We start from the raw sequence: 72,089 nt of genomic DNA on the forward strand, positions 1-72,089 counted from the left end.
GTTAGATCAGGAAGATGAGTCATACTTCGTTCCAAAACAATTCTTAGAGTCATACTCCAAGATTGTAACTTGAGTGACATATCTTAAAGAAAGGTTTAAAACACTTGTCAAATGTAAGAGTAAAATTGTCCTACTCTTGTACATTTGAAATTGGTAAGTTGTGATGTTTTGGATAAAACAAAGACCAACTAAGGCCAATTGTGTGAAGTGTTTGTCTTGATAAAGAATCCGCACTATCTCTTGAATATTTGGCAAGATAGTCTTATATGTCAAGAGGATAGTGGGAGTCTTAAAGATCCTAAAAAGAATTTCAAGAACTAATCAAGAATAAAACCTGAGGTTCTTCACTAGCACACGACTTGAGGTTTATAACCTATCGTGTTGACATATTCTGTGCCCATTCCAGTTAAAGTTGGCTTTGCATAGGAGTTCTGAAAGTTCTCAATTGGTTGCATAACAACTTGGAAGCAATGGCAGGCCCTGTACTGCCAGGTGGCAAGAAGTTAAGATTGCATAAGTTCAGTCCATATGAGTTTGGATTTGTCATTATCCTTGTCTTGTGACTATGGTTTTGACGATTCACATGGATAAGAACACATACACCATAAAATCTAAAGGGTCATAAGGTTTCTCTCCGATTCATGAAAATGATGGTGAGGAAACACTTCCACCAAGTAGATTTGAAGCAGATGGCAAAAGGTCTAAACAATTGAGACTATGATTACGACATCCCTTTTCATAGTTCTGAAATTGTTTAGACACACATGCATGCTATCTAAGGAAAGGTGTATGATTTTGATAAAGTTTTATCAAAGCATCTCGTATCAGAAATCTGAACTTTGGTAAGAAAGTCAATAAAGTATTGATTTCTAGAAGTCCAGCTGATTTCTGAGTACATGTCAAAGCTAGTGGGAGCATAAGTGTTATGCTAATAATCATCATGTTAGTGGGAGCATGATAATTATTGTTAGTGTTGCAAGTTAGCAATGTTAATTATAGAAAACAAAAGTTTCAATTCGTGAGGCTGTAGGGATTGAAAAAGTTGTTTTGCTATAATTAAGGGAGAGGATATACTTCATTTTAGTTCTAAAGGCTTAGATTGAGACCTTAATCATCTTTAGTCAAGAATATATATATGAATTTCATGTTGGATTGGTTCAACTTAAGGAAATTCTATATATTGCGTTCTCAAAATTCGATTATGATTACGGCATCCCTCTTCATAGTCAAATTTTGAAAACATGGCAAATAAAAATATTGTAGCAAAAGACTGGTCTAGAATCATGTCTTTATGTGAGACATCATGAATCGTGTACCATTTGCTTTGGGTACAGGATCGATTGCATGTGCTATAATATTTGTCATTTCTAAATTTTTCCAAATGCCTAGAGGCATTAAGAAGGGAAAAGGTCTAGAATTGGATATGACTAAAATGATTAATCAATTGTCGAGGACAATCTGAGGTTTACCAAAGATTGGTTGCTCAGGGACAGTTGGAAGTATAGTGCTAATTTTGGAAGGACCATATTGACATATTCTGAAAAGAGGCATCTCTTATTCAGAAGTGATAGTCAAAATGAGAATATGGAGTTGTCTCCATAGGTGGAAGTTATCTGTGTAAGATTAGAAAACTTAATGCAAGAAGCATGTCCAAAGCAATGTACTTTGAATATGAGACTTAGTTTCCATGGAGTTGATCTCCATTAGAATACCTTATAATGACTGTTGACAAGTCTTTGTGACTTTGTACATATTCATTACAGGAGGGTCAGTGCATATAAGTTTTAAATCTAAACAGATTTCGATAAATGATAGGAATTTGAAATTCTCACATTTTTCGATAAGGATTTGGGAGTGTGAAATTAGAATCATTGAAATTATGTTTAATTGGTTTATTTCACAAAGTAAGGATCATAGACAAACATAGAGTGCATACTTGGTGTATGGAAAAGCTATTGTTTAAGAAAAACATAGTGTACATGCTTGGAGCATGGGACAACTAGTGTTTTTAATTCAAGTATAAAGTTGATAAAACCGAAACAATGAATAATGAGTAATCAGTATGGTGATAAATAAAAGTGTTTATTTATATTCATAGGGTTTGATACCATATTTGATTCATTCATTCTTGTGTTTCACTTTGCATGTTTTGACTTCCAGAATAACTAAGTCGCTCTTCTTGAATGATTAAGTTATTCAAACCATCCACAGTCGGTCATATGTTGGAAGTAGATATGAATCAAGACTGTCATGGGTTGGTTTGTAGAGGTCCAAGTTGGTGGACAAAGTGGTGCTACAACACTCATGAGTGCTCATAAGTTCTGAGTATTGGATTCAACTCGCGCTCATTTGAATCACTTCATGGATTTTATCACGAGTGATCATGAGACGATAATATCTTATATTCTTCAAACCTAGAGATATGAGTTGTTACTATGAGTTGGTTATACATTGATTGCACGAAAACGCATTTAGTAACTCGATGTTATAAAACGTGCCTTTGTGTATGATTCAACAAGTAGTAGAACAAGCCATATGAGTCGAAGTTTATCCATTCCTTTTACCTTCGGGATAAAAGCGATATCTGTGGGCCCCTCGATGATTTAGCGATGACACATGTGAGTGCTTGGCCAAGCCAGGACTGATTTGATTTGTTCAATCAGTCAGTCATCATAAAAATCGGGAAACAACAAATGGACAGAGAGAATGATTATAATCCATGTCTCAGTCCATATGATATCTAGAATGGAGGAATATATGATCCCTTATCTTAATGGACAAGTCATTGACAAGGTCAGAGTTCGACAGCGGCTTTAAGAGCTACGATTGCCAGTTAGGTTTTGAAGTCATACTCAATAATAGTTTTAGACTTATCCAAGTGGGAGACTGTTGGATTAATGTCTAAGTCCATAACTATATTTGGTATGTACTTGACCTGACCCGGCATGGTCCATTTGGGTTGCACTTCACCGGCACAATTTATATGGATAGTCTTTTGAGAATAGTATATTTATGATTTATATTACTATATTATAAGTTCTAATATATTAATATGGAATCATATTATTTAATTAGTATTGATCAAGAATTAATTAAGTGATCAAAAGGAACTAATTAAATATGGACTCTTATATATATGGAATGGGCCAAGTTCATTTAGGTTGGGCTAAGCTTTCATGGATGGTCCATGGAGCTTTTAACCCATGGATCCTATGTAAATGAAAGGTCATGGGTATTAGGGTTTACATGGATGTAACCCTAATCCTCCATAATATATAAAGGGGTCCTTGGCTCACAAAATTGGCACAAGTGTGTGAAAATAAGAGTGGGCCGATTTTAGTGTGCATACATATTCTCTCAAGTTCTTCCAAGGTGTTTTGGTGATTTGTGATTCCATTTGAGGCTTCCACACTATTGGGGCTAAGCTCTTAAAGCTTGAAGACATCAAGCTACATCAAAAGGTATGTCATCTAACTAGAACTTTGTAGTATAGGTGCTTCATAATATGCTAGTTAGGATGAAACCTTGGAATAGTTAATATATGCATGTATAATAGAGAAAACATAGATCCAAGGTTTATAGGGTTGCATGTACACCATAGGAGTGTTAGAATGCTCAAAACCCAACAATGTTATTATATGATATGATTATGAGAACTACATGCTAGATTAGGGCTAAGGATCTAGGAAGATTCCTTATATGCCTGCTGTATGTGCTTGATGAGCTGCATGATAGTACTGATCAGTCAGTGATAGGATAGCCTGTTTAGGTTATGCTTGATTGCATGAGCCTTAGAATCTCATGCCAGTATAGATTCCTGATAAGAGGATAGAATGATTTGATTGTAATATGTTGGTTAGATTTTCCACTGTCTGAATGTTGCTTGCGTTGTGCTTTGTGGGACTCTTAGTAACGTGAGCTATCTATTAAGTGAATATGCTAAGTCACATGTGGCACAGGCTGGATAATCTCAGAGTGATAGATTTGACCCTATTACACAGCTCTTGTCTGAGTCAAACCGTTATAGGGTTGAGTCCTTTACTCGAAGGATTATCTGACCTCTGTTGCGTGTGGCTATATTCATAAGGTAGCTAGTTGACATTACTGGGAATCTTTCAGCGGCTGAGGATTGGGTGGGTACGGGAACCTAGGAAATCCTAGGATATTTTTCAGTGGGTTAGTAGTGAGGTTTAGTGAGACTTCGGTACACCAGTTTGAGGAAGTGACTTGGAGGATTCGGGAGGATTGCTGAGGAAAGTATGGATATGTGTGGAAGGTAGTATTGGGCCCGTACTACTGAAAGCACAAGATCCATACTCGAATCGGTGAGAGTCCTGGAGAATCTGAGAAGCTTCGGGGAGGAGTTTATGACCCGGTTTGGGGACAGAGGATATTCCAGTTGTTGTAGCTCAGCCATTGGCCAGTGAGCGTGACAGGGTGTCAGACCCTGGAGGATATGACTTCTAAGTCCGAGGATGCGAGATCAAGTTGGAGCACTTTGACAAGAGAGGGTCGTGCCAAGTGCATATAATAGAGGGTCCCGGGGAGAGACCAAGACTTCTGATCATCGGGTGAAAGGCTAGCAGGGCCGGAGACAATGAAGCACGTGCAGGAAAGTACACAAGGGAGTTTGACATTCCAAGGGTTTAGGCTGCTACAAGTGTAGCGGGGTTGGTCATGTCAGCAAAAGGTGATTAGGATTCCTCCAGATGTTGCGAGTATGTCATCTTCTACTGCTACTAGATGGGTATTGGGAATACGTATCGCTTTGGAATTGCGAGTGAGTTTGGATAAGTCAGATCTCGGGAAGGTTGTCTATTAGTGTCTGGGTTATCAAGGATCATATATGCCATCCTGCATGCCGAAAAGTCCTTGATGAACTTGCAGAGGGACATATGTTGCGGAGTGGGTTCCGCGTGTACCGTTATCATTCTGGATCTTTATCAGGATCTGTGCAAGAGTATTATTTAGAGGATAGTAGGTCAGGGTTAGAGCGATAGTTCTCCAGTGAAGTCAGAGTTCCATGGTTCTATCGTTTGTTCGGGTATGGTTGACAATTGCCTAGGGAAGAACTTTGGAGTTCAAGGCACTACCGTTGCTAGGAAAGGATTGGTAGCATGAAGATAGTGGAGTCAGTTGCGGGTGTTAGATGCATAAGTGGTTGGTTGTTGGATGTTCAAGAGAATTGTATTTTCGCATGGGTTGTGTTCGGTTAGAGTTCAGTGGTGCTGCAAGATTGGAAGTGGGAACGAGGATCCATCAGCTAGGGTGAAGATTAAGGCCTCCAGTTGTCAGCATGGGAGGTGGATTGAGGTGTCAGACTGGACCAGATTTCAAGAGTACTCTTCAAGATTTCAGAGGATGAGCTATCTTAAGGATTGGCTGGTAATTGATCGCTAGCATTGGTAAGCACAGATTGTCATCAGTGGGTTATTAGAAAGCAAGAAGGATTAGGAATCTTTCGATTCTCACGTGCCATGAAGATTTAGTCGAATCTAAGTGGGGGAGAATTGATCAGGTATCCAAGAGCATAAATAAGTGTGAAACTAGGATGAGTTTCACATCCCCGTCAGAACGGAAAGCGGTCGAGTGGCCGTCTAGGTTGAGGATTGGGTGAGTTAGGAGTTTAGAAAACGTTCCAACATTTGGTTCATGATTTTCCTTGGCATCAGACAGTAGGTTTTGGGAACCAGGTTAGAGCTCCAGTTAGGACTCAAGTTCACTTGTGTGTTAGGTCGAGTGTGTGTTCGACCGGTATGGAAAGTGTTGTAAGACTGCGGGGGTAGCCGTAGCATTCACTAGCGATCAGGTAGTATGGAAAGTGTTGTAAGACTGCGGGGGTAGCCGTAACATTCACTAGCGATCAGGTAGTATGGAAAGTGTTGTAAGACTGCAGGGGTAGCCGTAGCATTCACTAGCGATCAGATAGTATGGAGAGTGTTGTAAGACTATGGGTGTAGCCGTAGCATTCACTAGCGGTCAGGTAGTGTTGGAAGTGTTGTAAGTCTACGGGAGTAGCCGTAGCATTCACAAGGGTTAGCAGATAGTGCTAGAGTGTTGTAAGACTGCGGGTGTAGCCGTAGCATTCACTACGTTAGTAGATAGCGTGAGTGTGTTGTTAGATCGCGTAAGAGCCACAGTGGTAAGATCACTAATGGTAACTATTGACAGAAGAGAATTTCGTTCGAAGGTCGTGTGGGAGCCTTTATAGCTCAGCGACCAGGTTGAAACCCGATATTTAAGATGATTGGCGAACAAATTGAGACCAGGCAGGTCTTAGTAGATTTTGGACAGCAGCCATGTGGCAACATACTGCTTCAGGCAGTCAGTGTTCGGGCAGTTTCAGCGTTTGGGCAGTGTTAGTATTTGTGTTTTGGGCTGCAAATATGAACGGAATAGCTGGTTGATTAGGAAGTGCCAAGTCACTCACAGTGGGATTAAATAATCTCAGAGTAGTCGATTTGATCCTGTTGCGCATCTCTCGTTTGAGTCTAACCGTTGCAGGGATGAATCTTCTACTCGAAGGATTATCTGAGCCCTCTGTCAAGAATAAGTGCTCTATGGTTGACTATGGTCAGTGATTTGTTTCATATTGGTAGCATCGAGGTAATCAAAGGCAGAAAGTGTGCAGTCGGTCAGCCATTCGAGGAATATTAAGCTTTGTAAAGCTCAACATGGGTGGTCTGTCTGGGATTCAGACTATCTCGAGACTGCGGATTTTCAGATTGAATAAATGGGATTGTTGTAAAGAATTCGTGCATCTTCGGGATTTAGAACCCTACGAGGGTTGGTAATGGTTACCCTGGGAAGGCTAGGGTGTGCCCAGGATTGTGGCCATGTTACTTGAGTGGTTTGGCGTATAAGGAATGGTAAGGAATGATTTCGAGAACAAAATCTAATTTAAGTGGGGAGAGTTGTAACACCCGTTTTATTAAATAAATAAATAAACAAATTAATGAATGAATAACTAGTAAGGTGTTGGTTTTGGGGAGCCAAATGTTATAAGTTGGATTATTCGGGGGTTAAAAGTGTAAGTTCCCTTCCAGTAGAAGTGGGTCTAAGGCCACAATGCTTTCCGCACATGAGATCTTTGGGATTATACTCTGATATTGTTTTATGATAACAGGCTTTGATTATTGACACTTTGTTTTGACATGGGATGTTTTTATATATGTTTTTATACTTATGGTTTTATAATAACTTATTTAAAAATGAAATTTTTGGCCTGGGAAATTGGGATGCTACAATTTTGGTGGTTTATGCTCCTTGAAGTGAAAGAAGAAGAAGTTGGTGGAATCATTCTTTGGAAGGAAGCTTAGAGATCCAGATTTAGCTTCATCTCTTGGTGACTTTTGAGGTATAAAGTCCCAACCTTGTTCCTTGTATGATTAGATATCTTCATGTCATGGTTTATGATTTTGGTCCCTTTTTGGGTTAGTTTGTTGAGTTAAGTCGTTTGTGGAGCTTATCCTTTTAGATCTGGGTATATTATGAGTTTCTTAAGCTTAAAGGTGCAAACTTTATGGTGTTTATGGTCTCATGCATGCATTAAGTCATCTATTAAGTCCTTTTGAGCTTTAAGAGCTTCATTAAGCCATGCATGCACGTAAAGTCAGCAACTTTACGTGATAAACCAACCCAAGGAAGTCAGATCTAAGCTTTGGAGTGATGTCTTAATTAGTTAAGAGCTGGAAATAAAAGTTGGCTGAATGAGGGAGTTTGATAGGCGTATAAGCAAATATGCTTGGCGTAAAAGCCCTAAAGTGAGTACGCCGCGCGTACGTGCTGAGTACCCCCCGCGTACTCATCTAGTTTGGCCTTCGGTGTTGTGGGTTGCTCGATGTTGGACTAAGTTGGGTTTGTGATGTATTGGGCCTTGTTGGGCCATCAGGATTCTCTTGTTGGGTTGTTGGAAATTTTTAGACTCCTTGGTTGTAGGCCCATGAAAGGGATTTAGGCCCAATTTGGAAAATTGGGCCATATTGGGCTTTGAGTGATTATTATAGAATTTGAGCCTTTGGTCAATTGGATTGAGTCAGGTTATGGAAAGGGTAAAAATGTATTTTACCCTAGTTTGGACTTTCAGTGTGGGTCGGGATCCGATTATTGATTGGATGATTATTTCGTGATTGATAGCGCAAGGATTTTAGCGGGCCAACAACCAGAGATTCTTTCTGTGAGATGCAGAAATGTTAGGTGAGTTTCCTCATTGGGTTTAGCGGGTCTAAGGCACCAATGCCGACCCATGGTTTATTATGTTAGGATGCTAGATGTATGCATGACTCTTACATGTGTATGTATTGGTATGTGTGTCGAGATGGGCTCGATGTCGGGCAAGACTCGATGACTGTATTGTATGCTATTATCTTTGTGATTATCGCATGTGCTAGTAGGATTATGTATTGTATGTTGGGCGAGGCCCGTTATGTTCACTGGGTGGGGCCCGCTACACTCACCGGGCGGGGCCTGTTGATTTTACAGATCTGTATGTCAGGCGGGGCCCAGTACGTGTTTGTTTATGTATGCTATGTGGTATTTCAGGGAACTCACTAAGCTTTATTTTTACGGTTTTCATTTTATGTTTCAGATACGTCTGGTTTCATCGAGAAGAACTTGGGATGATCGTAGGACACACACCAATCAATTCCACATTTTGTGATTTACTCTGATAATGATGATGTAATGATAGAATTTGATTACATTGGCTTTATAACAATGACATGGTTTACTGTTTTATCAATTTAAAAATGAAAATTTTCAGGTCTTATTTTTGGGATGTTTCAATTGTTTTCAAAATTCTCTAAGAATATATGATTCTTTAAGAATATATTTGCCTATTCACAAATCATAAAAAACTCTGTTATCAATATTCTTTTCTCATCGCTGAAAGTTCAGTTTTATTCCTACGCAACGTGCGAGGATTAACCTAGTTTGCTCCTATGCCCCGTTGTTTCTCTTGATCTTAAAATCAACACTAGAAGGGCTTCATTCATTATATGCATCATATGATAGTTAGGCGACCTTTGTGGTTATTTAAAAAATGAAGCAAGTATGTTTCATTAGTATTCCTCGTCTTTTTGGTCTAAAAAACCTCAAAACTTCATCCTCAAAATCATCGGAAGAAGGTTGGTACGACCCGCCCTTCATATCACAACATTGATCAACATCAACATCAACTTCATCATATGATGGTGATGCAACACTTGTTCATCGATTTGACAATAAAATAGGTTTAATAGTTCTTTCACTTAATCAGTAACAAAGTCAAGTAAAGAACAAGATAAATCAACCTTTTATTGGTGGATCTTTGATCTAAGTTGATTTACACTTGAGTGAACAAATTTGATGAATACCTTTGTAAAAATACCCTTATTTCTCTCAAATGTTCGTGTACTTGCCTACGTTTTATTTGTAATCGATTTTGAAACTAGATTCCTAACTATTTTCTAATTAAATTAATTAACCTAAAACAGTATTAAAATGGACCGTTGAAAATTATGAGAGTGTTAACAAGAACAAAATTAATATATGAATTTTTTAATTAATAGTATAATAGATTATTTTTTTTCTAATATCTGCCTTTCTATGTTAATGCAAAATGTTTTTGAAAGCTAGATATTCCAAAATAAAAAGAATTAATCAAAAATTGAAACTGGAAATAGCAAAGTTGATGGACCCAGGCAGGTAGACAGCCGAAGTCCACCACAGCCACCACTTGCGAGCATCCGTGGGTCCAACATATCCACGTGGCACATGTAATACGTGGCACAATCATACGATGGAAACAGATCGTATATCGTCCGCCTCTCTCGTCCACCAATTCCTAGATACGCTCTCTCTCATCCCCCCGTCTTTCTTTTGATCTTCCTGCCACGTGTCACCCCATCGCAGCCCCCTTATTTCCCCCACACCAAATTTTATTTATTTTTTATTTTCTTTCTCAAAGCTCTCTCTTTCTCTCTCCATCGAACCTACGAGATTTGTCTCTGTAGATCCACGAACTAGGGTTTGTTGATATCAAGTGTTGAGTTTCGCAGCCGAATTTAGCTGGTGTATTGATTTTGTCTTTTCCGGTGAGTTTTTCCGGTAGATCTTACCAGAAGTGGTGCTTTTTTGCTTTGTTTATATCTTATTGTTTGAAATATGTTTATGAGCTACGATTTGATGTCGTTTCAATACAGTTTGTGTCGTATACATGATGAAGAGATGGAATCGAAAGAATAAGTAGTTTTTCGTTGGGGGTTTTCATCGTTTGACTTGATAATTGCTAATTTGTTCAGTAACCTTTGTTTGATTTCACTCGATTGGATAATAATACTGTGAGACCTAAACAATTTCTAGTCTTCAACTATTAACAGTTTGCACCAGCACATCGTTATGCCTATATTCTTCTAACTGATGCATGTTTTGTGTGACCTAGAATGTTTGTAATAGACGTGTTATGGAATCGATTTGTTCTTTTTATTGAGCATATTTTAGTTCTACTTTATCTATTGAATATTCTGATTCTCAGGTGTAATACTCTTTTCAGGTTGTGATTGTTGATTTGTTGAACAGAGGTACAGGGCGTTCTGTCTCTCTTATAATTACTGTTACTTTGGTTAAGTATGAAGGCGGATCAGAACTTGGGGTGCATCATCAGTACTGGATAGAGGTTGAAGGAATGTCAGACTTGTCTATTTATGAGGTACTATAGCTGATAGTGTACTTGTTAGGGTTCCATTGTGTACTTTATCTGATGATTAGTACTATAGCTTATTTCCAATGCAAATTATAACAATCTTTTGTGATTTTATACTGGATATGATTAATCAATTGAAGTTCTAATTAGTGCTAAGCCATATGACTATGATTAGCTAAAATCTATAACTTGTGTAACAGCTTGAAGATATTATCTGGGATGATTTTGACCGAAGTGGTGATCATATAGTGCCCCACCCTAACAAAGATGATGGTGGTGAAGATAAAAGTGAGGACGCCATCTGTAAGAAGCCTAGGCGTGATGTAACAACACCTCTTCAAATAAAAGAAGAAAGCAACCCCGAAACATTAAATAAAGAAACACAAATGATGGAAAAAGATTCATGGGGTGTTTTTGCTGCTTCTGGTGATGCTGACTCAGCAAAAGACATGTCTACTATACAATCTGGTGATGCTAAAATAAGTAGCAACATTACATCTGGCAATGAGTTATGTACAGATGATGGAATCCTTAAAGATAACTCTGCTGTTGGTGATAATAACTCCTACAATTACCCTCCAAGTCATAATAAGTTAACATTACAGCCAGATCTTAACTTATTCTCAAATGATGGTGATGATAAAGAATCAAGTGATCTTTTATATTATGGTTGGCCTGATATCGGAAACTTTGATGACATGGACAGGATGTTAAGGTAAACCCTAATCCCAAACCATAAACAATTAAGTTCTTTTTTTTTATCCATTGTTATAACAAAATATAGATTTAAGAATAAAATTTTATATTTGCAGCAATTGTGATTCGTCATTTGGACTTGGTGTCACGGGGAATGACGATGAATTGGTGTGGTTTACATCTGAAGATCCAGCTGGAGGATATGAAGAGCCAATGAAAATGGAGCTTAAGTTTCCATGTACAGAAACAAATACACCACCACAGAATAACGGATCTCAAGAATCAGATAATAAAAGATCAAGAATCGTGCCTGAAAGCAAAGATGAGTTTAAACCAAAAGATAATAAAGGGTACATGCAGAACACCACTTATCTGCATCCATCTGGCCCAATGATGACTTGTACCAAATTTGAAAATAAGGGCCCCACGTGTTCTTCCCAAAAGGAAACTTCCAATGAATCAATGGTAAGTTATGGCGACCCTTTATTTCAAGGGACTGGTTCTGAAAATTATGGGGGATTTCAGCCTTCATTTGGTGGAAGTGGGAAACAAATGGACATGATGATGATTCAGGCTTCAGGAAGTGACCCAATTCCATCCCAAAAGAAGATTGAAAGCCAAAATGATATTCGGGGATTGAAGGAAGGATCTTCAGTGGGATTAGGTTCATTAGATGTTCCAGAAGGTTCTTCCATTAGTACTGAATTGGATGAAATCTCACTAGAAGCAACAAGTTTCAGACAGCTCCAACAAGTTATGGAACAGGTGGGATAACTTTTGTCTTTTTTAATACTTCCAATGTATACGATGAGGGTATTTTGGTCTTTTAATAAAAAACAAAAGAATGAAATCCCCTTTTTGTGTGGTTTTCAGTTGGATTTGAGGACTAAATTATGCATAAGGGATAGTCTGTACCGGTTAGCTAGAAGTGCAGAACAAAGACATAACCATGCAGGCATAAGTGGGCCCCTATTGACCGATGGAACTAACAAGTATGTTTTTCTTTCTATATTTTCAATACTGTGTACTGTGTATGTGACTCAGGTCCTCAATCCCCATTCTGTGAAAAGACGAGAATGCCCCTTCTATTTGAAAATAGTTAATGTTATGTTTTTTTTTTCATGTACAGTGGGTTTATGGACATGGAAACAGACACAAATCCTATTGATCGGACAATAGCGCATTTGTTGTTTCATAGGCCTTCAGAGTCATTCAACATGCCTACAACTTCACCTCTCAAACCAAATGCAAAGGTAAAATGCAACAACAAAATTAAATAAACTGAGCTAACTAAATTAAATGTCTTTGAAACTAGATAAATTACACCTTTAGTCCCAAGTTTTGAATTTTGTCCCAAAAACGTCCTCTGGTTTCATTTTGATGTGGATATGGTCTACAAACAGTGAAATCTTAACTACTAACCCAACAGTTAATATATATATATATATATTATTTAAAAAAATGACCATTTGGCCCTTGGACCAAATATGTAATGTATACTCATAATTCTATTATTAAACTATTTTTTATTCACAGTATTAAGATATTAAAATTAGATTAATTTTTTTGGTCAGGAAAGGAGAAATGAATCAGATGACAAGGTTTCAAGCAGTCGAAAAAACTAACATGTTGTTAGGTAGGCATGGTAGATTTGAAAGCAAGTTTTAATGATGTGCAAATATAATATAATATAATATATATAATATGTTATATAAAATCGTCCAATAGAGTCCGATATGGACTCATACACCTGTTCAATTGGTGTCCATCTTTTGTATCATCTTGTTCGTTTGACCATTGATTCTCATCATGGTGGCCCAATTTTGACCTAGAATTCATCTGTATATGTTCGTTGATATATATTGTTGTTTTGGATGCATATATTTTTGTTTTTTATTTTTTATTTTAATGTCATAAGACAAATTTGGTGATTGAAATCTAAATCTACATGCGTCCCAAATTTGATCAATAGATAAGCTCTTAGGGGGTGTGGACATGTGTGATTCGATTTTGAAACTCAGAGCCATATTTTGATGTAACTAAAACATGTGTCCCTAATTCGTAATATCAATGAGTTGAGTGGATCATTGTATTTCCATTGTATTTCCATTGTATTTAAATCTGTGTTGATATCTCTCAAATATTTGTTGCATATAACTAGGAGCTGCTATAAAGTTGAAATATTATGTTAAACTAGGTTCCTCTAAGGTTGTGTTTGGGTGATTGAAGGCTAAAAGTTAGCTGCCAAAAACTAGCTTTTGTTAGTTGATAAGTTTGATGATATATGTAAAATGATATAAAAAAAAACATTTGGCTATATAATTTACCTTGTATTTTTTTCACATTAAGCTACTTTAGTAACAAAGAGTTCTCCAATCATTTTTTGTTTAAAACACATTCTTCGCATTCCAATCATATTTGCATTATTATTACAAATTTTTGAATCTCATGGTTTGACTCTTTGAGTGTTAACATAAGTAAATCTTGAATCTCCTCCTAATTATTCGGAAAGCATATATTGATAATTTTGATTAACAATATTGAAAATCATATTTGTTGAGTCTTTCCTTTGAATATAGTTATGAAGAGTAATACCATCATTATCACACATATTTGCATCTTCTCGCCGTATCTCAACATTTTGTCCAAAATTTCCACATCTTTTTTAATACTCCATATAAATGTTCAATACAACTTTAAAGATATGAATGTATCTCAAACCCAAGTGAAAATCTCTTGAGCATTAGTTGGAAGAACATGCTCAAATTGTGATTCATGATATGTAATGCATGAATATGCTGTCAAATATCATTTTCGGTCGGGATAACCTTTGTCTAAAATATAATATTTTCCTATAAAAATAAACAAAATAAATTCACAAATAACGGTTAACACACAAATTATTAAGGAATGTCAAATTAGTTGTATGGCTTAGGAAAGTTTATAGGGGTCTGGATGGCATGAAGGAACACTCAAGACTCATTCATTTGATAATCCTTCTCACCTGCCACATATAAAGGCAAGGCACATGTTAATAGGCATGTGAACCGGTTTGGAACTGAAAAATAAAAAACGAATAAACCGTAAACTAAGAACCAAAAAATGGATCGAATACTACTAACCAGTTTGGTTCGGTTCTATTAAGAAATATGTTATCTACTAAGGTATTTGGAACTGAAACACACCCGAACTAGAATGGAACCGGAAAATTAGAAACCGAATAAGTCGTAAATTAAGAACCGGACCAAATACCACTAACCGGTTCAGTTCAATTCCGTTTCCGTTTTGTTTTTCAGTTAAAAAGATCATCTCTACATGTCAACGCCACATGACATTGAAGGTGGTTACTCCTTTTTCCCCTATATCTCATTTGGACGACCACTGAAATACAAACATATATATATATATATATATAAGTACCATCAATGGCCTCAATGCAATCATGCAAACATAATTGTTTTTAGTCATGAACCAGAAATGTGAGGTATTTAATTAATAAAAAACTAACCTTGAAGCAAGGCATGTATCTATTATCATTTTCCCATTAGTGGTGTGTTAGGGATTAAATACTTCTACAATTAGAAATATAGATTTAACCAATAAAAAAACCTTGAAGCAAGGCATGTATCTATTATCATTTTCCATACGTGGTTTGTTAGGGATTAAACATTTCTACAACTTGCTAAATGATTTTACAGAGTAATAATAAAAAAGCAAAAAATAAAAATCAATTTATGTTTTTCACATGATCAGAGTGGTTGACTACGTCCACGAGCGAACACAAAAAATAGATTTAATTGATATTGCCCAATAGCTTACATACATTAGGTTACACGAAGTCAAATGATATACATACTAGTAAGTTACCTCAAATCTACCTATAAAGGCCAAGCCTGAAAAACTCTGACAAGTCCATTACGCATTCTAATGTCTAATCTAATATAGAAAGTCACTCACAAAAAAAAGATGAATCGGTCTCCGCAACTTAGCATGGTGATATACATTGAAATGTTGAATCTTTTGTTATAATATGTTCAAGTACAAGATCCATGGATCGTCACGTTTGCATATAAATTCCAATAAATCATAAAAAGCTCCTTAACATTGAAACATTTTAGCAACATCTCTATTTGAAATAAACTAGGATTTTACTTGCCGCACGTTGCAGCGACAATAATGGATTTAAGCAGAAGAACTCTTTCCGTAGCAATATAAGTTTAGGAGGACTTAAGTTGTCAAACCAAAAAAAGTTAAGGACCACAGCCATACATAGAAACCTAGGAGGACTTAAGTTGCCAAAACACAAAAGTCAAGGACCACATCTATGTCAAGAAAAATGCTTAAAAATAAGCATGAAAACGTAAAAGTTTTATGTCGAAACGTAGATAAAGTCGGTGGGTATCAGATTACATATAGTACGGGGTAAATATGAAAGTTTAGAAATTTAAGGGGGTGTAAGGTTGCGTCGACAATATTGTATTTAAGAAGTTGAACTCTTTTAAAGTCGATGGGGTGAAAGTGATATTTTGTAAAGTTAAGGGGTGGTAACTAAAAAATAAGATTATATATAATACCTGGAAAGTTAAAAAAATTGAAGGAGTGGAAGTGACAATATAGAAAGTTTTTTAAAGTTGAAGGAGATAAAAGCATAATTTTGAAAAATAGAAGGTATAAAGTCTCATTTTACAAACTAAAAGGAAAAAAGTGACAAAAATAAAAAGTGAAAGGACTAAACGGTGGAAAACAAAGTCAGGCCATAATATACATAAGAATATGTGTATACTGTATAGTCACTGTTATTATTAGTATTTAATCGTTTTAGTGATTATGATTGATAAATATATATATCACATTAAGAAAAATATCACCGTTTCAAGTTTGTAAGATAATTTAAATCTTAAAAATACTACACTTCTTAAATATATTATTGTCATAATTTTAATGGGTAGGAATAATTTAGGCCTAACAATTGGATTGGGTTCGGGTTGACGGGTCACGGGTTGACAGGTTGACGGGTCAGAATATATTGACCCAACACAACTCATATAATATATGGGTTGGTGGGTTGGCGGGTCACATGTTGGCGGGTTGAAAACATCAACCAAACCCAACCCATATAACCCGTATAAGTATATGGGTTCATGGGTTTGTGAGTCAGTGGGTCGAACCCAACCCGTATAACTCATTTAATAAGCAATACATTTTAAAATGAAATTAAAAAAATATAAATAAAATAAAGTCATAAAAGTCTTAAATATTCAACATAAAGTCATAAACAGGAGTGACGACGACGAGTGGTGTACGACAGCCGGAGGACGAAAAGACGAGTGTTGTCTGTGCGAGCTGACAGTCAATGACTCGATGCCTCAATCGACGGAGACGGGAGACACGAAGTTATGAGTTTGGAGACTGAAGACTGAATTTCTTTTTGATTAGGGGCTAGGGCATGCTAAGTCGACTCGAAGATGTTTTGCAATTTTGGAATCGGAAAACAATTAAACGATAATCAAATATTCAAAACTGATAAATAATTAAATATTTTTTAAACATAATATATATATATATATATATATATATATATATATATATATATATAATATAATATAATATAATATAATATAATATATAATCGGGTTGACGGGTCGACCCGCGAATCCAAACAAGTGTCTCAACCCAACCCATGAAATAAACGGGTTGGCAAGTTGGTGGGTTGGCGGGTCAAAAATCTCAACCCAAACCCGTTTATTTTCGTATTGGGTCGGTGTCGGGTTATGGGTTAGGTCGATGATTGTCGCTCCTAAAATAATTATAGGCATAAAAGGTAGGAGTTAATTTAATTTCTCTTTTAAAATCTTATGTGAGAAGATCAATAAATTACAATAATAGTCGAGAAATAAAACTAAAAGGTGTTTTCTGCAGTTTAATAAAACCTGAGCGTTGTTTTTGAAATATTAAATTCATTCGACGTTATTGAAAATCGCATGCCCGTAGATTAGGAGTTGGCATCAATTATAACCAAAGAAAACTCAAAAATGGCGGAGTTTCGTCCAGCGAATTCAAAGCCAACGGAAAATAACGCCGAATCACGTACAAATTTGATCTCTAACATTTTCCGGCGCCGGCCGTTCTCCTTCACCTCCACCATTTGGAACGCATGTAGATGGAGGAGTGAAAATAGAGGGCGTGAGTTTCGAATTTGATACAAAATAATCTGAATTTCAAGAGAAAATTGTTGTCAGTTTGGAGTTTTAGGTTATTTGGATGATATGCCTTCTGTGGGCATTATGAACAGAGTTTTCAGCAAGGTTCGGAATCTGGATGCGTACCCTAAAGTCAATGAGGATTTCTACAGCCGTACGCTTTCTGGTGGTGTTATTACCCTCGCTTCCTCCTTTGCGATGCTCTTCCTGATTTTCTCGGAGTTCGGTAAAATTCCTTTGTATTATAGCGTATGATTTGCTGTTTGTTTGTAGGATAAATAAGGAATTGATTGTCCCTATAATTCCATGTATGATCTGATCATTCTCATTATGAATCTATAAGTAGCTCTTAGTGATTTAATGTCCGTGTTTTGATCTTCGATGGGGTTCCTTTTTTGTTCGGGATAATATCAGCATGCATTTCCCATTGGTTCTCATTAACATCAATTCATCATGCGTTTATAGCATTTAATATACAGTAAAGTAAAAGTTATTTGGCTCCTATTTAACCATTATATTTTGCTACTCATAGTGAACAATCCGCCAATTTTTCAAACATAAAGATTAAGAACACTATAATCTGAAAGAACAAACAACTGCGAAAAAAGTACTATGAATTGTACTCACATTTTGTCCAAAATCGATCTTCCTTGCTATCTATAGTATTCCTTTTCGTATTTTTACAAAATGATGTTGAATTCAACATCTAAATGTTGTTGGTTTCTTCTCTATTTCAGGACTATATCTTCAAACAGTTACTGATACAAAGCTCGTAGTTGATACTTCAAGAGGGGAACACCTCAAAATTAATGTAAAAATTATCGATAATTTCCAAGATTTATATCAAAACATGAACTCATAACTCACAATTCACATCTGTAAATGCAGTTTGATATCACATTCCCTGCGGTTTCATGCACACTACTCAGTCTTGATGCCATTGATATCAGTGGGGAGCAACATCTTGATATTGTATGTCATCTTTACATGTTCCCCTATCTATTGTTTTCATGGCATTTGACTACAATTTATCCTTGCAGAAACATTCTGTAATGAAGAACAGAATCGATTCTGATGGCCATATAATCCAAGTGAAATTTGACAAGATTGGTAAACCTAATATTGGGAAGCTAAAACAGAAACATGGTGGAGATGTTCAAGATAATGAAACATATTGTGGTTCATGTTTTGGTGCAGAACAGGTATGCCTTTGATATATAGTAGTTATAAACTCAGAAAAATCATTAAATAATTGATTCTTGTAATCTTGTTACTGTTTAACATTTCAGTCAGAAAGTGAATGTTGTAATACATGTGATGAGGTTCGTGAAGCATATAGAAGAAGAGGATGGGGATTAATGAATCCTGATTTGATTGATCAGGTTAGTGGTTTGATTCAAGATTAATATCCAAATCTTGAATAAAAATGTTGAAAAGTTTAACATTCTTGACATTTTAGTGCAAAAGAGAAGGTTTTGTTCAAAGGATTAAAGCTGAACAAGGTGAAGGGTGCAATGTGTATGGATCTATAATTATCAACAAAGTGGCTGGAAATTTTCACTTTGTTAAAAGCTTTCATCTTGCAAATATGCATTTACCCCATGTCCATGATGCCCATAGTTTTGAAGACGATAGTTATAATGTATGCTACAATCTTTTTGATCTTCCATAATTTCCATGTTTTTTTTTGTTTTACTTTTTAAGTGCTTATATATTTTGCAGATAAGTCACAGGATAAATAAACTAGCTTTTGGAGACTATTATCCTGGGAAAGTAAATCCACTTGATGGGTAAGATTCTTTTCTTGATTATCGAGGGTCAAAACTGTTTCTTTTTAAATTTTGAGGGTCAAAATGGTTTCTTTTTAACCTTTCAGGGTGCGTTGGTATCAAGGAACTCCAAATGGAATATATCAGTATTTTCTCAAGGTTAGTATTCTACAATGAATCTTTATGTGCATAAATTCATGAAACAAATATAAAAAATCTTATTTAAAATTTCAGGTGGTTCCAACTGTGTACACCCCTCTCAGTGGGCGAGTTATCAAGTCAAATCAGGTATTTGATGAAATTTAATTATTTAAATTGGAAATGTATTTATGTATTTATGATCATTTTTTGTATTTTAAAAATTTATGGAATTTGTATTCTACAGTTCTCTGTGACAGAACATTATAAGGCTCCACAACTTAAACATCGAGGGCTTCCTGGAGTCTTCTTCTTCTATGACCTCTCTCCAATTAAGGTTTGTTTCATTTACGTCCAATTTCTTTATTTTGGGTTACTAATTATTAAATTAATGATTTTATACTAAATATTTAATACAAAATTGCTTCTGCAGGTGACTTTCACAGAAAGACATGCTTCCTTCTTACACTTCTTGACCAATCTATGCGCGATAGTAGGAGGTACATGCTATATTCCATTGATAGATTCCATTCCTTTCAAAAACATTCAATTCCATTCCTTTGACAGATTCCATTCCATAGTCCATACAGTTGACACTTCTTTTCATTAACCTTTTATGAACATTTGATGTTGTGTTCAGGTATCTTCACGGTTGCAGGAATTGTAGATTCATTTATTTACCATGGTCATAAGGCTATGAAGAAGAAAAGGGAAATTGGAAAATTAGGCTAAGGGTAAAACGGTCTTTTCCACTTCAAACCCTCACCGCATAATTCCAGGTTTGACAATCCTATTCTCCTTCGGTATTGTCATTGTAATTATCTTTTTTTTTTTTTTTTTTTTTTTTAATTAGTCGTTTGTAATGGATCATCTTCATGTATAGTTCATTGACATTAGGACAGTTTTAACATTATTTTTTTATTCTTTTTATTAGTGTACACAATTTTTTTGTCTCAATATATTGAAAAAAAAGAAATATTGTCAAATTCTTCATAAATAGTCTTACCTTAAACTGGATCTTGAAACATTTTTCCTATATATTAAATCATTTAAATGAGAGTAAATGACTAGTTTACCCTCATATAAGATTTTTATTTTTTTTACAATATTCATCGATTATAATGTGAGAGGAGTTAGGATGAAACATAATAGTGGGAAATAGGTAAAAGGTTGGTGTCTAAATATACTAAGCCATGTTTTTTTGGTTTAATCTATCAAGTCATTCTGTTAAGATTAAGTAAAAAAGAAACAATCATAGTCATCCACATTAAGTGTTTTACCATATTAAGTTAATTAATTCGAAAAGAAACAACCTCTAAGATCTTTCGGAGGTCATCTACACTTCTCACTTCTCTTTGAGCTTGATGTTATAGTATTCCTTGCGTACATGCTAGGCCAGTTTTAGGATGACAATGTTATATATTCGAATGACAAATGCATAATTAAAAGAGGTGAAAAAAAATAAAAAAATGAGACAAGATTTACATGGTTCGTATGATTCTGGTAATTGTTCTATGTTCACATGTAGGGGTGACAAATTGTGTTCAACCGTTTCGTGTTTTTGCCTAACACGACACGACACAAATTATTTTTTCTTAACCTAAACACGACACGACATGATAACGTGTTTTTTCCGTTAACACGGACACGACTCAATAAAAAACACGATAGCATGACAAAAATAACAAAAAATAACCATTTGCATTATGTCATGTATAAGTTCTTGTAAAAACATTTATTTAAACACAACAAATACGAATAAAACGACAAAAAATAACATAAAACAAAATAGTATGCTACTAAATATACACGACTTTTGAACATGAACATGACACGAAACTAAAAAGAAATTTCATGCTATTATTGTGTCGAATTTCGAACATGAACATGAACACAACATGACATTGTGTTTCTTATACATGGCTCGAAAACGACACAAACACGAATTCAAAATTCTATTCCGTCACAATTTCGTTTTGTGTTTTGTATTTTTGTCGTTTCATGTCAACTTTTACCACCCCTGTTCACATTCAAAGGCGAATAACAAATATTTATTATTGATCTCGGGTGGAGGTTTACAATTACATTAATGTTTGAGATAGATAGAGACAAATGAAATTGTCTAAGTAATATGGGATATTGACACAGTATGGCTCATTGTTTTGTATTTATATTGTTCACAAACACCATTTCCGAAACACCCTTGATCTCCGCTAGAAGCAGTCTTCCTAAACTATGCAGTTAATAGCGCGCTATAGCGGTTAGGGGTCTTAACGATAATATAGTTGTATCAAATAGTGGTCTTGTATAGCAGTGACCCTAATAGCGCCACAATTCACTGCGATTCATGTGAACGCTATAACGACACTACTACCGTAATTGCTTTTACAAGTCATTGTTGGGCTACTTAACAAAAAGAATATCAATTTTTAGACCAAATTTGATTTTTTTTTTAAATAAGCCCAAACCAAAAACATGATTTTTTTTTTGGTGGGTTGACCTAACTAGAAAGCAACGATTTGTTCCCCTTTTTGTATATTGTGGAGTTTTGTTTGTGAACCGGGTAATGGTAACAACAGACTAACCAGGTAATGGTAACAACATAGTAGTTTAACTTTGATATTTTTGGATTGAGTTGAATTATGAACATAAATCTGTTGGTATGTTATGAATTATGAACTTAGTTATCTAAAATATATGTTATCAATTATCATGTTAGTATGCTATGAGTTATGACATTTAGCTCTCTGTTAAAATATATATTTTTAACATATACCGTGTGTATATATATATATATATATATATATATATATATATATATATATATATATATATATATATATATATATATATATATATATATATATATATATCAACTATGAATTATCATTTTAATCATGAATTTTATGATTTTAATTGTATATAGTATTAAAATATTAATACTCTAATATAAAAATTCTGTAAAATATGAAAAAACCAAGATAACCTTATAGTTCGTAAATCAACAATCTTCCACTTGAAAGCTAATCAAGAAATCAATTTTTATATATGATGGACCCTGTTATATTTAATTATGGATACTCCAATACACATAATAGCAACATACTTACAATTCTTCACTCATAATAACATCATACTCACGGTAATTTACCATAATAACAATACATAACAAATAAAATATAATGTCTATATTGGTAACAAATAGCAAATACATCACTATTATAAGTTAATATTTGTAGCAATTGCAAAGTATCTTGTTATTGTGTGCAAATTAACCCATTATTAACAACCACAGTTACTTTTCAACTTATTTAAATTGACATGTGAAAGTTGATAGAATTCACAAAACTACATAGCGAATTATTATCAACATCTATAACTACATACATTAACCAAATAAATAACTCTCCAAATTCAAACAACTGTGTACCATAGATCCATATGAATCCTTACAAGTCACAGTAAATTATTTGAGATGGAGATCGTGATCATCTTGATGGGGTTGCAGACATGGAATCATCTGTCAACGAACGATCACCATCACCAGACAAATCTTCTTCACTTTCCGAATCAGCATTAGGGATCTTAATGCTCTCGACTTCTCTTACTACCTCGCTCATCTCCGGCCGCTTTTCCGGCGATTTATCACAACAACGAACAGCTAATTGCAACAATTTCAACATTCCATGAGTCGCACTTCTTTGCCCCATGATTTCCAGATCAAAGATCTCAGCTGTCCATTCTTCACGAACAGCACGGTGAACCCAGTTGCAGAGATCCACGGCGTTCTCGTCTTGTGGAGCCGATTGGACACTAAGTCTCCCTGTTAGAAGCTCCATTACTAGGCTCCCGTAGCTCCATACGTCGGATTTCTTTGAGATCCGTTTGGAGGTTAGGAATTCCGGCGATTTGAAGGCAAACATCCGTTGATTGGCTATTGTATTTGAGATGATTGAGGTGAAACCGTAGTCGGAAACTAGAACCATGTTGTTCTCATCGATGAGAACATTGGATGATTTGAGATTACCATGAGGAACTAGGGTTTGGGATTGGGAATTAGGGTTCATGTGTAAGTATTCCAAGGCTCGAGCTACTCCTCGTGCGACGGCTAACCTTGCACTCCATCGGAATGGAATTCGATCACTCGTCCCTCTTCCTCCTATATTAAGAAAAATCAAACTCGATTAATTTTTTTCTTAATGTTTTCACATACATATTTAAAAGTGCAAAATACATAAATTTTTATATTTTATCGATTTAGCAATAACAATATGAAAAATGTTAGGAGTTAAAGATATTTAATTTTTAATTTTTATTTTAATATTCATAGCTTATTTGAAACCGATGAATTTTTGTACTTGCTTTTGTAGTAATTAATTTATTATACCTTTTTATATCCTAATTAAAAGTAATATAAATATACCAATTTTATCCTAAAAAAAATGGAGTAAAAAAGTTACCATGGATACGATTGAAAAGATTCCCGTTGGTTATGAATTTCTGCACCAACAACTTCTCGTTTTTGGAGAAATAATAAGCAAGAATTGGCGTCAAATTCGGGTGTTTCTGAGCTGCAATCCCTTTCATCATCTTCATGAATTCATCGTTGCTTAATGGCTTCAAATCCCTCAGCCTCTTCACAATCACATTCCGACCATCTTCCAATCGAGCTCGATATGTGTTCCCGAAGTTCCCTTTTCCCAAACTCTCCGCCGATGCTTTCATCAGATCCCCAAGCTCGAACTCCGCCACCCCATCAACGAATTCAAGCTTCCCTTCATCTTCCTTCCCCCCATTTTCATGGCGATCCATCATCTTACTTGATGTCTCCACTTCCACTTCCTCCACCGCCTTTTCCTCATCCTTCTCCTTCTTCTCCATGATCTTCCGATTAAGTTGTTTGTTCTTTTTGTAGAACAATAGCAACAGAAAAAGAAGAACCAACAACCCTAGAATATTCACGATAATCAGAATCACGACAATTCCAGACTTCTCCGGCTTACCGGAATTATTAGTCGCCGGTGATGTGAAGCTACAAGGTGTAGAAGAAGGTGGTCCACATAAAAATAAGTTATGATCGTATGAAGATGAGTTAAACGATTGTAGTTTTTTCGTATCTGGTATTGGCCCTGAGAGATTGTTGTTTGAGAGATTAAGTTCTTTCAAACTTGATTGATCAAACCATGGAATCGCACCAGACAACCTATTATCTTGAAGATTCAATGACTGTAGAAGAACCAGATCGACAAGTGAAGGTGAAATGAAGCCATTAAAATGGTTGTTAGACAAGTCAAGGTATGTGAGACCTATGTTTCTTGAAAAATCCATTAGTTCACCAGATAATGAATTGTTCTTGAAGCTTAAAACTGATAACGAAGTGAGGTTGAAGAAAGCATCAAGCTTGATTTCGCCATAGATGTCAAGATTCTCTAGGGTTACACCAACGACTCTATTGTTACTACAATTGACTCCATACCAATGATCAAGACAATCGAAGCTTTGCCATTGGTCATCAAGAAAAGTGCTACGAAAACCATCTTTGAGTGCCAAAAGAGCATTTCTTTCATCTTCAGTGAAACCTATGACAATATCGGCATTTTCAAGGGCATGAATGACAATATAATTGTGTAGCATAATGGATGCAAAAAAGGGTAACATGAAAAGCTTTGAAAAACCCATGATTTTGGATCTGGTTTTCATTGATGTGATATTGAAAATGAGCTAAAAATAATTGTGTACTAATAGCAAGATGTAAGAAAAATATTCCATGGGGATGCTTATGAGTTGTAGATTGTTCATTGTTTGAAGAGGAAATCGAGAAAATTATATTCATATTTTATTTTTATTGGAATTGTTCAATTTGAGAATCCTAAGACTAAAGGATGTATGACATTTGGTTCCTAAATGTATGGATGGAAGTGTATGATTGATTGTTGACAGGTGAATGTGTAATTTTATACATGAAATAGTTTTCTATAAGAATGTTTAAAAGATATAAAATAACAAGTCTAGAATTTTTAGGATATAAAATTACATGTAATGATCGGATTTGTATTCGGATTTTATTTTTATAAGTGAGAGCATCTTCAACTACGTATTGTTTGATAGTTGTTGATCAAGTCAAATTTAATTAAACCAAAATCTGACCTGATAAGATTTAATCTTAAATCTGATAGAGTAATAGGCATTTAATAGGAGTCAGGACCATATGCTTTTAAATGTGATATTAACCGTACCGAGTCACACTCAACCTCTTATCAGACCCAGAATTATAAAAATGAAAAATATAATCAAATCTTCCCCGATAGCTCGGTCGTCGTCAGGTAAAAACACAATTTTTGTTAATACGTAATACCTTACAAAATTTGATGTTATGGTATTCATATTACGTCAAAACGTCAACTTTCATGTTACACATAAATTATGATATACATAACAAATAAAATAACATTTTAAAATACACAAAATTCCAAAAAATAAAATAAAAAATATTGCAGCTTTAAATTGAGTTCACATTGAATATGATATTTAAAATGTTTAATATGGGTTTAAAATTAATCATTTTATCTTGACGGGCTTTATAGAAAAAATAAAAAATAAATAACTATAGTACATTATAACTAATATGTTATAATAAAATAACATAATAGAAGATATGTTATTTATTATCAAAACATAAGAAATAAACTTAATATTTTTTTAGTGTATGGTTAATATATATATTTTTTTTAAACAACAAATCTAATCATAATTTTAATTATATCTTGGATGAGACTTAAATTGAGCTAAAATCATAATTTTAAATATAACCCCTTTCAATATTACAAAATAAGCTAATAGTATTATGGGAATACATTGTCGATAAAGAGCATATACATAATTTTCATGTTATATTTTGTATGCACATTTAAAAATAAAATGTCATATATGTTCATGATGTGATACAATTTAGTTATTGTTCTCAAGTGTGAAAATAGTTAAAGACTCGAGTCAGAAATAAATATTTCTATAAATAAAATCAAATAATTTATAAGAGAATTCGTTCATGCCAACGGCTTAAAAGTTAAAAACCTTCTAACATTCTTGTGGAATAATTTCGGTTTCTAAGAATTGTCAACATTATTGTCTTGTAGTACCCATAAATATAATATGTTTTATTTATACATAAAATAGTATCTTTTTTAGCCAACTCTACATTGAATATTTTGACTTCATAGAAATGTTGAACAAACCAAGGTCAGCCCCCTCCACATCATTGTCTTGTTGATGCCCATCTTTTGTTGTTTCTATTTGTTTCAAAATAAAACTTTTATAGAATACCACAAACTAATCATGCATTTTTTTTTTTAATTTTATAACAAAATATCACCTAATAATATGCAAAGCTGATCAAGATTATTCCTTTTTTAAAGTAAACGTTTTTGTGTTTTTACTTTTGCGAAATACCTTAAGTCAAATCTATATTTTTTTAGAATCACAAACTGCTTACAAAATTCTAAATTTTTTCAAAATAAAATTCATGCTTGACTATTGATTTAGTGTTCTCTAATGATTTAGAGTAAGATTATGGGCTTTGTTTAAACGTGAAGGGAAAAACACGTCAAGAATCTGAATAACTAAGAATAATATCAGTTCAAATGGAATAGAATTAAGATATCAAACGTAAACAACCACCAACAAGAATAACGACGCAGTAAATAAAAGAGACACATGGATTTACGTGGAAAACCCAAAACGGGAAAAACCACTGGCGGAGGAAGCTAAAAAACAATCCACTATAACTTGCAGTGTTTACAGAGGTTGAGTAAAGAGAGACTACAATGTGCTTTAATGGTGATTTGAAGATTAGGGTTAAAACCCTTTGTTGTTGTAACCGTCGTTTGTAACGCTTGGATATGGTATTAGCTAAATTCCCTAATTTATTGTATTTTTTGTGGGGACTCGACGAGTTGGAAGCTCCAACTCATCGTGTCGAGGGGGGTTGTTGGCCGGGGACATTTTTGGTCCAACTCGACGAGTCGGGGTGTCCCAACTCGGCGAGTTGGCGGCTGTGAAGAAAACCCCAATTTTAGGGTTTTGCACCCTATTTAAAGACCTTAAATCTCTTGGCTGGCCTCTTTACCAGCCTCCTTGTCCAGAAAACCCTAATTTTGTGTGTTATCCTCCAAGGTTGAGTGTGTGAGCTTGTGGTGTGCTTGGAGAGTTGGTTTTTGGTATTCTTTGGAAGGAGTTTGAAGATTGAAGGAGCTTAGTTTGGAAGGAAGGCTTTGGATCCAGAAACTCTCCATTTGTTGCAGTTCTTTTGAGGTATAAAGTCGATACCTTGTGTTGTTATCTTCTAGATCTCTTTGTTGGATGTTTTAGCTTGATTTTTGGGTGTATGGTTGATAGGGTTGAGCATGGGTCGGTTTGGGTCGGTTTTGACCCAAAACCGAACCCAAAACCGATGGTATCGGTTTTCAAATATTTAAAACCGAACCCTAAACCCAAACCGATGGGTCGGTTTCCCGGTTTTTCGGTTTTTTCAAACTCGGTTTCAGTTTTAAACCCAAAACCCGTTCGAAATTTCACTTGTGGGATTTGGTAGTTTGTATTGCTTTATATAAGAGGAGAATAGGAAGAATGTTTCATCTTGTGTCGATGTGGGATAAAGTTTTGCTATAACAAATAGAAGAAACAAAGGGGTAAACAAAATAAAAGCACCACACGTCAATAGAAAGGATCGAACCCCAGTCTTTTACATTATATGTCCGCCTCCTTAGCCAACACACCAGCCATCTGTTTGTGTTTACAAGTAAAGGAAAACCTATATATACATATATAAATCGCAGAATTCATATTTTTATAAAGATCGGTTCGGTTTGGTTTCTCTCGGTTTTGCACATTCCTAAAACCCAAACCGAACCGAATTTTTCAGTTTCTAAATAATACAAACCCAAACCGTCGGTTTATGCTTCAGTTTCGTCGATTTTTGTCAGTTTTTCGGTTTCCGGGTTCGGTTTTGCTCACCCCTAATGGTTGAGTTGTCCAAAAGGTTAAGGGTTCCAGGGGTTATTATGTTAGATCTAACCCTTTCATGACCTCTCTTGGCATAAAGTTGCAAGCTTTGCTAGGTCCTAAGTCCCATCCATGCATTAAGTTTATTAAGCCATTTTGGGTCCTAAGGTTCCTTTCTTACATGCATGAACGTAAAGTTGGAAACTTTACGTGATATTCCAGCCTTGGGGTGCAAGATCTGTGTTTTGGGACTATGTTTTGAGAGTTTAAGGGCTTGATGGGTTAAGCCCCACTCTATTAAGTCAAGGATTCGGGTTTGGGTTCATTGTGGTGGTTTTTAAGGGTAAAGTTGGAAACTTTACCCTTCTAGACATCATTTGGGAGAAGATTTGAGAATTGAAGCTTCTAGATTCGATGAAAACAGCTTAAGGCATTAACGTAAAAAGTGAAAAGTGAATTTTTGATAAATTACTTTTTAGCCTTAGCAATCTAAACTAAAGTCATAGTATTCGTTAAACCGAGAGTGTACATATAGAGAACGTCCAAATCTGACTTCATAAGAGGAAGTTATGAATTTTTCGAAGTTTCAGCGTAGCAGTATACAGCTCAGAAATCAAATTTTAGATTGTTCAAATTTTAGCCAAAATGATCTAAATGAGAATTGAATATCTCATTAATAGGAGTTCAACGATAAAAAGACAGTCGAAAACGGAGTCCATATGTAGAAGTTATGAATTTTACACGGTCGTTAACAATGTAATCTTCTCAGACTGTTAAATTTAAAATCGGTCAAGAATTAGCCAATGGGGTCAAAAGGAAAGTCGTACATCTTGTCAATACCTATACGTGGATATAAATAACGTCAAAAACGGAGCTCGTATGCGAAAGTTATAAATTTTTTAAAATTGGTTGTTTTACCTGCGTCTTGTGCCACGTGTCAGCACCAGGCGAAACCTTGGTGCCTATGCAAGACTCACGATGTGAGAGGCATGTCTCACGACGTGAGAGGCACCTGGACAACCTATAAATAAAGCCGAAAATCACTCCATTCTTCACACCTTCCAACTCTATTCTCTCCTAAACCCCCCAAGGTCCCAAGACCTTTTCTCTAGCACCTCGTAGGTGTTAGTAACGAAGTCGGGTGCGCCAGAAAGCCCCGAGGAGAAGAGCTTTAGGCTAAGACATTCTGCAGGTGCAGAGCCCGGTTCCTCACTAAACCCCCTTGTAAGTGAGTTATGATTACCATACTTTAAGCATGACTTATGTTTAAGTTCATTATCGTTATTATGAACCTATAAACAAGATTTATCAGTGATTCCAAGTCGTTATACTGATTGATCTACTTACGGAAGATGTGTCTAGAACTGTAACGCCCGATGGTTCCGAGGTATTATTCATTTTTCTAATCATTTATTTAATTGTTTTAACCATGTAAGTTTGTAACACCCCAATTTTCCCAATAAAATTTTCATTTTTAATTAATCAAAACATTCCCATAAAATATGTAATCTCAATAACAATTGTTTTCAAAACCCATAACATCAAATGTGTTATTCAAAATATCAGAGTGTCCCAAATAAAATGTCGGAGAGTGCACGTCGCGCCATCAAGCCTTGCCCTAGCCCTTAGGCTCAGAAGTACCTGAAACAAATCAACAAACTGTAAGCTAATGCTTAGTGAATTCCCCAGAGCATACCCCACACAATCCACATAATCACATAATCTATATTAGCTATATAAGCTACATAAACCACATAAGCCATGCATACAATCATAGAAGGATGCCATAGAAAACCTCCAAGGTCTTACACTGAATGCCACTGGAAACCCCACGTGGTCTTAGATATTTTCCATGGGAACCCCCGCATGGTCTTTACTAACTACCACTGGAACCCCCACGTGGTCTTAGCTACCTGCCATGGGAACCCCCACATGGTCTTCACTAACCAAGAAATATCATACAAGTTAAACATGTAACATACTAGGTTGCCATGGAAACCCTCCAAGGTCTTATACCAAATGTCATGGGAACCCCCACATGGTCTTAATCTACTGTCACAGGTACCCCTGGGGTCTTCCATGCAAATGTCATTCTAACATAATGCATAATCAATAAAAAATCCACATATCATAAATGGGCCGACCTTGGTATCTTAGACCCATTGGTATGGTGAGAAGACTCACCTCTCAAGAATGTTGAACTGATAAGATAGAATAAGTCCTAACGCGTAGCTCCAACTCAACCGCCTACAACCATCAGGTGACTGACTTGTCAAAATCCCGAAATACCAATCATACCCTCAAAGTCAAACTTGGTCAACCATGGTCAAAGTCAAGGTCAACAGTCAATGTTGACCCAACTCGTTGAGTTCCTTCAGTGTTCGAAAAACTGGGGGGGGGGACCCTAACCAACTCGCTGAGTTATCTTCTCAACTTGTCGAGTTCACTGTGCATACCGAAAACGGGAAAACCCGATCCAACTCATCGAGTTGCCAGGTCAACTCATCGATTTTTCCCTTATCTTAACATGTTCAGTCCTTCCAGTCGAATCCAAAGCCCCAAACTACAGATCCAGTACCTTAGGACTAAAATACCAGGTAAAGTTGCAAACTTTACGTGCATGCAAGGCCTCATGAGGCTAAAACACTAAAGTTAAGTCTCATACAAGGTTTAGGGCATGGAGGATGGCCATAGCTTGATAAAGGTTGAATCTTTAGGCCCAAAGAGGCCTAAGGTGTCCAGATCTGAAGTCACAACTTCAAATCATGCTCAACTCCGAAAACGGTTCCAAAATAGGCTAAAAATGCACTAAACTACCATGGGAGGAGATCTAAGAAACAAGAGATTAAGGTAAAGACTTTTTACCTCATGGTAGATGTTGGATCTATAGCCTTCTCCTCACTTCAATCTCTTCAATCTTCAAGTTTCCTTTCAAAGAGCACAAGATTCACTCTCCAAAGCTCACACACACTCAAGAAAACACTAAAGCATGGCTAGGGTTTCTCTCTGGACAGTAAGGACGATGAGGGAGGCCACAAATGAGCCATAAGTTCTTTAAATAGGGTACAAACCCCTGGAAATTAGGGTTTGCCTTTACAGCGTCTACTCGTCGAGTGGACCCTAAGTCCCGCGTCCAAAACGATCTCTACTCGACGAGTTGGAGCTCCCCAACTCGTCGAGTTCCAGTCCAAAACCCTAAAAATCTTGAAAAATAAATGATACCTGAAACAAGCGTTACAAATCTCCCCCACTTGAACTAGACTTCATCAAAATCGAAGTTTCCTGATGCGAAAAAATCTGGGTAGTGGTCCCGCATCTCATCTTTCGGCTCCCATGTCCATTCGGAGCCTCTTCGGTGCTCCCATTGCACCTTCACTAACTTCAATTCCTTATTGCGAAGGACCTTAGTCTTCCTATCCAGAACAGCAACGGGCCTATTAATGTAGTTCAGGCTCTCATCCACCTGAATGTCGTCCAGAGAAACAACTGTGGCCTCGTCTGTGACACACTTCCGAAGCTGAGACATGTGGAAGGTGTTGTGTATCTGTCCAAGCTCGTTCGGCAGATCCAAGCGATAAGCCACCTTGCCCACCCGGGCAGTAACCATGAATGGTCCAATATATCGGGGCCCTAGCTTGCCCCTCTTCCGAAACCTAATGACACCCTTCCATGGTGACACTTTCAGCAAGACGAAATCCCCCACTTGAAACTTGAGATCCGATCGGCGCTGGTCAGCATAGATTTTCTGACGGCTCTGCGTAACTCGCAGCCTGTCGCGCACCTGCTGAATCAACTCCGTAGTCTTGAGTACTACCTCTGTAACAACCCAAAAATCATGACCAAAATTTTCATTTTTAATATAACGATTTATAAAATAAGTAGTAAAAGAACATCATCAAGTAATGTATTTCTTAAAACCATAGTTCACGTGTCTCAAAAACCATATCATCAAATAATAACAATGTCAGAGTACAATCCCAAGAACATCATAGTGCGGACAATAGTGGTGTGATGCGCTGCTACCGAGACGGCTCCTTTCCCTTCGAGGAAGAAGGACCTGAAAACCGTAAGCATAAAGCTTAGTGAGTTCCCCCATCATACCGCTTACCATACATAACACATACATAACCGGGTACTAGCTACCCCTTCGGTCTCTTTCAACCGGTAGCTTGCCTAGCATATCAGGGTGCTGGCCTACCCTTTCGTTCCTGTCGATCGGTAACTCGCCTAGCATATCAGGGTGTTGGCCTACCCCTTCAGTCCTGTCGACCGGTACCGGGGACTACTTCACCCCCTACTCCTACTAAAGGGTTTAATACATAGCAAACAATCCTATGTGTGCATGCAACCCTAATTTGAGGATCTATGTTTTCACTATTAGACATACAAGCATTGAACACAAAAACTAGAAACCCTAGGAGGAACATGTAATTTTCGAAATTAACATATAATTTGGGTTAGGATACATACCTTGATTGTTATATTGTAATAACAATCAAATCCTTGAAGATCTTGAACTTTGGTAGCAAGCGCCACATGTGTCGCGCCTCTAATGGCTCACAAACAAACCTAACAACCAAGGATTACTATGGAGAGAGAAGGGAAGTGTAAAATTCGGCTCTAAGCCTTTCTTGGAGTGCATGGGACGAAATCCAACCCTATAAGGGTTTATATAGGTGATAAGGAAGGTTTAGGATAAGGCAGATGTATCTTAGATAACCCTAATCCCTTAACTTCCTCCCTAAGGCTTCCAAGGCACCCTTAGAGCCCAAGGAAACCCTAGGACACTCTAGATTTCGTTCCCCACCTCTAAGGGAGATCCTAGAATGCTCAATTCTACTTTTGATCATCTTCACCTTTAGTTCCTGCAGTTTCAATTAATTCCTTTAATCCCAAAATTAATTCCAAATTAATTTCTGATTAAATATTAATTAAACAATATGATTTCTAATTAATATATTATATCCATAATACATTAATAAATCATTTATCTTGATTTCAAATTAATTTATTAACCACGTAATAAATTAATAAATCATTCCTCTCTCTCTCTAACAGTTATCCTATTCAATTGTCAGGTTTGAAGGCAACCCAAAAGGACATTGCTACTATCAATTCAAGTACATACCAATTATAGTTATGGGCTTAGACACCCAATACAACAGTCTCCCACTTGGATAAGTCTAATAACTATAGTTTCAAGTATAACTTCAAAAATTGACTAGCAAATTTTAGCTACCAAAAGCCGCTGTCGAACTCTGACCTAGTCAGTGACGTTTCCTTAGATAAGGGATCAAATATTCCTCCATTCTACAAGATATCGTATGGATATGAGACATGGATTATAATCAATCTATGTCCAATAGTTGTTTCCCGATTTCCGATTTATGACGACTGACTAATTGAACAAATCAAATCAATCCAGGCTTGGCCAAGCGCTTAGGGATTCGTCACTAAATCATCGAGGGGCCCACATATATTGCTTTTAACCCATTTAGGTTAAAAGGAATGGATAAACTTTGTCTCATATGCTTGTACTATTTACTCATCAAATCATACACAACAATACGTTTTATAACATCAAGTTACTGATGCGTTTACGTATTATCAATGCACATCCGACTCGTAAACAACAACTATATGTCTCCGTTTCAAGAATATAAGATATTATCGTCTCACATCACTCGTGATAGAATCCATGAAGTGATTCAAGTGAGCAAGGGTTTAATCCAATACTCAAATCCTATTTCAGGAGTACTCATGAACACTGCAACAAACATTTGCTATGTCTAAGCACTTAGACAATCTACAGTCGAATTCATGACAATCTTAATTCACTACTTACTTCCAAGGTATGATACACTGTGGATGTTTGAATAATCCTATTATTCGGGAAGCAAAACATGCGAAGTGAAACAAGAATAACCTAATTCAATATGGTCTCAAAACTTGTGAATATAAATAAAACACTTATTATTTAATCACCATATTAGTTAGACCTTATTCATTGTATAATGTTTCAAACAATCAACTAAATACTTAGATTAAAACATCCGTCATGCCATGCTCTTAGCATGCACATCATGTTTATCTATGGTCCTTCCTTTGTGAAATGGATCAATTGGATACATTTTCAATTATACTCATTTCACAATTCTAAATCCTTATTACAAGTATAAGAATACCAAATTATTTCTACTTCTATAATGTGTTAGAGTCTAAACTTTCACGCAATAATCCTTTTGTAATGTCAAGGCACCAAATTCACATAGACTTTGCCAACGATATTACAAAGCATTCCATTGGAGATTTGTTAAAAATAATCCATGGAAGTGAAGTCTCATATTCAAAGTACATTCCTTTGAACATCCTTCTTGCATAAAAGTTTCTAACTTATATATAGACTCTAAATATCCAACTCCCATAATGGAAACATTTCCATATTGCCATTTGACATCTATTCTTAATAGAATCCTATCTATTCAGAATTACATCAATACGGTCCATTTATTACTATACTTCCAACTGTCCACAAGCAACCAATCTTTAACGAGCCTCATATTGTCCTTGACAGTTGTTAACAACTTTAGTCATATCAAGTTCTATTCATTTTCCCTCTTAATGCCCCGGGCATTTGGAAAATCAGAACGAGTGAATATTATAGCATGTGCAATTGATTCTATACCTAAAGCATATGGGATTCGATCCACAATGTCTTGCATAGAGATATGATACTTGACCAGTCTCCTGCTATAATATTTTCATATATAGAATTTCCAATGTTGAAACATTTCAACCCGATATTCATATATGCTCATGACTAAGTTTGATTAATACTTCAATCTAAACTTTTAGATTAGAAATGAAGTAATAGTACCCTCTCCCTTTCTATAGCGAAACAAATTTCAAACTCTGCAAATTGAAAACTTTGTTTCCTATAAATAGCATTGCTAACTTGCAACACTCATCATAATGATTATGCTCCCACTATCATAATAATTATATTCTTACTAGGATAACGATTATGCTCCCACTAGCTTTGACATGTATCCAGAAATCAGCTGGACTTTTAGAAATCAATACCTATTGACTTTCTTACCAAAGTTCATATTTCTGATACGAGATGCTTCAATAAGTATTTATCTAGGCTTCTCAAGATCATACACCATTCATTAAATAGCTTATGTGTGTGTCTAAACCTTTCTGAACTTATAGCAACAAGTCCCGAATGTTCAAACCTTTTTCCATTTCTCACAATTCGATCTATGAAAAGGGATGCCGTAATCATACTCGAATTTAAGAACACAATTTTCACAACTTCTAACTCTAATGATATTTATCAATCCTTTAAAAATCTACTAGTGAAAGCGTTTTTCTCATAATCATTTTCATGAAGTAGAGAGAAACCTCTTGCCACTTAGATTTTATGGTGTATGTGTTCCTATCCATGTGGACTTGTCATTTCCAACCACTAGCATAAGATAAGGTTTATGACAAATTCAAACTCATATGGACTGAACTTGCTTAATCTCAATTTCTTGCCATCCGGTAGCACAAGGGCCTACCAGTGCTTCCAGGTTATGGAGCAACTCACTCACACTAAACAATGTACCTTCACAAATCAATGTGTTTTGCCGTATGCAATCAAATAAGAACTCATAGAACTCATATGCATAGTCAACTTAACTGGAATGGGTACAGAAACAAGAATATGTCAACACGATAGGTCACAAACCTCAAGTCGTGTGCTACTGGTAACTAAAAGGTTTATCCTTGATTAGTTCCTAAAAATTTTCAAGATTATCAAGACTCCCACTGACCTCTTGACATATAAGATTCAAATATTCAAGAGTTAGTGCGGATTCTTATTAAGAAAACACTTCCTACAATTGGTCTTAGTTGGTCTTTGTTTTATCCAAAAATTACAGCTACCAATTTCAAATGTGCAAGAGTAGGATAACATTTCTACTCCATATTTCATGAGGTGTTATAAACCTATTTAGAATACATTACTCAAGGTACAACTTGAAGTAACTAAGAGTATAACTCTAAACTCGATTTTGGAACAAAGTATGACTCACCTTCTTGATTTAACCATTTCAACAACTCCTGATTCCTCTTATTAGTCATATAAATGCACTAAGGTGTCCTTAGAGGATCAATTGTGATATGGTTCAATAACCATTAAGATGATCATAAAACACGATACCAAAGTATTCTCCTTTCCTTTCAGATTGGAAAAACTTTTATCTTTCTGCCTAATTGATTCTTCTTATTCATTCTGCTATGCTTTGAAATTTTTTCAAAGTATTAGAATTATACTTAATCATATAAGCATAAGCATATTCACTAAACCTTTAGTAAATCATGACAAATAGTCTTATCGTTCTTTGTGGTGGATCTGACCAGTGCACATCAATGTGTACTAGATCCTTTAGTCCTTCACTTGACTCAAATATACATGTGAACAAGGAATTAGTCTCAATTTACCAAAGATCAAGATTCTCATGCATCACACAATTTGAATTGCAAGATTCCAAGTTTCTGTCCAATTGAAACTTGGGTGATGAGAATCCTTCCTTATTTGGTAAATTATGACACTTCCACAAGCGATATAACTAAGAATCAATTCCATTTTCAACATTTCTATTAATAGAAATATAAACACCAATTTTCATAAATGTCAATGCAAGGAAACAAGAAGATAAAACAAACAATTCATTTTATTGATAAAGTGCGGAAAACGTGTCCTTACAATGTAAATAAATATGAAAACTATATTTCTTTAAATTCCTAAGCAATCTATCATAACTCCTAAGCAACAGCTCCAAAAACTGATCATTGAACCACGCGACCGAAATCCATTTATTCACGATCATATGCAACTTATTTTTCTTTTAAGCTTCCTTCCTTTTTCTTCGATCCTACAAAACATCAAAATATGATCAACACATCATGTAATAAGAATCTATAAATAGGAACTTAATAGAGTTAGATAATGAACTTACCTGAAGTAGAGTCCTACATTTTGACTTTACCATCTCTTAGATCTTTCAGGTAGTCAGGGCAGCTCCGCTTCCAATGTCCCTTCAACTGGAAGTAGAAACAGATGGACTCTTTAGGAATGACACGTGGAACTATATCATAACTGGCCTTTCTCTTACGGTCAAACTTTTTGACCTTGGCCAATTTCTCTCCCTTAGGAGAAGAAATCATTTCTGGACTATCAACATTTTCATTTCCTATGTCCATGGAAATTTAGAAGGTAGATCTTTCAATCAAATTTGCTTGACCAGTGCGCCAAAGCATTGCTGCCTCAGCAGCAATTAACAAATATGTCAGATCAATAAGGGTAACGTCGTGGTCTGTCATATAGTAGTCTTTAACGAACTTACTATACGACTCAGGAAGTGATTGAAGAACCAAGTCAACAGCCAGATTCCTTGGGAAAACGACACCCAACATTCCCAGCATGTCAATGTGCAACTTCATCTTCAGGACGTGTGCACATACAGACTTTCCATCTCGATGTTTGCATGCCAATAGGGCTTGAGTGACCTTGAACTTTTCAATTCGACGAAAACGTGGGTCAGGGAGAATTACTGGAGGAGGTGGACGAAGAGAAGTATGATCTCCAGTTCCACCAATGCATGAAGAAGGGAATGATCTTTCACCTTGATTAACACGTGGAAGATAATCTTCAGAAGGAAAGATTTTTCCAAAGGAATGTGGAAGACCATAAATGTCTGAACTTGAAATCTATAAGGGGAGAAAATTCAAGTTATTTGATTACATCCTTAATATAACACCCAAATGAAATATTAAGGCTAGGACCCAACAAAATAATTCACAATTCGGAAGAGGGATTCCGTAATCCAATTGAAAATTATTTGAAGGTAGGTAAATGACGATTTACCAATTCCACCATGAAAACGAAATTTTAAATGAATTAGGTTTTAAATGAAATTCCTAGATCTTTTGAGATTCATTGAACTTTTCAATGGCATGTTGAATCTCGATTATGCCCTTCAAGTTTGTGACTGGGATACCGAGGATCACAAACAAGGTGTGAATAACATGCAAATTAGCTTGTGTTGAGAGAAAAACTTGAGACACACTTGAACAATTGTTAGAACAAGTATAGTTGCAGAATAGTTTATCTCGAAGGATCTAAAAGCTCAACAATAATATAAATAAGTTAGAGTTAGATAGTTAGAGAGTTAGTTGCGGAAAGGTAAGGAAATGTAAATGACAGCAATTGTTATATCAAGTATACACATAAGTTGATTCATAACGAGGAATGCATTCAAACCAAGTTAGTAAGTGAGATCAAACTTAGTGATTAAGTCACAAGTGACTTGCTCCGAAGATAGATAATATTCAGTTATAATCTAAAGAGCTTCGGGAGAAAGAAGAGATTTAGGATGCGTAATAAGATAGAGAAGAGAGATTGAATTGATAGATTCAGAAGTTGTATTGAATAATTAAGAGTGAGCTCTATTTATAGAGTCTCAAAAGTTGCATTAGATCACGTCTCTAAGAGTAGCCATGCAAAGCATACTGGAAAATAGAGAGTATTAGAATTTAAGAAGATAAAGTAAAGTAATCTAGTAACTGATTTAGACTGCGGTTGATGATGACTTCGGGTGAGGTTCTTGACTGCGGATGCTTGATGGCTGCGGTGGCTGAAGTTCAAGAGGGTCACTTTTCATGATTCAACAATTTCCCCCTAAGTGACCTCTTTAACTTTCCTTCAGTTATCAAGTTTTAGAAACTTGATTAATATCCACCAAAACTTCCTGATGTTTTCTAACCAGGTGATCCTTCTAAGAATTTCGAACTTGACTTCAACAGTTGTGTGTTTAGACTTTTGAACTGTAGTTCGACAAACTTCAATCTGTTTTCTTGTGAGGCGATTCATGGCAGTCATCGGAATGAAGTACTTAGTATCATTGAGTTTTCGTTTGAAGATGACTCCAAGATCTGGGAAGTTTGTTGCACCTAGGGATCTTTCTTGAAATCCTTCAGTGATCATTGGTGCGGGGTCAAGTGGCGGGAGATCAAATTTCTTGGCTAGGGCAGGGTGAATGTCTGCATCGATTTTTGCGAAGTCACAGACAGTTTCCTTCAAGAAAATACTTTCCCTCTCAGGTTCTATCTTCATCTTTGGATGCTTCTCCGACTTGTTCTGGAACACCTTTGCTATGAGGAAGACTTCTTCAGGGTTCATGCATGGGAAGTCAGCTTGGGTGCGGACATAGTCATGTTCCCTTCTTGTGAGAGTGTATTGGATGAAGTCAGCTTTTATGAACTTCCGGGGCTTGTAATTCTTGACTGCGGATGGTCTATCGTTAGACCATATTTTCTCTATGGAAGACACATGTTTGGCATATAACTGATTCAGTCTTTCGAATTCCATAGGCAGTCTCTTGTGGTCGGGCAGATTGCGGTCAAATGGCTCAAATACAGTAAAGTATCTAGCATTGGGAGAGATTGGAACATCCCAATAGCCATCAGAAGGGGGTTCGGCATAGGTAAGGTAGGGTTTGTAGTCATCATCAAGTAGTCTGTGGTGGGGATTGATCCAGGAATTCACTAAGGATTCATCCATTATGATGTCGAATCCGTTTTCTCTCCAGATGAGCTCCGCAAACTTGGCTGCTTTCCAATCTTTCTTTTTCTGTTCGGTTGCGTGGGAGTCATCAGAGTGTTCGGATGACATGTTTGAGGCAAGATTTTTGAAGTGGGGAGGAGTCTCTGGTCGCTTAGGAGAGGGAGGGTTTTGAGTGATTTCCTTCTGCGGTGGAGACTGATGTTGCGGTGGAGTATGATGGCTTGGACTTGAGTGAAGAGATGGTTCCGGTGAGGGAATTTTGTCATTTATGATGGGGGGGGGGGGGCTTTGATGGTGCGAAATGCTGTTGGAGTGATGGTCTTCATCATCACTTCCCCCTCTTGAGGAATGCAACACCGGAGCATCCTCAAGCCATTGTCTGAGACCATCGACTTTGGCAAATACTTCCTGGAACTGTGCTTTCAGAACATCAGCCAGTTGCTGATTGTTGGGGATGGTAGGGTTGAAGAGTAGGCGATGTATTTCCTTTGTCGGCTGAAGAATCTATGGACCATGAAAGTTTGATGATAAGGAGCGTTGAAGTCTGTTGATGGTAGCTTGAAGAACTGAGATAGTGGACTCATATGCAATGTAAGTCTCAGCTATCAGCTTTTGAGATTGAGTTGACTAGTCCGCAATGGTTGTTTGTAAGTCTTTCTTGATTGCGGATACCTCAGAGATGAGGCGCTCCGCAACAGCCATGAATTGCTTGTGGTCAGCTTGGCGACTTATGTCTAGAGATCGAATCCCCATTTCAACCTTTAGAGAGATGCACTCAGCAGCCAACCTTTCACGGGTTTCCAGTCGTTCAATTCTTTCGATCAACGACTACAGTCCAGGAACGTCTTCTGGTTGCGGTTGAGTGGGCTTTACCGCAGCAAGGATCTGATCGACCTTGTCTTGAAGACTGGGGAATTCTTTTCGTGTCACCGTGTTCTTCTTCTTCTTCTTCTTCTTCTTATTCTTTGATTTGGGCTTGGAGGTTGAGTGGTGAGAGCCACTAGATTCTTCATCTTCATCAAAAATCATTAAGTCATCGTCAGAAGGAGAAGGTTGATTTACCTCATCAAGATCGATGTCATCGAAGCCGAGGGTGGGAGCTGAGCTAACTTCGATTGCGGTTCCCTCTTGTGATTCTCGAGCAGTTGGAGTTGGAGTTGGAGGGACTTTGGAGGCACCTGCAGTATCATGAGTGGACTGGGCCTTGCGAATTGTTTCAGCCATTTCAGTCATCCAGTCTTATACCTTCAGGATGGTGGCTACGGTATGAGCATTGTTGATGAAGTCCGCCCAATACTTGGCTACAGTTTGTATTTCTTGTTGTTTTTGATGCAGTTGCTTGATTTGATGATCCTTTCTAGATTGAAATGCCCTACGGAAAGCGACATACTTCTTGATATCGGACTCAGACATCGGAGTGTAGTGCAACCATGAATCATTCGATTCATCACCGTCAAATCCTTGGTAACGCACCGGGGTGTCCCTCGGGTTCACGGATCCTTGCACATTGGTGCTCACCGTGCCTAAACCACCTGTAGCAGATGTAAGCAGAGTAGGATTTCCTGAGCTTCCTCGGTCTCCTTGACCCGTGGTCAGGTCTGGCCTCGGCTCAGTTCTGGCAAGGGCGGAAGAATTGCCCTACGGTTGGGAAGGTGTTTGCAGTGTTTGAGTTACGGACAATAGGATGGAGTTCAACTCCTCAGGAGAAAAGAAGTGTGATCGGGAAGCCCTGGAGATCTTAGGGCGAGAACCAGTTCCATCCCTTTGGGAGTGAACTGGGGGTGAATCTCTACGGTGTGGTGAAACAGACACACTTTCTGTGTCTGAGTGGAAGAGGATTGTGGTGTTGAATGGGTCTGCGGCCACTCCAAGGACTACCGGAGCCTTTTGAGAGGTTGTGGTATCTGTCCGGTCACGCATTTGGCCAGTGGGATCGGTTTTCCTTTTCTTAAGGATGGAGATGGGTAGTGTATCCTCATCAGAATCACTCTCAGTTGATTCGTCATCTGAGGGCACACTTAGTGGGATTTTTCGTTTCTTTGAGGGTTCAGTTGGTTTAGTAGCATCTTTCTTTGGGGTTCTTTGTTTCTTGGAGACATTGCGGGGGCCTTGATGGACAGAGGCTAATTGTTTCCGTCTTTGAGAAGAGAGAGTGGTGGATGATGGGACTGCGGTACTACTAGGGATGGTGAGTGCGGATGTGGCTTGTAGAGGCGGGGTAGAAAGGTATGGGCTAATACCTTCCGTAGCCTCTATATGGTCCGTTACATCAGGGGTTTCAAGTCCAAGTGAGGACAGAATATGGATTGGTAATCGTCTAATAGGTCCGAAGTTGGATTGATCTTTGGAGGGATTATACCTTTTGAGATCCTTGGTGATGAAGAGGTTGGTGTCGTTTCCCATGCTAAGTCCTGCATCCGCATGAAGGTCTAAGATGCACAAGGACCAGAACCTTGCAAATGTGAGTTCGGTGGGATTTTCTCTTGGGCTCTCTTTGGGAATGTACTGCAGGAAGTCATCCCACAAGATCTGACCGTAGTTAACGTCGTGGCCTGTGAAGATGCTCCAAACCAGTTCCAAAAGTTTAAGACCCATATTGTATGTGCCTCCGGTTCGGCCTGATAGACTGTGGATGACAAAGTGACAAACGAATTGCCACACCGCAGGCAGTTGATTCTTCTTGAACTCGCCGATACCTTTGATCTTTTTCTGGTAACCCATCTGGCAGAGGGTAGAGAGGATGTATGCCATACTTGGAGTGAAAACTTTGGTTGAAGGATGAACCAGTAGGTTAATGGCGTTGAGAAACTTTTCTTTGTTCAGAATGACCAAATAATCGTTTACAAGATTCAGATACACCTCTTCGGGGTTTTCGAGAGGTCTGTAAGCAGAAAAAGCACATTTGAACAGTGTTGAGAGAGGAGCAACGTCTGTGAATGCATCGAAGGGACTAAACAGAGGATGATTGTTCAAGAACTTGATCATGAGCTTGATCGGAGCATTGTAGGAGGAATGCTCCTCGAACACAGCCCTAAAATTGCTTGAAGCAATCGTAGGCATTTGATTCCTAGTTGCAGAATCAGACCCAGTTGGGTTTGCAGAGCTAGAAACCTCGGAGACTTTCTTCGAGATGCTTGATTTCACCATTGTTGAGTTTGAGAAGGAGTGTGCAGAAACAGAGTTCAAGAAAAATGGAGAGAAAGTTCAAAGTTCAGAGAGCGTAAACTGTTCTTGGGGAAGAAGAAAGGGTTTTATAGGAGTGGATTTGAGTGGTAATTGATTTTACCCTGGGTGAAGGTAAATAGGGTAAAAACGTTTGGGGGTTTTTCTATGATTTGGAAGGTGAAATCTCATCCACAGATTATGAAGGGGTTTAAGTTAATTTGAAATTAACCAAAAAGAGGTTTGCAATTAATGAAGTGTTAGTCGTCCACTCATCACGTCTGATGAACGTGTGGTGAGGGAGGACTTAATCCGTTGTGTAAAAGGGAAGTTGTAACGGATTAGATGTGTTGGGTAATTTAAAAAGATTTGTTTATGGGAAAATGATCTTTTTGTCATCATACCTAAAATAGGTCTGACACAAGGTTTTATTCAAAAAAAGGAAATGGGACAGTTTCTCAAGGAATGTTTTTATTTAATGTTTTTCTTATTTAATGAAGAATCATTAAATAGCACACCATGATTCGAGAATTAATGAAACAGTTGAGAGAACTGTCAATGTGATTGCAGAATGAAACGTCATTGCGGATGGATCATTGGATGCCTGCGGTAGAAGAACTGAACTAGAACAAGAAGTTAGTAACAACAAACAATAAGGACCAGTGAAGGGTAAATATGATATATGGTTGCGGTACATAAGCTGCGGTACACAGAATATACCAAAACAATCTTTCATAAGTAACTTCAGTTAGGACTGCAACAGAGACTAATAATGATCTGCGGTACCTATCAATTCAGGAAGAATTGTGGGTCCGGATTCATCATTCCTAACATTTGTAAGAAGCTGTTGAGTTTTGTGGAGTCAAGTGCCTTTGTGAACACATCAGCAATCTCTTCATGAGTATGGACAAAAATCAGTTCAATATTACCTTTCAGTATGTGGTCTTTGATGAAGTGATACCATAGTTCAATATGCTTTGTCTTGGAGTGCTGAATTGGATTGTGAGAAATAGCTATAGCACTTTCAGAGTCACAGTAAATTGGTATCCGCAGCATTCTGTATCCGTAGTCCATAAGTTGTGTTTTCATCCATAAGACTTGTGAACAACAGCTGGCTGCGGCCACATATTCAGCTTCTGCGGTAGACAGTGACACACAACTTTCTTTTCTTGATGACCAGCTGACTAGTCTTCCTCCCAGAAATTGACATCCACCGGAGGTGCTTTTTCGATCTAGTCTGCATCCAGCGTGATCCGCATCTGTGAACGCTTGTAGGCTGAAGTCATTGCCTGCGGGGTACCATAAACCAAGAGTCTTACTTCCTTTCAGGTATCTTAGAATCTGTTTGGCTGCGGTCATGTGTGACACTTTTGGGTCAGCCTGATACCTTGCGCATACACCAGTTGCAAAGACAATATCTGGTCAGCTTGCGGTGAGGTACATCAAAGAGCCAATGATACCTCTATAAGTCTTGTGATCCACTGATTCACCAGAGGGATCAGCAGAGATCTTATATCCGAAGGTCATGGGGACCTTAGCCAAAGAACAGTTGTCCATTGAATATTTCTTTAACAGTTCAGTGGTATATTTCTCCTGATGAATGAATATTCCTTGTGGAACTTGTTTCACTTGAAGTCCTAGAAAGAAGTTAATCTCACTATTCATGCTCATTTGGAACTTGTTGGTCATGAGCTTAGCAAATTTATTCACCATTCCTTGATCAGTTGATCCGAAGATGATATCATCCACATATATTTGTACAAGCATAAGGTGATTACCATTTTCTTTTCTAAATAAAGTGGGATCAATCACACCTCTTTTGTATCCGGAAGAGACATGAAATTCAGAAAGGGTTTCGTACCACGCTTTGGGGCTTGCTTTAGACCGTAGACTGCTTTTTCAAGCTCGTAGCAGTGGTCTGGGAATTCATGACTCTCAAATCCTGGAGGTTGCTGAAGATAAACCTCCTCTTTTAGTTCCCCATTGAGAAAGGCATTTTTTACATCCATTTGATGTACTTTGATGTTCTTGTGAGCTGCGTATGCTAAGAAGATTCGGATGGCTTCCATACGTGCTACCGGAGCATATGTTTCATCATAGTCAATACCTTCAAGTTGACTATATCCTTTGGCAACTAGCCTTGCCTTGTTTCTGACAACCGCACCAGATTCATCCAACTTATTTTTGAACACCCATCTAGTACCAACAATGGTGTGACCTCGCGGCTTCGGAACGAGTTGCAATACTTTGTTTCTTTTGAATTCTTCTAGCTCTTCTTGCATTGCGGATATCCAGTCTGGTTCTAGTAATGCTTCTTTAATCGTTCGGGGCTCGACCGAGGACATAAATGCTGCGTAGTGACAGTGATCAGACAAATCCTTGGAAGATCGAGTCTGGATACCTGCGGATGGGTTGCCAATGATTTGACCTGGTGGGTGGTCCTTCGTCCATACATGTAGACGGGGTTGCAGATGATCAGCAGCTGCGGTGGAGGGAATGTCTTCAATATCCGAAAACTCTGTGGTTGGAGATGGTAGTTCCCCCTGGATTTGAGAACAGCCTGCGGAGTCATCTTGGACTGTGACGGTGGGATTTGAATTTTCTTAAGCAGTTGAAAGATGTTCCCCCTGGATTACTGATGGAGGATGCTCTTGAGCTTGAGAAGGTTCCCCCTGGATTGCGGATGGGAGAGTGATAACTCTTGAGTCTGTTCTTGTGTCAATGTGCTCTATGTTTTCATCATCCGAGTCGGAAGAAACGTTTGATGGTAATGATTCTCTGCGGATGGGAACTTGAGCTGCATCAGGTACTGGAACCTCGATGGTTCTTATTTGATCCAGAGTAGAGCTTTCCCCCTCAACCGGCGAGGTGGAAGTATTGAGAGATGCTACTTCGGATGAAGATGGCCCTGATACATCAGCATGTTGATGATGAGCTTCTTGAGACACAAGAACTTCGGATAACTTGGCGGTTTCGACCGGGTCGAAGAGATCGTCATAGTTGACTTCAACTAGATTTAATGGACCCGAAGAGGCAGGAATGTCACTTTCTAGGATTGATGTGGTTTCTTTTGATGGAGCAGTGTTGCGGATGTGATAGTCATCAAACTTCACATCGAAGCTTTCGATGATTAGCCTTATACGTCTAATGAGAACTCTGTAAGCAAGTTTGTTTGTGGAATAGCCAAGGAAGATGCCTTCATCAGACTTTGGTGCAAACTTGTTAAGATGATCTATGTTGTTGATCACAAAACATCTACACCCAAAGATGTGAAAGAAGCAGACATTTGGCTTGCGGTTGTTAAGGCCCTCATAAGGCGTTTTGCTGAGTCGGTTGCATATAATACTTCGATTCTGCACAAAACATGCAGTGGCCACTGCTTCGGCCTAGAAGTAGAAAGGAAGGTGTGCGAAGTTGAGCATGGATCTGGCAGCTTCTACTAGAGTGCGATTCCTTCGCTCTACTACCCCATTTTGTTGCGGTGTGTAGGGAGCAAAGAAGTTGTGAGTAATGCCCTTTGAAACCAAGAAACTATTTAGAAGATGATTAGTAAATTCGGTTCCATTATCACTTCGGATGCGTCGAACTGGCAGTTTGATTTGGAGTTCTATCTCCTTGATGAAATTGATGAAAATCTGCGGTGTTTCTGACTTAAGTCTGAGAAAAAAAACCCATGTGAAGCATGTGAAGTCATCTACTATAACCAGTATGTATTTCTTGTGATGAAGACTGGCTACGGTGGATGGACCGCAGAGATCAATGTGAAAGAGTTCCAGTGGTTCAGAAATTGAGGAGTCAATCACCATGGGGTGACTTGCTTTGGATTGCTTTCCACATTCACATGCAGGATAGAGAGTATCATTGCTGAACTTGAGAATTGGGAGACCTCTGACTAGTTCTCTGGTGACCAAATTGTTGATGTATCTGAAATTGAGATGAGCTAGCTTGCGGTGCCATAGCCAGCTGACTTCGGATACTGCTTTGGATAGGAAGCACAACTGCGGTTTGCCTATGATCAAAGATACGTCCAGAGGATACATAGTACCTTCGGATCTGGACTTGATCAGACATGTGTTCCTATCACTTGTCATTACGTAGCAAAATTGATCATCAAATTCAACACGATGGCCTGCCTTACATAGTTGGCCAACACTGATGAGATTGTGTTTAAGGCTTTCTACATAAGCAACCTTTTGAATAGAGAAGTTTCCCGTAGTAAGAACACCATAGCGTCGGATTATCCCATTCACATTGTTGCCGAATGTGACATTTCCACCATTGCAAATTGGCCTGAAATCCCGAAGGTATTCTAACCTTCCGGTCATGTGCAAGGAGCAGGCACTGTCAATTAACCATTCGTCTTCTTGTTCCTCCTTGCACAAAGCCTGAGAATTACACGGTTAGTTTAGGCATCCAAACTAGTTTGGAGCCTGGGACAAAAGGTGAATTCCTGATTGATGCATGGACCGAGGTTGCAGGGACAAGTTTCGTATTAACTTTTAAGCCTAGTCCTGGGTGTTTGTGAGATTTTGGAGTGTTGTGTGTTTTTGAAAAATTACGAGGTTTCTAAAACCTCCTAGATTTGACTTGAGATGAACCATTATGACAATTATACTGACATTGACAAGTTGGGATTTTGTCTTTTGTTCTGACACCATGTTTGGTCAGCGGTCTAAAGGGTGAGTTGGGCTTGAGACTGGTCCGAGGTTTGTTGTATCTGACACTGGTGCTGTTGGAATTTGAAAAAGTTTGTTTTGAAAAAGGTTTAGCACATGTAGATTGTTGGGATCTTTTGTTAGATTTGGTAAAATGCCCTTAAAATTCTGATGTGACTTCAAAAGTGTTGGAGTAGGTAAGATACCCTTCCATTTTGGATCATCTAAGGAATAGACTTGAAAACCATTGTTTTGAAAAGACTTTTGTTTCTTTTGGGTTGTGTCAGAAAAGTTAGGAATGACTGATGAGACTGTACATTCCTTTTTGCATTTTTCCTTACAGGGAGAGTGTTTTGCAAAGTAGTGAGAGAAAACAAACTTTTCTAGGCTTCTTGATTTGGGAAATCTGATATGCTTTTTGTTTTTAGAAAAGTTTTGTCGATTTTGTCGATTTGTGCCTCGGGATCGAATTTCCTCTTTGAAGGCCTTTTTAGCTAAGGTTTTTGGGGAACGACAGTCAGTGATGTTCAGCTGCGGTTTCCTGGAAACCTTCGAAAATTTTGGAAAACGAGGGCTAGTGTCGTCCGAACTGAGGGATTCAGGGGTTTGAGAACATTGACCCACTTCGAAGTTTTCTATGGGTAATTCATGATGAATTGGCTATAGAGTCACTGAACCTTTGTTAGAGGACTACGGTAAGGATGATTTGACTACCACAGTGTAGGTCTGAGTAGGGACTTCAGTGGGACTTTTTTGGAACTTTTGTGGCTCATGACTACAATGAGAGACAGTGTGGTTTGAGGACAAGGATGGGAAGTCTTGCGAGACTTCGGTGCTTTCAATGACAATTTCCTCATCAACTACGGATGCAGTTTGAGAATTTGGATAAATTGTGCCAAAGATAGGAGTTTGATCACATGTGTGACCAGAAACCTCAGGCACAATTTCCTCAATGACACAGTTATTACTTAGATTATGAAGTCTACCAAAGTGTGTTCTGATGTCTTCGGGAAATGTCTTGTCATTGACAGGATAATGAAATTCTCGGTCCGGAGGGACATACAATCTATCTTTGTTAAACCGGGGTGAGGAATCCTTTGCGGTAGGATATCCATTGGACCAACCCTAATTGTATGTATTGTCCATGGTTCCATTATTTACCAAATTTTCAATAGCTTCACTCTCATTGAATAATTTTTCTATTAAAAGATTCAAGCGTACAATCTCACTCTGAGCTAAATCTCTTTGGTTCAAAGCTATCTCTAGTTGTGTTTCACTTAACATTCTTGCATCTTTTTCTAACTCTAAGTCCTTTTCTAACATAGCCATTTTGAGTCTTTTGTTGTCCAATAGTCCTCTCACATGGAACATCTCTTGGGACGCAATGTTCTTCTCATCTAAGGCTTTGTTATAGTCTGTAAGGACGGCAGCACATGTGTCATTAAGATTATCTATGAAAGGTTGACAGTCATGCATGTTATAGTTAAGAGTTTGAATAATGAGTTTTACCTGTTCGACTATGCTTAGAGTTCCATCCTTTGCCATGTAGCAGTAGTTCTTTTCCAGCTTTGTAGAGCCATCGTCATCCGCAGTTGCCAGCATGCAGATTTTGCCTTTTCCTTTGACACTGCTGATGGTTTCTTCTTCATCTCCGAATGACCAAACTTGATGGTCTCTTTTGACATGGGCTACGTATGCTCTTGCCTTTTCTTTATCTTCCAATTCTTGAGCCATTCTAAGGTAGAATGCTCTGTCTTTTACTACATTAGCCTTGCAGTCTTTTGCAAAATGATTCTCTTTGTTGCACTTATGACAAATTACAACATTACTTTTGTCTTCTGGAGTACCGGAGTCAGTGGTTTGGATGGACTGCGGTGCCTCCTTTGGTTGAGAATTTTGGGATTGCGGTAGTGGATGAGAACTTTTGGGATATCGAGGATGGTTATTATGTGGGTATGACTGCAGGTTGAAGTTACGGTTGAATGGAGGTTTGTTGAACTGCTGATTCTTACGAAAAGAGGTGGGTGGTAGTTGATTGAACTGTTGGCTAACAAGAGCAATAGCCTTCTGAAATTCTTCTTCATCATCATACTCTGGGTCAGCTTCGTATGACTGCGGAGGGGTGTCATACGAGGAAGAGTAGGATTGATTGTGTGGAGCTTGTGCTATAAGAGCAAGTGGTCCTCCGAAGTCAACACATTCTTTGAGTACGGTGGATTCTTGTGCTTGCAGTTCTCCATAGAGTTTGTAGAGAGACAAGGAGTGAATCTTTCTATCTCCTTGGACTATCATCTTGGCCGTAGTCCAATGTCTTCCCAAACCATTAAGAAACTGAAGATTTGTTTCATGGTTACTGCGGATGGTGCCAACATTAGATAGCTTGGTGACTATCAAGTTGAATCTTTTGAAGGAGTCTTCCAAACTTTCGCCAGTGTGAGCTTTGAAGTTGTTGAACTCATTGAGTGCGGTTGTAAGATTCTTGTCTTGTGCTTGTTCTGAGCCTTCATACAATTTCTTGAGAACTTCCCATATTTCTTTTGCTGAATGACAATTTATGATAATGTCGAAGTTGTCAGGAGCAACTCCACAAGAGATCTCATAAAAGGCAACAACATCATTTTCCATTTTATCGAGATCATCTTTGGTGGGACGGTTCATGACTGGTTGACCTCCTCCTAGTCTGGGTGTAGTGCCGCCAGTTTCGACTGGTGTAAGAACTAGGACATGTGGTCCTTCTTCTATGGATCGCCATACATCTCTAACAAGTCTCTTTAAGTATCTTTCCATTCTTTGAAACCAGTGGTGATATTCATTTGCCACCAATATTGGGGCTCGGTTAGAACCACCAACACTGTTGGAAACATTCAGAGATAATGATTGTGCCATATTTCGTTGTTTTTTTTTTGAAATTTTTTTTTGAGAAATGAGCTTTAGTGGTATAGAAGGCCCTTTGAAAATCAGAGTTTTGTTTTCAAAAAGCAACCACTATGGCTCTGATACCAATTGTTGAGAGAAAAACTTGAGACACACTTGAACAATTGTTAGAACAAGTATAGTTGCGGAATAGTTTATCTCGAAGGATCTAAAAGCTCAACAATAATATAAATAAGTTAGAGTTAGATAGTTAGAGAGTTAGTTGCGGAAAGGTAAGGAAATGTAAATGATAGCAATTGTTATATAAAGTATACACATAAGTTGATTCATAACGAGGAATGCATTCAAACCAAGTTAGTAAGTGAGATCAAACTTAGTGATTAAGTCACAAGTGACTTGCTCTGAAGAGAGATAATATTCAGTTATAATCTAAAGAGCTTTGGGAGAAAGAAGAGATTTAGGATGCGTAATAAGATAGAGAAGAGAGATTGAATTGATAGATTCAGAAGTTGTATTGAATAAGTAAGAGTGAGCTCTATTTATAGAGTCTCAAAAGTTACATTAGATCACGTCTCTAAGAGTAGCCATGTAAGGCATACTGGACAATAGAGAGTATTACAATTTAAGAAGATAAAGTAAAGTAATCTAGTAACTGATTTAGACTGCGGTTGATGATGACTCCGGGTGAGGTTCTTGACTACGGATGCTTGATGGCTGCGGTGGCTGAAGTTCAAGAGGGTCACTTTTCATGATTCAACAGCTTGGTATTCTCGATGTCCTTTATCATCTAATCAATGTGCCGGTTAACCACACACGCTCCATTGATCAACGATAATTTACGAGCTACCCATTTCCATCCTTCATTAGTCCACATTAGTGTGCCGGTTAACAACACACGCTCTACTAACCAACCAATAAGGTGCAATGTGCAATTTCATGGATTAGCATCAAATTCATATTTTCCTAAAGTAACTAAGATTCGGAATTTTGTAAAAGTATTTAGTTACTTTATATTGTTCATTATACTTATTAATGAGGATTTAATATCCTATCCTACCCGTTCGGCTAACGACCCTCCACTTGTCAAGGAAGCGGTGGGTGAGAGTGGACACTCATTCAATCGCCATTTTATAGACAATTTCCTTATCCCCCCTTATAGACCAGCTTCGTGAATGAGGCCTACTAACGGTAAGACTGACTTTTCTTATACATATATAATACTAAACCTTTAATTATATATATAGTATAAGGGTGTATTTTAAACTTTTAAAATACTAGGGTTTTTTTTAATTTTATTAAAATTTTCAAAAATTAAAACCATTTAATTTAAAATCTTAAAATTTAAAAAACCTTTGATTTAATAATTATTCAAAAAATTAAACAATTAATTAAATTATTAAAATTACCAATTTAAATTAAACATATTAACTTAATTTAATCCTTTATCCATGGATTTCGAAATTTAGGTAGGGATATCTTTAATTATCCAATTAAACAATTAACCAGATAATTACCAAAAATTACAACCTACTAACTTATTCCTTAGATTTCGAAATCTTCTGCTTGGAGTGGAAGGCAGGGCTTTCAACCTTGCCTAAAAATCAAAAACCCTAGGGTTATGAAATCCTAGATTTTGACTCCAAGGTGGCCAAAGGAAAGGATTTGAAAACCCTTAGGGATTTTTCAAAAAACAGGGTTCTTAAACCCTTATTTGCAAAAATTTAAAGGCCTTAGGGTTTAATAGCCATAAACCCTAATTTTGTCTAGTCCAATCAATTGTATCAAATCTAATTGAAAACAAAAACCATACGCTCTGATACCACTGAAGGGTTTAATACATAGCAAACAATCTTATGTGTGCATGCAACCCTAATTTGAGGATCTATGTTTTCACTATTAGACATACAAGCATTGAGCACAAAAACTAGAAACCCTAGGAGGAACATGTAATTTTCAAAATTAACATATAATTTGGGTTAGGATACATACCTTGATTGTTATATTGTAACAACAATCAAATCCCTGAAGATCTTGAACTTTGGTAGCAAGCGCCACAAGTGTCGCGCCTCTAATGTCTCACAAACAAACCTAGCAACAAAGGATTACTATGGAGAGAGAGAAGGGAAGTGGAAAATTCGGCTCTAAGCCTTTCTTGGAGTGCATGGGATGAAATCCAACCCTATAGAGGTTTATATAGGTGGTAAGGAAGGTTTAGGATAAGGCAGGTGTATCTTAGATAACCATAATCCCTTAAGTTCCTCCCTAAGGCTTCCAAGGCACCCTTAGAGCCCAAGGAAACCCTAGGAAACTCTAGATTTCGTTCTCCACCTCTAAGGGAGGTCCTAGAATGCTCAATGCTCAACTTTTGATCATTGTCACCTTTAGTCCATGCAGTTTCAATTAATTCATTTAATCCTAAAATTAATTCCAAATTAATTTCTGATTAAATATTAATTAAACAATATGATTTCTAATTAATATATTATATCCATAATACGTTAATAAATCATTTATATTGATTTCAAATTAATTTATTAACCAAGTAATAAATTAATAAATCATTATTCTCTCTTCAACAGTTATCCTATTCAATTGTCAGGTTTGAAGGCAACCCAAAAGGACATTGCTACTATCAATTCAAGTACATACCAATTATTGTTAAGGGCTTAGACACCTAATCCAACACCTACCACATAGCATCCTAGTGCATAATCATATAATCATATACTGCCTAGATTATCGGGGTGTTGGCATACCCATTCGGCCTTATCGACCGGTACTGGGGCCCATCCTACCCCTCCTACCGTTATCACATAACATCATAGCATACTAGCACATAAAGCATACCATATCAGATAATTATCACAAAGACAATCATCTAACAACCAACTCCTACTAGTGGGCCGGCATTGTGGCCTTAGACCCACTTCTACTGGAAGTTAACTCACCTCAATGTCGTGCAGTAACTGAATTGTCCTCGGTGTTGGGATCAACCCTCCTCAAACTCCTACACATAACAGTCTCCTTTAATTAATCTATCATATTCATAACCCCTTTAAGGGTCAATTCTGGGTAATGGTCAAATTCAAAGTCAAAGTCAACACCCTGGTCAAATTCAACATCCTGGTTGGCTCAACTTTCCGAGTTTGTCCATCAACTCGTCGAGTTCCATAATTCATAGAATCTCAAATTCGTGATCTAACACTTTGAGTTACCCTATAACTCGCCGATTTTCTACTTAGGACAGAATCGAGACTTTCCATTTGAACTCGTCGAGTCCCTCCTTGGACTCCTCGCGTTCTCCTTCATACATATCGGGACATTTTCTCATTGACTCGCCGAGTTCATCCTTAGACTCGTTGAGTTCTTGATCCTTAAGTCCAAAACACGTCTAACTAGCTGAGTCATCTTCTAGACTCAACAAGTTTGCTAAGTAAGAGAGAAGGTTGGGGGAACCACGACCCAACTCGCCGAGTCCAAAGAATGACTCGTCGAGTCCCCCATGATCCAAATCTATCCAGTTGATTTCTGTTGGGCTTAACGCATCCAAAACCTAGATCTGGCCTCCTAGGGTCGATATAACACGTAAAGTTACAAACTTTATGTTCATGCATGGGCTATTTAGCTCAAAAAACCCTAAAAAGTAGTTCATAGGATGCATGGAACTCCTATGGCCATAAAGTTGGCACCTTTATGCCATGGAGTCCCTCAAAGGCTCTGGATCTGAATTTATTACCCCAAATAATGCTTGCATCCATGAGTGGCTCCAAAAATGGCCCCTTAAAGCCCTAAACTACTCCAAAAAGAGATCTAATAGATGAATGGACAAGGTATAAACTTTATACCTCAAAAGAGCTGGAAATGGAACACAACCTCTGGATCTACTTGCTTCCTCTTGAACTCCCAAGCTTCCTCTTCCTTCTCAAGCTTCAAAACCACCAAAAACACACAACAACGCCTCAAGAACACTCAAAATGGGCTAGGGTTTCGAATTAGGGTTTTCTGGACTAAGGGAGGCGATGAGGGAGGCCATAATGGAGGTGTTAAGGCCTTTAAGTAGGGTGCAAACCCTGAAAATTAGGGTTTCACTCTGGCAGACCAACTCGTCGAGTTGAGGCTCATCGACTCGTCGAGTAGACTTCAAGTCTTGCGTCCAACATATCTAATTCATACTCGACGAGTTTGGGGCCTCCAACTCGTCGAGTCCCTTAGCAAATATGAATAATTCTTATTTAAATACGTACCAGGAACCAGGCGTTACAAATCTCCCCCACTTATTTTAGACTTCGTCCTCGAAGCGTGCTGCTGCATCCGAAAAAAGCTCGGGGTAGTGCTCCCTTATCTCGTACTCCGGCTCCCAAGTCCATTTTGATCCCTTGTGGTGCTGCCATTGCACCTTCACCAACTCGACCTTCTTATTCCTCAGATCCTTTGTCTTTCTATCGAGGATGGCTATTGGTTACTCGATGTAGTTCAGGCTGTCATCAACCTGGATATCCTCAATAGGCACCACCGCAGAGTCGTCTACCAGGCACTTTCGCAGCTGAGAGACATGAAAGGTATTATGGATCTGACTAAGCTCGGCTGGCAGATCCACCCTATACGCCACCTTGCCCACCCGGGCTGCAACCGTGAAAAGACCAATGTATCTGGGGCCCAACTTGCCCCGTTTCCCGAACCGGATGACACCTTTCCAAGGTGACACCTTCAGGAGAACCCTATCTCCCACCTGAAACTCCAGGTTCGATCGGCGCTTGCCGGTATAGCTCTTCTGCCGACTTTGAGCAGTCTGAAGCCTACTCCGAACCTGCTGGATCCTCTCTGTCGTCTTGAGTATCACCTCGGTACTCCCCATGACCCTCTGTACAACCTCTCCCCAGCATATCTGGGTCCTGCACTTTCTCCCGTACAACATCTTAAAGGGAGGAAGATCGATACTCGCGTGGTAGCTATTATTGTGGGAAAACTCTGCCAAGGAAAGTAGGTATCCTAGCTACCACTGAAGTCTAATACACATGCTCGCAGCATGTCCTCCAAGGTCGGGATGGTTCTCTCACTCTGACCATCCGTCTGAGGGTGGAAAGTCGTGCTAAAATGCAGACGAGTACCCAACTCGTCATGGAATTTCTTCCAAAATCTGGAAGTGAATCGCACGTCTCGGTCAGAAATCACGGAAACTGGCACTCCGTGTCGAGCTACTACCTCTCTGATGTAGATATCGGCGAGCTTCTCGCCCGAGATGATCTCCTGGATCGGTATGAAATGCACACTCTTGGTCAACCGATCCACAATGACCCAAATCGAATCCACCCCTCGTGTGGTCCTGGGAAGCTTTGTGATGAAATCCATAGTAATATCTTCCCATTTCCACATGGGGATATCTAACGGTTGTGTCTTTTCCTGAGGCCTCTGGTGCTTAGCCTTGACGTTCCTGCAGGTCATACATCTCTCGACGTACCAGGCTATATCCCGCTTCATGCATGGCCACCAGTAATCAGGATGAAGATCTATGTACATCTTCGTCTCCCTGGGATGAATAGAAAACCTGGATTTGTGCGCCTCCTCCATCATAACCCGGTGCACACCTCCATGATATGGAACCCACACTCTACGGTGTAGTGTCAACAACCCACGGCTATCATAGTCGAAGGAGGAAACCTGACCCACAATACGCTCGCTCTTCCAATGTTCCTCCTTCATAGCCTCCTTCTAGGCCTCTCGGATATGCTACAGAAGCGGAGTCACTACTGTCATCCTCAAGCAAATATCTTTGATCGGGGCTGCCTTGCAGCTAAGCGCATCGGCCACAACATTGGCCTTCCCCGGGTGGTAGAGGATCTCACATTCGTAATCCTTCACCACATCTAGCCACCGGCTCTGCCTCATGTTCAGATTCGGCTGATCCATGAGGTACCTCAAGCTCTTATGATCTGTGTAAATGGTACAACAGACCCCATAGAGGTAATGCCACCAAATATTGAGGGCGAAGACAACCGCCCCCAACTCCAGATCGTGCGTCAGATAGTTAGCCTCGTGAGGCTTCGGCTGTCTCGAGGCGTAGGCGATAACGTGCCCTCTCTGCATCAACACCGCTCCCAAACACGAAACGGATGCATCACAATATACTACAAAATCCTCCACGCCCTCTGGCAGGGCTAAGATTGGCGCCTCGCATAACCTCTGACTCGGCGTCTCGAACGCTGCCTGCTGCTCAGACCCCTAGCAAAATACAACGGCCTTCTTCGTCAACCGGGTCAAGGGTACCGCTATCTTGGAGAAGTCCTAAACGAATCTCTGGTAATAGCCTGCTAACCCTAGGAAAATCCGAACCTCAGATGGAGACTTCGGAACCTCCCATCTCATCACGACCTTCACTTTGGCCGGGTCGACCAAAATCCTGTTCTGGTTAACAAGTTGCCCTAGAAACTGCACCTCGCGCAACCAAAACTCACACTTGGAGAACTTGGCGTACAAGCTCTCCTTCCTCAGGGTATCCAACACCTCCCACAAGTTCTCCTCATGCTTCTCCTGCGTCTTGGAGTAAACCAAGATATCGTGAATGAAAACTATCACAAACCGATCCAGCATCGGTCTGCACATGTGGTTCATGAGGTCAATGAATGCGGAAGGAGCATTGGTGCGCCCGAAGGGCATCACCACGAACTCATAGTGGCCATAGCGAGTCCAAAAATCAGTCTTCTGTACATCCTCGTCTCTGACTCGCATTTGGTGGTAGCCTAAACACAAATCTATCTTGGAAAACCAAGATGCCCCCTGTAGCTGGTCGAAGAGATCATCAATCCTCGGGAGTGGGTAACGGTTCTTCACTGTTACCTTGTTCATCTCCCGGTAGTTTATACATATCCGATGCGACACATCCTTTTTCATCACAAACAGGATCGGGGCTCCCCAAGGCAAACTACTCGGCCTGATAAATCCCTTGTCTAACAGCTCCTGCAGCTGCGTAGACAACTCCTGCATCTCGGTAGGAGCCAACCGATATGGTGCCTTGGCTATCGGAGCCGCACCAGGAACTAGGTCGATCCGTAACTCCACCTGTCATTCCGGAGGTATCCCAGGCAACTCCTATGGAAATACGTCCGGGTACTCTCGCACCACTAGTACATCACTCATAGTCGCTTTTCCCGCCTCCCGGGTATCCATAACGTAGGCGACGTACCCTGCGCAACCCTGCTGAAGGTAGCGCCTGGCCCTCGTTGCTAAACACAAAGTTGGTCCTCGTTGCGGCCTCTCGCCCTGAATCACCATCTCTCCCCCACTTGGGGTTCTGATATGCACCAGCTATTGCACACAGTCAATCACCGCCCTATTAGGGCTCAATCAGTCAATGCCTATGATAACCTTGTTCCCACTTAACGGAATAGGAACCAAATCCACGAGATAACGCTCGTCATGTAGTCTCAAAACGCAATCTCTGAAAACCTTTGATGCCCAGACAGATCGGTCGTTAGCAATCTCAACCTCTAAAGGACAATCTAACATGCCTGAAGACTCAGAAAACCTCATGCTAAGAGCAAGAGAGAAAAACGATCGGGTAGCCCCCGAGTCGAATAACACCTAAACTAGGATTCCATTCACATGGAATGATCCTAAATATAACACATAAACACAATACATAAATATCATAACCGACATGTAATAAGAGTTAGGGAGAAGAAAACATACCCGTCACCACATCAGGTGCGGCACGCGCCTCCTCGGCGGTCAGCTAGAAGGCTCAGCTCCTCACCACTGGAGCATCTGTCTTGCCCTGTCGGCCATCCGTAATCCGCGGAGTCGCTGGAGTTGGCGCCGCCACAAGCGTTGCTGCTGTCAGTCTTGGGCAGTTTGCCTTTTGATGGCCCTTCTGATTACGATGAAATCAAATCATGTCTGATGTCTGAAAGGAGGGGGTAGGGGCAGTACAATCCCTACCAAAGTTCCCAAGCTTGCCACACTTATAGCAACCCGATGATCCCAGCCTACAAACCCCCTCATGATTCTTGTTGCATTTCCCACAACGGCTCCGACCCTGCTGGCCCTCGACCTAGTGTCGGATCCCTTGGGTTTCTTCCCCGAAACCCCAACAACCTGCCCAGCCTCCACCTTCCTCTTCTGGATGTGCTCGATATCAATCTCCCTCTCTGTCTCGCACTGGCTATCATGTCCTCTAAAGTCGGACATGCTGAGTAGCTGACATGTTTCCTGATGTCAGCTCTCAACATATCATATTATCGGGTCTTCCTCATCTCCTCATCCCCCACGTACTGAGGCACCAGTAATGACCTCTCCCTGAACTTGGCAGTAATCTCCGCCACTGAATCAGTCGTCTGTCTCATGTCAAGAAACTCTCTGGCGAGCTGCTGAATCTCAACAGCTGGCATAAACTGCGCCCTAAACCTTGCCACAAAATCTGACCAAGTCATAGCCTTAATGGTTGGCGCTCCCAACAAATCACTGACCGCCTCCCACCAATCTCGGGCTCGGTCTCTCAAGCACCCTGCAGCATACCGGACCTTCGACCCCTCAGGTCAGAAGCTCGTCAACTGTGCAGACTCGATGTCTGCAATGCACCTCCTGGCAACAATGTGGTCCTTCACCCCGTAGAAGTCTGGAGCACCACATCCCTTGAAGTCCTTGAAGGAAAGTGTGCGTGTCCCTGACTGAGTGGCCGCCATGTCACTCCGAAATGCCCTGAGGCAATCCTCTATCAGCTCGATAATCCCTTCCTTGATCAACCGAAAATCACCTGGGTCGACTCAAGGATGCCTCTCGTTATCTCATAAGCAATGAACTCACGTAGTCCCTCATCGACTGGATCGGTACCCGATACCGAACCTGATCCTGAACCTGATCCTGACCCTAAACCTCCCGCTCCATGTGGTGTCACCACCATTCTGAAACAAAACATATAATTGTCAGGGTCATACATAACCTCGAGAGGTCTCACATACTGCAGGTTCGCTTGTTCTATCTCAGCCCTCCTTGACTCGAGTATGGATCCTTTGCTTTCAGTAGTACGGGCCCATACTACCTTCCACATCTATCCGTACTTTCCTCAAGGATTTCCTTGACTTCACCAAGTCCCTTCTACCACTATCACTCTTCATACTATTCTCATCCTAGGCTTACCCTAGGGTAACTCTCCGACCTACTCTTTGCCATCAGCTGCATAAGAAATCCCTGCTACCTTTACCTAACTAACTTGCGAATACCATTACATATCACTAAGACCAGATAACTCTTCGAATGAGAGGTCCTACCCTACAATGGTTGGACTCAAACAAGAGTTGCAAAATAGGGCTAGACCTAACCTTCTGAAATTATTTAGTCCTTGCAATATGTAACTTAACGTATTCGTTTACTAGTTAGTTAAAGATACCTAGAACTCCTAAATGCACAAAGAAAGCAGCATTCGAGCATTGAGTAACCAAACCAAACATATCCTATTCAGGCCATCATATCACTGACTAATCAGTTCTAGCATAAAAATCAACAAGCACATATAGCAGGCACATAAGGCATCTCCCTAGATCTTTAGCCCTAATCTAGCATGCAGTTCTCATACATACATAATAGGCATATAAGGCATCCTTCCTAGATCCTCAGCCCTAATCTAGCATGCAATTCTCATAATCATATCATATCATAACATAACAAGTATGGGTATCTTGGGGAAAACTTACTTGAGCTTGGTCGATTGCACGCATCACACCTTGTTCTTTTCAAAGTTCTTTTTTCTTTCAAATTCTTTTCAAAATTCTTTTTATAAAATCATTTTTCTTTTGAAAATTTTCATACCAAGTCCTCAGTTTGAGTCCAGACACACCCGAGAGTGTGCCCGAATCCCTCAAACTAAGGCTCTGATTGTTGGATTAGGTGTCTAAGCCCATAACTATAATTGGTATGTACTTGACCCGATAGTAGCATGGCCCATTTTGGGTTGCCTTCATCAGGACAATTTGATAGGATGGATATTTGAGTAAGAGGTTATTTGTGATTTATTAATATATTATAAGTATAATATATTAATTGAGAAATCATATTATTTAATTAGTATTGATCAAGAATTAATTTGGAATTAATTTAGTGATCAAAAGAGACTAATTAAATTAACGAGGACTGATTAAGTCAATCAGTAATATTTATACTTTGGACCAATGATCCATATTGATTAGGATGGACTAATTCTATGTGGAAGTTCATGAAGAGTTAGTCCATAAGGCCCATCAAATGGATTATAGGATTTCTTAAAAGCTTAAGTAAATGGACTAGGGTTTACAAGTTAAACCTTAGGAAGCCCACACTATAAATGTAACCCTTCTTTAGCCAAAATTGTGCCTAAGAGTGAAATGACATGAGATGGACGATTTTGTGCTTCATAACTTCTCTCTCAATATTCTCCAATTGTTCATGATGTTTGTGACTTGTTTGAGGCATAACACTTGGGGTGCTAAGCTCTTGGGAGTCCAATGTCTACAAGCTACAACAAGAGGTAATTCTTCTAACTAGTTTTTTGTTTCAATTACCAATATTGTATGCTAGTTGTATATTTCAAGCTTTGGGACTCGGTGACTTGGAGGCCCAACTCGTCGAGTAGACGAGACTTTGGACGCGAGTTTTAAGTAACCTACTCGACGAGTCGAGAGCTCGACTCGGCGAGTACGACTGTCTGGATGAAACCCTAATATTTAGGTTTTACACCCTATTTAAACAACTTATCTTGTCCCAACCCAGCCTCCATCGTCCCTCCCAACTCAAATAAACCCTAAATCCAAACCCTAACCTTGTTTATGTGCTAGCATGATATGTTGTATGTGGTAATAGGAGGGAAGTAGTCCCTGAGTTCGGTCGTTAGGACCGAAGGGTAGGTCAGCACCCCAGATATGCCTGACAGTATGTTTATGCTATGTTTTGTGTGGTAGTAGTAGGGGTGAAATAGTCCCCGTAGCCGGTTGGGATAAACCGGAGGGTAGGTCAGCACCCCAGAACTGCTTGACATGGGTAGGTCAGCACCCCAGAACTGCTAGACATGGGTAGGTCAGCGCCCCAGAACTGCTTGACATGGGTAGGTCAGCGCCCCAGAACTGCTTGACATGGGTAGGTCAGCACCCCATAACTTCTTGACATGGGTAGGTCGGGCGCCCAGAATTGCCCGACAGTATGTATGTTGTTTGGTATGTGGTATGATGGGGGAACTCACTAAGCTTTATGCTTACGGTTTTCAGTTTTGGTTTCATGTACCTCTTCGTCGAAGGGGAAGGAGTCGACACGGTAGCAGCACATCGCACACACATGATTCCACATTTGAGATCCATGGGATTGTACTCTGATATTATTATTATTCCATGACATGTTTTTATGACATTTGACTTATGGGTTATGAGTTGATATGATATTGATGTTGCTTTTCAGTAAATGGTTTTAATATACTACTTATTCAAAACGGAATTTTTGGTCATGATTTTTGGGAAGTTACAAGTTGGTATCAGAGCCTTGGTTTGAGGGATTCGGACACACCTTCGGGGGTGTCTGGACTCAAATCGAGGGTTTGAAAGATTTTTATAACGAAATAATTTTTCCAAGATTTAAAATAAGGAGTTTTGAGAAAGAACAAGGTGTGTGATGCATGCGACTGGCCGAGCTCAAGTAAGTTTTCCCCAAGATACCTATACATGTTATGATTTGATGTGATATGATTATGAGAATCGCATGCTAGATTTGGGCTAAGGATCTAGGAATGATGCCTTATATGCTTTTTGCCCTTGTATGAGAACAACATGCTAGGTTAGGGCTAAGGATCTAGGAATATGCCTTTTATACCTGCTATATGTGCCTATTGAATTATATGCTAGAGCTGATTAATCAGTAATATGATGGCCTGAATAGGATATGCTTAGTATGGTTACTCAATGCTCGAATGATGCTTGCTTCGTGCTTTTAGGAGTTCTAGTTATCTTTTGCTAACTAGTAAACGAATACGTTAAGTGACATATTGCGAGGACGAAATAATTTCAGAAGGTTAGGTCTAGCTCTATTGCGCAACTCTTGTTTGAGTCCAACCGTTGTAGGGTAGGACCTATCGTTTGAAGAATTATCCGGTCTTAGTAATATGTAATGGTATTCACAAGCTAGTTAGGTAAATGAGGCAGGAATTCCTTGTGCAGCTGATGGCGGAGAGTAGGTCGGAGAGTTACCCTAGGGTAAGCCTAAGATGCGATTAGTGCAGAGAGCAGTAGTAGTAGAAGGGACTTGGTAAAGTCAAGGCAATCCTTGAGGAAAGTGCGGATAGATGTGGAAGGTAGTATGGGCACGTACTACTGAAAGCATAGGATCCGTAGTTGAGTCAAGGAGGGCCAAGATCGAACCATGAAACTGTTGGATTAGGTGTCTAAGTTCATAACTATTCCTGGAATGTACTTGACCCGGTTGGCATGGTCCATTTGGGTTGCATGACATTACAACACTTGGATAGACTAAATGAGAGAAAGGACATTTAAGGATTATTAATATATTATAAGTTCTAATATATTAATGATATTATTTAATTAGTATTGATCAAAGAATTAATTTGGAATTAATTAAGTGATCAAAAGGAGACTAATTAAATATATGGGGTTGATTGTGTAAATCATCTATTCTTGTATAGTGGGCTAATGATCCATGGTTTGTATGGATTGGGTTAAGACCCATAAGCTGCTCCATGGATAATCCATGGAGGTTACAAACCCATGGATCATGGAATATGGAAAGCCATGACAATTAGGGTTTACATGGTGTAACCCTACTTGTGCCACAACTATATAAAGAACCCCATGCAAGCAAAATCGGCACTATGACTACTACTTGTACAAGAAAGAGGGCTAGCCGATTTTGAGGTGTAAGTAAACTTCTCTCAAGTTCATTCCAAGTGTTGTGGTGTTGTGTGAGACATTTGAGGCATCACACTTGAGGTGCTAGGCTCACAAGGTTCTCAAGGAATCCAAACCACAAAAGGTATGTTCTTCTTCTAGCATTTATGTTTAAAAGTTCCCCATGCTATGAGCTTTTTACCTCAGAAGGAAGCTCCAACCTCTGAAGAACTCAGATCTACTCTTTCCCACCACCTTCTAGCTCCTACAATGGCCTCCCCTTCTCCTTCACCACCTTGAAATGGCACTTTGAAGCTTAGAACACACACACACAAGCTAGGAACGAAGGGTATCTATCTATTAGGGTTTCACTCTCTGAAATGGTGGCTGAGAATAAGGCCTTAACATTCCTTTTATAGTGCAAAAGCGACAATTTAGGGTTTGCATCTGGGCTGGTTATGCCCGGCGTAACCTTGGGTACGCCCAGCGTACCTAGGCGAGTCCGCGTCCAATTTAAGCACATGAGTACGCGCAGCGTACTCTTCAGTACGCCCAGCGTACTTATTTGCCTAATATTTCCTTTAAGGGGCAAACTTGACAACTTGGAAAAGAAGAAGGGTATAAGAGATGTACCTGAATTTCGGGATGTTACAATTCTCCCCCACTAGAACCAGACTTCGCCCTCGAAGTCTCATGCTGTAAACAACTCCGGATGCTGCTCCCGCATCTGCGACTCCGGCTCCCAAGTCAGCTCGGACCCTCTCCGATGTTGCTACTGGACCTGAACCAGGGGCACCTCCTTGTTCCTCAGAACTTTGATCTTCTGATCCACAATCGCGATTGGCCACTCAACATAATTCAGGCTCGCATCCACCTGAATGTCCTCTAGCGGTATCACTGCCGTCTCGTCGGCAATACACTTCCTCAACTGAGACACGTGGAAGGTATCATGAATCTGACTCAACTCCGCAGGTAGCTCCAAACGATACGCTACCCTGCCCACCCTCGCGGTCACCCTGAACGGACCAATGTACCGGGGTCCCAACTTGCCCCTCTTCCTGAACTGGATCACTCCTTTCCAAGGAGATACCTTCAGGAGAACGAAGTCTCCCACCTAGAACTCAAGCTCGGACCGTCGCCTATCCGCATAACTCTTCTGGCGACTCTGAGCTGTCAACAACCTCTACCTAACCTGTTGTATCTGCTCTGTCGTCTGAAGCACTAACTCAGTGCTACCCAACACTCGCTTCCCGACCTCTCCCCAGCGGATGGGAGTCCGACACCTCCTCCCATACAACAACTCAAAAGGAGGCATACCGATACTCGAATGGTGGCTGTTGTTATAAGAAAACTCAGCCAATGGCAGATACGTGTCCCAACTTCCTCCGAAGTCCAACACACATGCCCTAAGCATATCCTCGGGCGTCTGAATCGTCCGTTCGCTCTGACCATCCGTCTGTGGGTGGTATGCGGTACTGAAATGCAGCCTCGTACCCAACTCCTCATGGAATTTCTTCCAGAACCTGGAAGTGAAACGCACATCTCGGTCTGACACGATCGAGATCGGTACTCCATGCCGCGATACCACCTCTCTCACATACAACTCTGCAGCCTCTCCGCAGAAGAGCTCTCATTGATAGCAAGAAAATGAGCGCTCTTCGTCAGCCGGTCAACGATCACCCAAATTGCATCTACACCTCTCGCAGTCCTCGACAATTTGGTGATAAAATCCATGGAAATCTGTTCCCACTTCCACTGGCGAATCTCAAGTGGCTGCAACTTGCCATGCGGTCGCTGGTGCTCGGCCTTAACCCTGCGACAGGTCAAGCACCTCTCCACAAACCACGCAACATCCCTCTTCATACAGGGCCACCAATAGTCTCTCTTCAGGTCCAAATACATCTTAGTGGCCCCGGGATGGATCGAAAACCTCGATTTGTGCGCCTCCTCCATCAAAATGGTACGTGCCCCGCCCTCAAATGGCACCCAAATCCGACCCTGAAAGGTCATAAGCCCTCGGCTATCGGCAGTGAACTCAGATACCTGCCCGATCACCCGTTCTCTCTTGCGGTTCTCCGGTCTCATGGCCTCTACCTGGGCCTCCCGAATGGTGTCCAACATCGGAGTCATTACCGTCAACCTCATACAAACATCTCGTATCGGGGCACTCTCCGCCCTACGACTCAAGGCATCGGCTACAACGTTAGCCTTTCCTGGGTGGTACAGGATCTCGCACTCATAATCCTTTACCACATCCAACCATCTCCTCTGGCGCATGTTCAGGTTGGGCTGATCCATCAGATACTTCAAGCTCTTGTGGTCCGTGTATATGGTACACTGAACCCCATACAAATAGTGACGCCAGATCTTGAGGGCGAACACCACAGCCCCCAACTCCAGATCGTGAGTAGGATACCTCGTCTCATGAGGCTTCAGCTGCCTCGATGCGTATGCTATCACATGCCCTCTCTGCATCAACACCGCACCCAAACCCGATATCGATGCGTCACAATACACCACAAAATCCTCCATCCCCTCCGGAAGGGATAACACTGGGGCTTCGAATAATCTCTGGCGAAGTGTCTCGAATGAGGCCTGCTGCTCCGGGCCCCAACTGAAAGCCATGCCCTTCGGGGTCAACCTGGTAAGAGGAACATCAATCCTGGAGAAATCCTTGATAAATCTCCGATAATAGCCGGCCAACCCCAGAAAACTCCTGATCTCTAAAGGGGATCTCGGCACCTCCCAACTCATCACAGCCTCAATCTTGGCCGGATCGACCAATATCCCATTCTGGTTGACGAGGTGTCCTAGGAACTGGACCTCTCGTAACCAGAAATCGCACTTGGAGAATTTGGCGTAAAGCCTCTCCGATCTCAGAACTTCGAGGATCTCCCTTAAATGCTCCCCATACTGCTCTCTGGATCTCGAATACACCAATATATCATCAATAAACACGATCACCGAACGATCCATCATCGGCCTGCACACCCTGTTCATGAGATCCATGAACGCCGCCGGTGCATTGGTGAGCCCGAAAGGCATCACCACGAACTCGTAATGCCTATAACGAGTCCTGAACGCTATCTTCTGGATATCCTCATCACGCACTCTCATCTGATGATATCCAGACCTCAGATCAATCTTGGAGAACCAAGACGCTCCCTGCAACTGATCGAATAAATCGTCGATCCTAGGTAAGGGGTAACGGTTCTTGACCGTTAGCTTGTTCAACTCCCGGTAATCAATGCACATCCGGTGTGAACCATCCTTTTTCTTGACAAAAAGGATCGGTGCTCCCCACGGCGAGCTACTCGGCCGAATAAACCCCTTCCCCAGCAGCTCCTGCAGCTGTGAGGATAACTCCTGCATCTCGGGTGGCGCAAGGCAATAGGGCGCCTTAGCGATAGGTGCTGCCCCCGGAACCAAATCGATACGGAACTCTACCTACCTCTCGGGAGGCACTCCCAGCAACTCCTCGGGAAAAACGTCCGGGAACTCACGCACTATCGGGACCTCTTCGACCAACCTCGGCCTCTCTGCACCTACTCTCGTATCTACCACATAAGCCACAAATCCACTACAGCCCCGCTGTAGGCTCTGCCTCGCTCTAGCGGCTGAACAAAATGCTGACCCAGAACGGGTACCCTCGCCATAAACCGTAAGAACTCCCCCACTAGGGTCTCGTATGGTCACCAGCTGTCGCTCGCAGTCGATAACCGCTCCAAATCTGCTCAACCAGTCCATGCCCATGATGACACATACATCTCCCATCGCAATCGGGACCAAATCAATCGGGAACTCAACGCCGAAGATCTCGAGTACACATCTGTGGCATACACCGCTCTCTCGTCAGCTATGGAAACTCGCAGAGGTCGACTCAACGCCTCTCGACGGATACTTATGTGCTGACTAAAGGCTGATGATGCAAAAGATCGACTCACACCCGAGTCAAATAACACCAAAGCAGGTACAGAACTCATAAGAAAAGTACCTACGCATATCATAATATAAGCACAATATCTCATACTCAAAATAAATACATGAAAGAATACATATCGGCCACGACATCGGGCGCTGCGTGGACCTCCTCCGCTGTCAACTGGAAGGCTCTCCCTCGTGCCTTCGGTGACTCGGCCTTCACGCGCTGACTCTCGGTAGCTCGTACAGTAACAGGGGCAGATCCCTGCGATGCTCCCTGTGTTGACCCCTGCAGCTGCGGACACTCGGACTTCCGGTGTCCGGTCTGGTTGCAATGGAAACATACTGCAAACCCCTTGGGGAAATCCTTGGCCATGTGCCCCTCCTTGCCACACTTGTAGCAAGACCCTGCTCTACAAAGCCCCTCATGACCCTTGCCGCACTTGCCACAAGTGCGGCCCTTCTGGCTCCATGATCTCGAATCGGCGGGCTTGGCCCACTTAGCTGTCGGCTGGGACTGTGTCGGTCGCCGCTCCCTCCCCTGAGACTCTGCCTCCTCCCTAGCCTGAGTCTCAAGCTCTATCTCCCTCTTCCGAGCATTCGCCTGAAGCTTGGAAAATGTCCGGTACGACAAGTTCGCCACGGACTCGCGGATGTCTCTCCTCAAAATGCTCAGATACCGACTCATGCGTGCCTGCTCGGAAGACACGTGCTCAGGGCAGAACATCGCCCTCTCATGGAACATCCTGGTGATCACAGTAACAGACTCAGTACCCTGCTTGAGGGTCAAGAACTCCTGGGCCAACCGTTCCCTTTCCACCGGGGGAACGTACTCATCACGAAACATAGCGGTGAACCTCTCCCAGGTCACCGCGGCAAGCTCTGCAGAAGAATAGTGCGATGTCACAAACTTCCACCAGTCCTTCGCTCCCAAGCGAAGCTGGTTCAGCGCGAACCGAACTCTCAGATGCTCCAGACAAGAACACATGTAGAAGCATCCCTCGATGTCAGAAACCCATCTCATCGCAGCAATCGGATCCTGCGTCCCGTCGAACTCTGGTGGCTTCGTGTTGCTGAACTCCCTGAACAGCAACGCATCACCACCCTGAGGTCTAGCAGCAGCAATAGCTGCGGTAGCTGCAGCGGCTGCAGCCTCAGTAACCGCTGCGTATCTCTCATCAAAGGTCTCAATCAATGTGGTCTTAATAGACCCAAACATCTCCGGAATCTCTGCGTGGATAGCCGCAGCCACCTCCTCGTGGATCATCTGACGAAGCTCCTCATCACTCACACCGCTGGTCTTTGGTCTGTGGCATGTCCCAACCATGATGTCTCTCTGAAATACAACATAAAAAAAATCAGAGACCCGCTCGAGCATACTCGCACTCGATAACTCAACCCTACTTGCTCTTCAGTACCCTAAGGATTCTTACTTGGACTGCGCACTGATCTGATGTCTTCAGTAGTACGGGCCCAATACTACCCTCCACACCGCATCAGTATTCACCCCAAGTCCTCCTCCTAGGATCCCAAATCCCAAGTACTCTACTCTCACTATACATAGGCTACTCTCTAGCGGACCTCTCATAAGCTCCTCGCTGCTATCTACTCACTCTCAAGCATCTCCCAGCAACAAAACCCCTAGGCTAAGGCATCACGAATCAGGCCACTCTAGTCCTAATAAGAATACCTAGCCTACTCTAGCATACATAACATATCATATCACATCTCATAACACATAATATAAGGGTATTTTGGGAAATCACCGTTCGGGAGCTGGCTGATCGTACACACTGCTCTGCTCTTTTCAAAACCTTTTATTCCTTTAAAAATTTTGTTTTATTTCGAAAGATTTCTCAAATCCTCGGTTTGAGTTCAAATGCACCCGAAGGTGCATCCGAATCCCTCAAACCAAGGCTCTGATACCAACTTGTAACACCGTAAAATTTTAAAACAAATTTTCGCTTTTAAAAGTGTAATTTCATTCATAAATATTCTCAAATCTCAATGTATCACAAATCAAATCCATAAAACACATCCCAAGATCAAAATGTATAAAAACTCCCATAGTGTGTACTGATCATGTCGGCGCCTTCCTGCGATCCTCACTGGTACCTGAAACACATAACACAAAACACTGTAAGCATAAAAGCTTAGTGAGTTCCCCAAAACACCACATATAACACATATTAGCCACTCGAGGCTATAACTCTATGGGCCCACTGGCCCTAACTCTGTGGACCCTCTGGTCCTAACTCTGTGGACCTTCCGGTCCTAACTCTGTAGCTCTGGAATACACACAGCATAGATCACATAGAAATAATGCAGTGCAACACATCACATACATAGCATACAAGATACTCTATCACATAACTCTATTTACCACTCAAGGTAAAGTATAGTGAGAAGACTCACCTCGGGTAATCTCGGATAATCTCGCACACGGAAATACTGATCTAGTCCCCGCCTAAACACATAAACAGTATTCTCGAATAAATAATGGCTCTCAAGGACTAGATTACATCCCTTCCTACAATCCCACAGAAGGGTAAAATACCATTTTACCCCTCCCTGACCCAAAAGTCCAAATGTTGACCAAAACCCTAAAAGTCAACGAAAGTCAACAGGGGCAGTACGCGGCGCGTACCAACTCTTGTACGCGGGGCGTACTCCGGCGATCTAGAATCGGGGTCTCAGACCCTTACGCTACGCGTACTGAGATTTACGCCCAGCGTAAGTCTCAGTTTCATTCATTCATGGATTTTGGTCTTAAACGGTTAAGACATAAACTCAAACTCCAGATCTGACTTCTCTAAGACCACTTAATCCATAAAGTCGAGACCTTTAAGCCTTTGCATGGCTGTAAAGGTTCCTAATCGCTTTAACACCTTTCCTTCTTCCTCATAAAGTCTAGATCTCATGCATGGCTCAATATTCACGTCCAAGATATGATTTTTATGAACCTACAACTCATTTTACTCTGAAATATGACAGATCTAAGCTTATGGAGACCATTTGCTCATAAAGTCTCCACCTTGGGACCAAAAACCCTAAAAATTGGTCCAAGAAGCACAAATCACAAATGACAAGGAAAGCTTTGAGCTTTTTACCTCAAAAGGAAGCTCCAACCTCCGAAGAACTCAGATATACTCTTGCCCACCAACTTCTAGCTCCTACAATGGCCTCCCCTTCTCCTTCACCACCTTGAAATGGCACTTTGAAGCTTAGAACACACACACACAAGCTAGGAACGAAGGGTATCTCTCTATTAGGGTTTCACTCTCTGAAATGGTGGCTGAGAATAAGGCCTTAACATTCCTTTTATAGTGCACAAGCCACAATTTAGGGTTTGCATCTGGGCCGGTTACGCCCGCGTAACCTTGGGTACGCCCAGCGTACCTAGGCGAGTCCGCGTCCAACTTAAGCGCATGAGTACGCGCAGCGTACTCTTCAGTACGCCCAGCGTACTTATTTGCCTAATATTTCCTTTAAGGGGCAAACGTGACAACTTGGAAAAGAAGAAGGGTATAAGAGATGTACCTGAATTTCAGGATGTTATAGAAAATGCCATTGAAAAGTTCAATGAATCTCAAAGGATCTAGGAGTTTCATAATCAATTAAAACCTAATAATTTATTTCGTGTTTCATGGTGGAAATTGGTGAATTGCCATTCGCCTACCTTCAAATATTTTATAGCTTGGATTACGACATCCCTCTTTTAAGTTATAAAATATTGTGTTGGGTCCTAGCCTTAATATTTCATATTGGGTGTAATATTAAGGACTTTAAATCAACTATCTTGAATATCTCCCAAAAGATGTCTGGTTCAGACAATTATGATCTTCCCAAAAACTCTTGAAGATGATGTCCCGAAAATCATTCTTCACTCCCTCCACCTCCTCCAATTATTCTCCCTAACCCACAAGTTCTTGAATAGTTCAAGGTCACTCAAGCCCTATTGGCAAGCAAGGTCTATGTGTGCTCACATCTTGGAGATAAAGTCACATATTGACAAGCCGGGAGAGTTGGGTGTCAAAGTATTGAGAAAGTTGGTTGTTCAATCACTTTCTAAGTCACACAGTGAGTTCCTTTGGGACTACTATGTAACAGACTATGACAAGACCTTAATGATCTTATCTATTTGCTTGGTGTCGCTGAATCAGCAATGATTTGGAGCTCTGGTAAAGTAAACTTGATTAGGAGATCAACTTCCCAAACTTCCATGGACATTGACAATGGTAACATTGGAAATCCAGAAAAGCTTTCTCTTCCCAATGGAAAGGGATCGGCCATAGTCAACTCGGTTGACCAAATGGTAAAGAGAAAGGCTAAGTCTGAGATAGTCCTGTGTGCCATTCCCAAAGGGTCCATATGTTTCTGTTGCCAAAGGAAGGGGCATTGGTTGCGAAGCTGCCTTAACTACCTGAAAGATCTGAGAGAAGGTCAAGTCAAAAGTTTGACTCTGCTTCAGGTAAGTCCACTATCTAACTCTATTAAGTTCCTATTTGGAGATTCTTATTACATGATGTGA

The 72,089-nt window shown here is 39.7% G+C and overlaps 3 protein-coding genes across 3 annotated transcripts; 2 read left to right on the forward strand and 1 right to left on the reverse strand.

The window, feature by feature from the left end:
* The first annotated feature begins 9,918 nt into the window (after positions 1-9,918).
* On the forward strand, positions 9,919-13,256 carry LOC145137305 (protein LNK1-like). The gene is made up of 7 exons (XM_079071455.1): positions 9,919-10,073; positions 10,532-10,687; positions 10,882-11,396; positions 11,494-12,142; positions 12,251-12,369; positions 12,507-12,630; positions 12,952-13,256. Exons 2-7 carry the CDS (start codon positions 10,664-10,666, stop codon positions 13,000-13,002), a joined length of 1,482 nt encoding a protein of 493 aa, XP_078927581.1. The 5' UTR covers positions 9,919-10,073; positions 10,532-10,663; the 3' UTR covers positions 13,003-13,256.
* A 4,144-nt stretch (positions 13,257-17,400) lies between these two features.
* LOC145138194 (uncharacterized) lies at positions 17,401-20,277 on the forward strand. Its single transcript, XM_079072317.1, has 12 exons — positions 17,401-17,803; positions 18,315-18,388; positions 18,466-18,549; positions 18,618-18,779; positions 18,867-18,959; positions 19,037-19,219; positions 19,300-19,367; positions 19,454-19,505; positions 19,581-19,634; positions 19,732-19,821; positions 19,918-19,984; positions 20,125-20,277. The coding sequence occupies exons 1-12, from the start codon at positions 17,644-17,646 to the stop codon at positions 20,214-20,216; spliced, it is 1,179 nt and encodes a 392-aa protein (XP_078928443.1). The 5' UTR covers positions 17,401-17,643; the 3' UTR covers positions 20,217-20,277.
* Positions 20,278-22,779: 2,502 nt separating this feature from the next.
* Positions 22,780-41,319, reverse strand: LOC145139911 (pollen receptor-like kinase 4). Its single transcript, XM_079073575.1, has 4 exons — positions 41,158-41,319; positions 38,085-38,240; positions 23,945-25,205; positions 22,780-23,643 (listed from the first exon to the last, which is right to left on the reverse strand). Exons 1-4 carry the CDS (start codon positions 41,317-41,319, stop codon positions 22,973-22,975), a joined length of 2,250 nt encoding a protein of 749 aa, XP_078929701.1. The 3' UTR covers positions 22,780-22,972.
* Between the last annotated feature and the right edge of the window lie 30,770 nt (positions 41,320-72,089).

The sequence above is a fragment of the Lactuca virosa genome, chromosome 9 (genome assembly GCF_052849685.1).
Source record: "Lactuca virosa cultivar CGN04683 chromosome 9, Lactuca_virosa_CGN04683_v6, whole genome shotgun sequence".
NCBI lineage: Eukaryota > Viridiplantae > Streptophyta > Magnoliopsida > Asterales > Asteraceae > Lactuca > Lactuca virosa.

Bases quoted from the DNA above. Each gene is read 5' to 3' on its own strand.
- LOC145138194 (XM_079072317.1), top strand. From the start codon at position 17,644: ATGCCTTCTGTGGGCATTATGAACAGAGTTTTCAGCAAGGTTCGGAAT. The intron at 18,550-18,617 runs GTATGTCATCTT...TTATCCTTGCAG, and splicing joins GGGAGCAACATCTTGATATT to AAACATTCTGTAATGAAGAA. The intron at 18,780-18,866 runs GTATGCCTTTGA...TTAACATTTCAG, and splicing joins CATGTTTTGGTGCAGAACAG to TCAGAAAGTGAATGTTGTAA.
- LOC145137305 (XM_079071455.1), top strand. From the start codon at position 10,664: ATGTCAGACTTGTCTATTTATGAG. The intron at 10,688-10,881 runs GTACTATAGCTG...CTTGTGTAACAG, and splicing joins CAGACTTGTCTATTTATGAG to CTTGAAGATATTATCTGGGA. The intron at 12,143-12,250 runs GTGGGATAACTT...TGTGGTTTTCAG, and splicing joins TCCAACAAGTTATGGAACAG to TTGGATTTGAGGACTAAATT.
- LOC145139911 (XM_079073575.1), bottom strand. From the start codon at position 41,319: ATGGCTGAAACAATTCGCAAGGCCCAGTCCACTCATGATACTGCAGGT. The intron at 25,206-38,084 runs GTAATTCTCCCT...AATTATTTTTAG, and splicing joins CTCTTCGTCCACCTCCTCCA to CTCATTTTCAATATCACATC. The intron at 23,644-23,944 runs GTAACTTTTTTA...TTCTTAATATAG, and splicing joins TCTTTTCAATCGTATCCATG to GAGGAAGAGGGACGAGTGAT.